Below are 72,089 nucleotides of genomic sequence, written 5' to 3'. Positions count from 1 at the left end.
CAGTTGCCATAGTGGCCAAAGAGCATTGGGTGTGTTCAGGACAAAGCACTGAACCCCAAGAACCTAAGCTCCAGGATTGACATCTGTACTTCAGTCCAAAAATCCCTTCATGGCACAAAAGCCAGGCAGGGCTTTGTTGGGCTGAATTGGAGATGGGAAAGGAATCTGTCTTTTGCACATCAGAAGATAGGCATGTCTTTTGAGGTACATCTTTAAAAGCTTGTTTCTTTAGTGGTCAGACACTCCCACTCTGATTCAGCTCTATTCAGCTAAGACTTCTCAAGACCCTTGGTTGAGGATTAGATCAGAGAAAAGTCCCAGGTCACCACAAAATCTAGCAAAGGAGTGTTTTCCTGTGAAGCAACAGAAAATGAAGATGCACAAATAAATTTTTTCATTGTTGTCTGAGATATTGAGAAAAGCAGAATCAGAGCTCACTCCAAAATCGAAAATGTTTATTTTCTTTGTAACATAAAGGTAGGTAGTTCCTTATTTTCTTACTTTTTATTAACAACTTCAAAGGAGGCTCTTACACCCTCCTCAGCAGGTTCTGGATTCCCTGCTTGATCTCCTTGGTTCTCACACCATAAACAATGGGGTTCAGAGCTGGGGGAATGAGGTGGTGCAGGATGTTGAGCAGGATGGGGACATCTAGGGGAATCCTCTCCCTGGCCAGGTTCGTGATGACCAGAACCAGCAGCACTGTGCTGAAGAAGAGGATGAGGATGAAGTGGGACCCACATGTGCTCAGGGCCTTGGCCACAGCACCCTCAGCCTTGATCCTTAGCACAACTTTCAAGATAAAGGAGTAGGAGAGAACAATAAGGATGAGGTCAGAACCCAGCAGTGTCCAGCCTGCCACGAATTGGTAGAGCTGGTTGAAGGTGATGTCGTCACAAGACAGTTTGGACACAGACATGTTAGTGCAGATGCAGTTCTTTATGATGTTTCCTGCACAGTATCTTAGTCTAGCAGAAAGGATGGGAACAGGAAGGGAAAAGAGGACATTTCGAGCTATTACAAAGACAGCAGCCCTGACCACAAACTCGCTAGTGATGATGGAGGAGTACCGTAGTGGATGGCAGATGGCCACATAGCGGTCATAAGCCATGACCATGAAAGTGCAGGACTCCATGGTCAGGAAACTGTTCATGATGAACATCTGGAGGAAGCAGGCAGAGAAGCTGATGGGTCTGAGGTCAAACCAGAAGATGGCCAGGACCTTGGGGATGACGGTGAGGCAGAGCACCATGTCCAGCAGGGAGAGGAGGCTGAGCAGGTAGTACATGGGCTCATGCAGAGAGGCCTCCAGGCGGATGGTGATCAGGAGGGTGGCGTTGGCCCCCATGGCCAGGAGGAAGAGCAGGCAGAGGGGCAGGGACAGCCAGTGCTGCCAACTCTGGTAGTTAGGGAAGCAGATGAGGAGGAATTCAGAGATCTGTGCTGTCGAGAAGTTGCTGGATGATGTCATAGAACACATCCTGATCAAACTAGAAATACAAAGTACCTTACAATGAAGGTCTGAAGTATGTGATCACAGAAGGTACGTATTTGGATGTGGTAGACTTCCGGTTTCCACTGGAGCCCAAACCCATCTCAATGAAATTTTAAAATAATCACCATCATCATCATCATCACCAACATTAAGTCATTAACATTGTTAACATCATCATTGTCATTAACAATTATCTGAGCATGTATGAGGGGCCAGGCACTATGTTGAATGCTGTTACATTCACTATTTCATTTCATTTTTTTAAAAAATAGTGTAGTATGCTAATTTTAAGTCCTTTGGGTATAAACCAAGGAGTGAAATAACTGGGTCAAAAGGTGGGTCCAAATGCAGTCTGTAAAAACAAAAAAATAATAATGATTTTTAAAAAGAGTAAAAAAAGTACTAAAGAGTAATTAGTATTGTCACACTAATTTTATAGATAACAAAAGGGAGATAAGGGAGAACAGAGTAGTTAGATTACGGATAGAGAGCCAGTAAGTGGAAAAGCCAGGACTGTGAGCCACAGAGTACAAATCTAGGGTCCCTGTTTTCAGCCACTAATCTACTCCACCTCCACAAGGATAATTACTTAAAGAAACACTTCCTCCCTTTCTTTTTTCCTCCCTCTCTCCCTTCCTTTCTTCTATGTTTAGAAGACAAGGCTACATGAAGAGCTCTACGTAGCTGACTCCATGCAGGCCCAAGGAAAACCCAGCCTCTACTCCTCAGACCTGGACAAGGTCTGACCTGAGGATTCTTTATTTTCATTCTTCAGGAAGTACCAGCATATAGAGGTAGAGGTAGAGCAGCCCTGAACATCTCCCAAGGGCAATGATTTCTTCCCTTCCCAAAGAGAGTTTCATTTTAAAGCCATAGTGTTTGCCATCCACTTACTGAATTATTTGCTACTGTTTTTCTTTGCAAAGGCTCAAAAGGACTTTCTTTGGTTTGGAGAGGACTATGATTGTCTTGCCCTGGTGACAGAGATTGAAGGTTACATCAGGAAGAAGATGAAAACCTGTGGTACATCTTCAAATGAAAGGCAGGATCTTTGAAGAGAACTCCAAAATAGGAACACACTTTGAATCTTAGAAGGCAGGAGAAATATAGTGTAAGCCTGGGAAGAAAGTTAAAAGAGATCCAGAGGTTTCGGGAATGATAAGGGTTTGGCCCTAAGAGTACCCTTCCACATCTGGAGGTCTAAGTAGCCTGGCTATCTTCAGCTAGCCCATGTGGGTTTCTTGACTTGTACTGCTCTTGTCAGGCAATGAGCCAGTCGTTCACAGGACTACTATGCAGAGATGAGCTGTTCTTAAGGTACCTTGAATGCTATACTGTTAATCCTTTCTTTTCCTTCTCTGAGGAAGCCCAACCTCAGACAGTTCACTATGAAAACAAAGGGTGAGACTCCTGGTCTCTGTGGAGTCTTCTTCCTCCTCTACTGTCTGGGTGACTACTGAGAAGGACCCTCTGAATTGTCCTGTCTCCAAAACTGTATTAAGCCCCTGCCTGCTCCTTAGATAGTGATCCCCTTCCTTATACCAAAGGCCATTTCTTTATTTTAGGATGGACATTAAGACATGAATTGATGGTGGCACTCACCTGTAATACCAGGTTTGGTAGGCTGAGGCAGAAGGATCAAAAATTCAAAGCCAGTCTCAGCAACTTAGTGAGGTCCTAAGAAACTTAGCAAGACCCTGTCTCAATATAAAAAAATAAAAAGACCTGGGGATGTAACCCTAGGTTCAGTTCATGGTACAAACAAAAAAAAAAAAAAAAAGGAATTAAATGACATTCCAAAATCAAAGTCAGAAAAATTACATGTGGGTGATGACTGAAAAGAAGCACTCGAGGAATTATTATTTAGCCATGCCCAAGCATGCATGTACTTGCCACTTGTTATCCATCAAGGAAATGTGAAACAAACTGAAGAAAGATGAATAAGACAGGGCCTTCAATCCTATGTCACAGTGTTAGCAATTAGGTTCCATTTTTTCAGCTCATGTGACAGAAAAAATAAACTTTACTAAGAAATTAGAGATGAGAATGGGAAAAAAAAAGAGGATTTTAAAGCAGATTTATATTTAAAGTCTTATGCCTGAGATATTGGCAAAATATCTGAATAAAGTTTTTCAACAATCTTGTATGGAAAATTGTAGTTAAACATTTCATTGTCCCCAGTCTGCAAAAGAAGCACAATTCTATTGCTTTGTCTTGTTTATAGTCATTAAATCATTACTTTTACATAAAAAAATTTTTCCAACAATCATTCAAACTATAATATGTCTAGGAAATTCAGACCGCAAGTGAAAACGTGTTTTTTGTTTTTTGAAGGAAAAAAATGGGTAAAATATTGGCATATTTTCAAAAATGAGAAAAATCTAAGCATGTTTTTAAGTCTAAAGTTTAGACTAAGCATTTTTCAAGTGGTGTTGGTAGTTGTTGATTCGGAAGCAAAAGGGAATATTCGATGGAATAAAGTTCCAGAGAGGATAGCAGAGAATTGATTCAATACCATCAGTGAGAGTTCTTGAATAAAACAATGACAGGGACAGAGTTTCTAGCTTCCCTCCACTCTTCTCTTTGCAAAAGAAATCGTTCAGTCTGGAAGCCAAGAGTAAGCACTTATCCACATGGCAAAACTTGTGGCCTTGTGTTGGGTACTTTGGTGATGGGGGAAAAAAAAAAAAAAAAACAGAATGAAAAACATGAAATTGGCTCTCCCACATGGGGGGAAAAAAATCTGTGTTGGACCCCCAGCTATAATACTATTTTTAAGTTGTAAGATGAAAGCAATTGTCCAGTTATCTGGAATAGAAATGCCTTTTTCTCTGAGGTCGGAGGGAATTGCCTGTGTTCATGGACATTTTTGGAGATAAGAGGGAAAGTTCTTTCTGTTTGGCATAAAATACAGTTACCTTCAGATATCTTAGCCCCTGCCCCAAAAGATATTTTATCTTAGGAATCTTCAGCTTTCCATACTCTGGATGGGAGCACATATTTGTAAAACATAGATATCTGACTGCAAGTATTCCCAACATAGGTATCCAAAAGGTGATTCTGCCAGAAGATCAGATTACCATCAGGCCAGCCCCTAGCCCCAGGCCAAACCCTCTCCTTTCTTTCACTATCTATCTTGAGCTAGTGAAACTATTTTCTTTGGAATTAATTTCACATCTTAGTGAAGAATGCCTAGTAAAAATGGAGTATCTCAAAGATTCTAAAGAGATCAAAACTCTCCCAGAAGACACCTCTTTGAGGACCAGAACTAGATACCTTCAAGAAAAGTGTCCGAATAGTTGAGGTTCACCAAAGGTAGAATAGAAAGAGTAAGTTTTAGACAAATAAATCTAAGCAATCCGTTTATCTGGTGAGTAAAATTGTCAGTGCTTTCTTTTTGCCAGGCTCCAATTTTCCAAGAATATGGGATCCGCATTCAGAACATTTATCTGCTAGGATTCCAGTTGTTTCCGATACCATCTGTTCTCCCTCTGACTAAACCAAGAGCAAGTAGTCAAGTACTAAGAAGGGTAACGGCTGCCACAGACAAGGAAGCAGGAGAGAGTCAAGAAATCCTAGCAGGATGAGAGGGGCCACAGCATATAATCAGTGTGGCTGGAATTACTGATTGTGCACACCTGTCCCACTGGACAAGGCTCCTCCAGGAGAGTTGAGGTGTGTTTGAGAAAGTGTCTGACTGCCTGAGAAGATAATAAATTTGATCCAAGGATTTTCATTTTGAAAATCCTAAACTTCCCAAACAGAAATTAATTACAGTTCTGACCCATACTCCTGGTGTGATCACCAAAACTATTTAAACTCCATGGTGTTGGTTTTCCCATTTAGGGAATAGAACAAATGAAACTTAACTGTAGGTGTTGTTGCTAGAAGGAAAAAAATGCTATAATTTCCTAAAGTCCTATTAGGTCAGGAAACAGAAATCTAACAGCAACAAAGAAAGTTACAAAAGAGAGAAGACTGAAAAGTCTCCTTTTAGGCAATGGTCAGAACAGAAAGACCTGTATAGGGTTATGATAGTGATGAGGCAGTAGGATCTGGTAGATGCTAAGTCCTTTGGGGGAAGAAGGCAGGGAGTAGAGAATCAGGGGACAGTGTTGAAGGTAAGCAGTGGCAGCCTTGTGAAGATCCTTAGCAGTCCTGAGTGTAGGCATCATCATGCACACTGTAGGGAGTCAGAGAATATTTGGAAAAGGGAAGTGATATGCTATTGATATAGTTTAGTCCATTTCTGCTGCTATAACAAAATACCTCTGACTGAGTTGTTTATAAATAATAGAAATCTATTTCTCAAAACAGTTCTAAAAACTGGGAAGTCTAGGATCAAACCAGTAGATTCAGGGTCTAGTGAGGACCCATTTCCTAATTCACAAAGCATTTTCTCACTATGTCCTCACATGGTAGAAGGTGCTAGCATATTCGTGTGATCTCTATCATAAAGGCACTAAATGCATGCTTGACCCTCAAAACCTAGTCACCCTCCAAAAGGCTCCACCTTCTCATACCACCAACCCAGAAGTTTGAATTTCAACATAAGAATTTTGTAGGAACACAAGCACTCAGTTGTAATGGAATAAGTCAAAGGGGAATCACAAAGACAGGGAGACTTTCTGCAAACTCCTGAAGTCTGAAAGAAAAGCAGTTAAGATCTGGACATAGGTGGTAGCCAGGAAAAGGGAAGAAAAAGGATATATTTGAAAGGCAGGGAGGAGGGTGAGAATAGTGTCAGTCTGAAGAGACAGGGCAAAGTGAGATTCAAGAATGTCTCCAATCTTTCAACTAATACAGGGGAAAATGTGTCCTTCTCAAAACTCGTATAGTACAGAAAGATTCTTCCAGATAATAAGGTACTTTCAGCTTTGTTTTAAAATTCCCTACTAGTAACTAGGACTTACCCCCTCCTTCTTCCTCTCTTTCCCTTACCATCTCCTGACCTGAGGAATGGGGAATTGTTGACTTTTGGGGCATCAGGTCATTGCTCTGATGCTTCCATCTTCAGTACTTCAACCCCATCAATTTCTACTCACAGATGGACATTCACAGAAGGTGGATGTAGTGATTCTTTGTTCTAGGCATCAGTGAACAGAAGGCATGACCTCTGACCCTGACTGTCAGTCTGGAAATACCAGATAGACTTTTTTTTTGGTACCAGGGATGGAACTCAGGGGCACTCGACCACTGAGCCACATCTCTAGCCCTATTTTGTATTTGATTTAGAGACAGGGTCTCACTGAGTTGCTTAGCAACTTGCTTTTGCTGAGGCTGGCTTTGAACTCAAGACCCTCCTGCCTCAGTCTCCCAAGTTCCTGGAATTACAGGCATCCACTACTGGGCCCGGCTGATCTGACAGATCTTGAACCAACCAAAATGACACTGTGAGAGCCAAGCTCTGACCGTCTAGAAAGAGGAGTGGTCACTTTGCCTCACAGTTGAGTTTAGGCCAGGATAGAAAGGAAAATTCCAGCCCAGGCTGGTACAGAGCCCTGTTCTCCTATCTCTGATATGGGTGAAGGTCTACGCCTATGAGGTTTTAGGTCTACAAACCACAGAAGACTCAGACTCAGCTCTGAGGGAAATCGCAATCTTAGGTCAGTGAGGTCAGTGCCCTGCTTGCACCAGGACCCAGAGGCAACATCTACTACATGAGCCCCTACTGAAAGAGTCCCCTCTGCTTTCCACACCAGTCTCCTGAACTTGCCTCACTTCTCGGGATCTCCCTTCTCATTTTCCTGGCCCCAGCTTGAGACTCACCAGCTGCAGAGGGCTGCACTGCTGCTGTTTCTGACTGCTGGATGCAAGGCAGTGCTCATTGCTCTGCGTGTCCCTTCCCTCCCCACTGCTCACAGGAGTTAGTACCTTTGTTAGGTACCAGGAACCTGGGCCCCATGGCACCCTTCCCAGGAGAATATATTATTTAAGGTCTAATTTGCCATTGAAAATAAAGGGAAGATGGAAGACATAACCGGCACTTGGAGAATCTAAATAAAGAAGATGACACTATGCAAGGTGAAATAAGTCAGGGAAAAATACTGCCCAGACCCACTTTATGTGTGGAATCTAAGAACTTAGAATTCAGAGAGGCAGAGAATAGAGTAATGGCAACCAGCAGGTAGTCAGTGGGGTAAATGGGGAAATGTTGGTCAAAGGGTACAAAGATTAAATTAGGAAGGATGAACAAGTCCTAGAGACCAAAGTGCAATACAGGGACTATAGTTAATAATAAAGTGTTACACCCTTGAAATGCGCTAAAACAGTAGATCTTAAGTGTTCTTGCCACTAAAAAAAGAAGAAAGGTAATTACATGAAGAGATGGATATATTAATTAGTTCAACTGTAGTATGAATTTTACTATGTAACCACTGTATAAAAAATCCCATTATACAGCTTAAATATATACACTGAAAACTTTTTTAAAAGATAGATGAAAGGATAGAAGAAAAGAAGGAAGAAGAAATAGGGGTACAAAGACCAGAAAGGAAAAATACAAAGATGTTCAGTGATTGTAGTTGGTGTTTTTATAGATGTTATTGAATAAAAATCAAACAGCACAATAATGAAGCTTATCCTTGCTTCGGAGATGATAAAACTAAAATGTGGAGAATTTAAATCAGATTCCCAATTCAAACAGCAGACAATGACACAGCTAGGCTACAGAGCCTGACTTTTAAACTAAAAATCCAAGTTTCACTATGACAATAAATCATAGTGAGTGTAGAAGGATTTTTCTCAAGAGCGTTTAGACGCACCATTCATCACTGTGTGGCGAAGAGGAAGAAAGAGATCTCATCATAATGTGTTAGCTTGATGATCTCTGCAATCCATTGGGCTAAGAAAGTGATGTTGATGGTACTAAGCAAGGCAGGATTTACCATACAACAGGAAAAAGAAATGATAATAAGAGTAATTTTATGGTCTCAGAAATATATTCTCATTGACATTAATTGGCTGTGTAAACATAGAGGGTTCTTCCCATTTCTCTTAAGTCAATGATACAACTGAAAAAGTCAAGGAGACAATTTTACAACTGTACAATACATGGATGTGTGGATCCACCTACAGACAAATCAGTATTTACTTTTTAAGGGGTAAGCATAGGTACATAGATCCATGGAAACTCTCAGCCTCTTTCTCAAGCAAGACATAGCTCTTTCTATTATAAGCATCCAAGTACAGTCATCCTCTGGTACCCAGAATAGATTGGTTCCAGGACCCCATAGATACCAAAAATCTATCAGTGTTCAAATCCCTTGTATAAAACAGAGCAATATTCAAGTATAACCTATGTACATCCCCCAGCATACTTTAAATTATCTCTAGATTACTTGTAATATATAATGCCATTTAAATGTTATGTAAATAGTTGTATACTATATTGTTTGGGTAACAATAATAAGAAAAAAATCTGTACATGTTTATTTCAAACCCAGTCACCATAGGCCTACCAACAATGATACCACAGCCTGTGATTGGTTGAATCCTTGAATGCAGGACCCACAGATATGGAGAGTCAACTGGAAATGCATTAAAAGTCAGTGGCTTTGGGCTGGGGCTATAGTAGCTCAGTGGTAGAGTACTTGACTAGCATGTGCAAGGCACTGACTTCGATTCTCAGCACCATATGAAGTAAATAAATAAACAGTATTAAAAAAAAAAGTCAGTGGCTTTGCTGAGATATACCCAGGACTTTTTTCCCTGAAATATTGACCTGTCTACTTCCTCTCCACCGCGATGTCCTAGCAACAGTATCCCCTGAGAAACACAAGAACTCTGCGTAACTCAAAGGCTGAGCGGAAAACGCACTGTGTGAATTAAATACCAGGCTCCTGACACCGTTATAAGCAGAATGTGAAGGCAGATTTCAGGAACATTTTGGATATGTCTAACCTAGTAACTGAGTAAGGGAAAGGACTTTGATCCCTGCACCCTCCTGTTAACCTTGTTGTTGAAGCTTAGAAAGTGGGCTTTCTTCCTTCCAGCCATAGGTACCAGGCTGACTGAGAAAGACGGCATGGAGCTAAACAGGCTTCTTTGCCTCTCTCTCTCTAGGAGTCTAAGACTAAGAAATCTGGCAGTCTAATAACTTAATAAGCCACCTGAAGGAGACAAATGAGAAGCAGACCTGGCCAGGCTCTCGGCTGACAGGTCTGAGAGACCAGGATAGCCACAGAAGTCACCAGACTTTCTCCTAGCACTTCTTTCCCATCCAGCCCCACAATTTGGATCTCAGCTATGCAACAAATATACATGAATGACAGGGATATACCTAAGTTTATCAAAAAGTGTTCTTTTCCTTCTAGACATACAAATTACACTCTCCAGGCTCACTTGTACTAAGTGGAGGTAAAAGACTAAATCTGGCCAGCGAAATGCTATGCAGTTCTTCCTCCTTGATGCTCTCTATTCCTCTGACCTCTAACCAGATGCAGATACTCCCCTGAAAGAGGCTGAAGCTTTAAAAAATAGTACAACCAGAACATGGAAGGAGGCCAGTTGCAGAATGACTGCATGAAAGAGAAGGTCCCCCTCCACACACCGCGGAACCACTGAGAAGCCGGAATTGTGCTTCGACAGCTGAGAAGCTGTCCTGACTGAGCCTGGCGACTGTGAGAAAGCTGCCATCCAATACTAGAAAGATCCCATAACGAGGAAAGATGGCATGCCTCCTACATGATAACTCTAGGGGAAATAGCTATAACAATTCAAAATCAGAATATGTTTGCCAGTGTTCATTGCATTTGACAAAATATTGTGAGAAACAGATTCCTTTAGCAGAAACTTGGCTGGTTTCAAGGAGAAACTGATAATAATAGAGATGCCACATAAATATGGAATCTTAAAGAATTGTCCTGCTATTTTGGGAAGTCAAATGTTAACAGAAAGTTTAAAGATGATTTTGAGTAACTCATAAATCATCCCTGAGAAGACAACAAATTAGGTGTATAGCTTTCCTGCTCAAGTGTGATAGTCTTAAAATAAACATTATTAAGTAGGAAAATAATGGAATAAGGAAAGGGCAAAGACAACAAAGGTAAAAAATTTGATAGTATGCCTACAAAAATCCTTCAAGGGTAGTTACTAATAAATGGAACTGACCTGATACAAATGGATGAGAAACCTGTCAGGTATTTGAGGATTTTTTTTACTGCCAAAGAAATAAGAACTTGACTTTCAAAGGAAAGTTTTGATTTAAACTTTTAAAAGTTACTGGTCCTAATATTTTATAACCATGAGTAGATGAAATGTAGGGTCACTACAAAAAGATGTCACACTCTCCAATGTCTGACACAGAGAAAAAGGAACAAACTTCTAAAGGCAGAATGACAGGAGAAACAATGGTGAGGATATAAATACCATCATCAGGAGATTTCTCCCAGAGAACAAAACCAGCCTCTACTCAGGGAACATCTACTGTGTCAGGACAGCATCTACGCCCAAAGTATTTCAGTGTTACCAATTAGAAGGATTCTACTTAAAGAAATTCCATGCTTCATTTTCAGATGAGAATCTTTATGGCTGGTACCCAATTTCTGCTCCACAATTAAACATGTGAAGGGAGGAGGAATGACACAGTCCAAGAGGAATTACTCTTGGACCTGATGGAGACAGCCAGGTACACCCGGAGATCTTGGACTTTGTGTTGAATACAGAGATCAGGTTAGCATTTGGGTGCTCTTCCTGGGGAAATGGGCAAGTATATTTTATATGAGGGAGTAAGAGAAATGAATATCTATGACCAGCCTCCCTTCAGGCAGCTAGATCTATATAAGGAATCTGGCCAGTGGAACCATGGAGGAAATGATGTAAGCCTCCCAATTTGTGTCCCTAAAACCTCCTACACATACTGTCTCTTCACTTGCCTAACAGCCAGATTCAGAGGCACCAGTGGAGGACCTAGAACATGGAGAATCCTCAGATTAGAAGAAAGGTGAGTTCCTAAATATTGACATGGAGCAGAGTCTCCATGCATTGAAATGGAATGTGGGTCAGAAGTAAACTTTTATTGTTAAGCCACTGAGATATCATTGCTATAATAAGCAACTTTACTTGTATTGACTAATTCAAAGCTGCTCTCCCTTTGCTGTGTACAACATGAAAAACTTCAGAACACTGAAGTCCAAAAATATAGCTCAGTCCCTAGACAATGTAGTAGGAAAACTGGAATTAGGTAGCAAGTTTGCCTAATTTCTTACTCCCGACTCTGGTCACTACTAGCTAAATAACCACTTAAAACAGTTTTTCTCAGTTGCCTCATCTGAAAAAGCAAGAATAGCAATAATTCATGGGCTATTTTGACAATGGTCTCTCAGAAAGTAGTTTACCTGTAGGTAAATATCAGAGTGCTAATCATACATTAAAAAACTCAAGAATTTTTGGTTGAATAGGTGAAGAAATGAATAAATATTATTATTGCATAGAGCCCTTAGCCCAATACTTATAGTGTAATAGATTATGAAATAACAAGGGTATGCACTAAACTGATAAATACTTGAATCTTGTCTTTGATTTGATACTCACTTCTAAATGCCCCAGGAGAAAAGAAAATCAGAGCATACTTTTCTGGCTGTTACATTTCTAAATCATTCAAATTCCCTTGTACCTTATGAACAGGAAGTACAGTGTCTTCACAAAGGGACCTACTACCCTACTTACTAATGTTAGAAATCCCCAGGAAATTTCTAAAACAGTTGTCAACCTGCTTTCAAACACCACAGAAACAAATTTATTCCAGTACTGTTATTGCCATTGGTAGCCACAAAGAGGCACTGTTGACCTGAAGATAAAGAAAAGTTTACTAGTGGCAATAATGCCACAGCTGTTTCGATTCCGTGACTGCACAACCTTGGAACTGAGTCCCATACTTGGTGTCTGAAGTCACAAGTCTCATTGGTAACACTCATAGGCTTAATGTATCCTGAAACAATATTAGGATGATGTACAAAGCTCTCTGTTTGTGGGAAATGTAGTATTGTTCCCTCAAAAATACTTCTGTCTTTCTTTTGAACATTGGCCACCAATATAGACTCCCCTTTTTTTTCATAATTTTAAAATGATTTCTTAATTTTAAGAAAAAAACATAACACAAGGAAGGTGTTAAACCTGGTGTCATATTCCAGATTTGGGGAGGGATGAAGAGGGAGATACTCAGAACCCTTCACCAGAATCCCCCCAACTTGCTCACAGTGGGTTAATGACGTGCTTTATGGACATGATTAGTCAATGACACCAGTTTGACGAATCTTTCTTCATAGACTCTTTTTCCTCCAGATAGTTTCATTCCAGGAGACTTGTTACTTCCTTACCACCAAGTCTTGAAGTTTGTGAAGACAAATTTAATGTGAAACATTAAAAGAAATATCCACATATATGGGATTATTTTTTCAAGTAAACTTCAAATTTCATAGTGGGGGACAGGTATTTATTTGTATGTAAAGAGAACTGGGATTTTTTCAAGTATCTACAATAAAGGGAAAGGAAAGACGTTGGGTTATTTCTAAGGGACTCACTAAATAATGGGCCAGTCAATCTAAGGTGGACAAGGAGTGAAGTCAAGGCACAAAGTGGGTGGATGGCAGTGTGATGGGGACTCTGGCAATGGCCTGGGGACCTTGATGTACAACAGTTGTGTCTGTAGGATCACAATTCCAAGGATACTTGGAAAGTTGACCCAAAGTTAGATCCTGAGAAAGGTGTTTTTGTGGATCAAACACAAGCATAAGTTAACAATAGGGCCTTTAATAAGTAAGGTTAAGTTTTAGGCACAGGCTGAACTAAGCACACAACCATATCCAGTTTTCCCAGCAATGGGAAACCCACACGTCATCATTTCTTCTGATGACATTCTGATGAAAAATAAATGCATGTGAATAAAGTAATTAATAGTTATGGGAAGAGCTGCATACAGTACAATTGCGTACTGTAGGGTAGGCAAATATGAGAGGAGTTTGGAGAAGGTCAGATTTCAGGCTAACTCAGATATATTTTCATGTTTAGCCTGTGGTATCTTTCACAGATTTTAGATAAATATTTTAGCTAGATAATAAGCAATTTAATTTCCTTTTTGTCTCATTTGACCTACCTGTAATTATCATTGCCTGGAAGGTACGTGAACTAGAAAATGTGCAGAAATGTATTCTCTTGATGCCCTTTATAAATTTGTTTGGGCTTGGTGTCATTGCAGCAGCCTGCTGCTTCGATAGACCTCTCGGCCCTTTCCACTGCCCCGGAGGATGGGGCCCATCCGTAACAGATACCGTGAGGAGAGCAGATAACAGCTCTGTGGGCAAGCAGGGCATGAGCTGTTCCCACAGAGAACTTAGTAACACAGCCCTATTCACTTCTACTGGGTGTGCATCAGGGACACATGGGACCAAGCAGAGATAGCACTGGAACAGACTGATAGCTGAAACTGAAATTTTAAAAAGGGACATACGATCCAACCAATAAAAAATGAAAGTGCTACTTTGTAGTTCTCAGTCCTCCCATCCTTACTTTTTCTGCTGCTCCAAGCATGTCTGACTGGTGACCTTCAAACGTGCCCATACATTTGTGGACATATTACATTTATTTACTTAACCAATGCTGTTGCATTTCTCTCACCCATTTAATACTGGTTCTTTGACATCTCACACTAAACAATACAGCCCAGTCTATCAGTAGTAGTAGTTTTTAATCCCCACCCCCCCGATTACACAATAAAGCATCAGCATTCTAAAATTCAAATTAAATACTATTGTATATTATTTAAAATCCAACAAAAATCTAACCATCAGAAATAATTAGTGTAAACGACCTGTTGGATATTTCATCTGTGCTTTTCTTTGTACATATTAAAATTTAAATATTTATATATAATTTTTGGTATAAGATATTATCTAATAACAACTTTGCTTACATGCAGGGATCTTTTAGACATTCTTTGTTGTATTCCAAACCTTACCCTAGGCTCAATCCCTTATTTACAATAGTAAAACATTCCTCTAGAAATCTTGCTAGAATAGTTCTTGAAATTACATTGAATTTGTTAGTCGATTTGGGAGAAAAGGTATCTTTACAATGTTGATTTGTCCTTTCAGGAATATGGTTTATCAATGACATATAATCATTTTACTTTAAACATAATTTAATAATAATATTCATTCCAAGTTTTCTGAGGATTCTCTACACTGCTTTCCAGAGTGGCTGCACCAATTTGCAACTCCACCAGCAATGTATGAGTGTGCCTTTTTCCCCACATCCATGCCAATATCTATTATTGTTCGTGTTCTTGATAATAGCCCTTCTGATTGGAGTAAGGTGAAATCTCAGAGTTGTTTTAACTTGCATTTCTCTAATTACTAGAGATGTTGAACACTTTTTCATGTACTTATTAATCACCTGTATGTCTTCTTCTGTAAAGTGTCTGCCAGTTCCTTGGTCCATGTATTGATTGAGTTCTTTGTGTTTTTGTTGTAAAGTTTGTAAGTTCTTTATAAATTTTGGAGATAAATGCCCTATCTGAGGAATGGGCATTTGACCCAGTTATCCCACTCCTCAGTTTATATCATGCATCAAATATGATTCAGTCATAAAAAAAGGAATCTTGTCATTAGCCACAGCATGTACAAACCTTTATACCCAAAGGACTTAAAATTAGCATACTATAGTAACACAGTCACATCAATGTTTACAGCAGCTCAATTCACAATAGCTAGATTGTGGAACCAACCTAGATGCCCTTCAACAGATGAATGGATAAAGAAACTGTGGTATATATATGCAATGGAATATTATTCAACCATAAAGAAGAATAATATTATGGCATTTGCAGATAAATGGTTGGAGTTGGAGAATATCATGCTAAGTGAAATAAGTCAATCCCAAAAAACCAAAGGCTGAATGTTTTCCCTGATAAGTGGATGATGATATATAATGGGGTGTGGGGGTGGGGAGTGAGAGAACAGTGGAGGAACTTTGGATTGTGTAGAGGGAAATGAGAGGGAAGGAGGTATGTAAAATGGTGGAGTGAGACAGACATCATTGCCCTGTGTACATGTGTGATTGCACGAGTGTTGTGAATCTGCATCATGTGCAACCATAGAAATGCAATGTTGTGCCCCATTTGTGTACAATGAATCAAAAATGCAGTCTGTAAAAAATAAAAAATAAAATAAAATAATATCCTTAAAAATCTTGTGTATTTATTATGATGCCAATTTCTACATATTAATAGTTTTTCCCACAGTAAATAAGACATTAATTTCCAATATTTTAGATGGTCTTTACTGATATGTAGAAATTATGATCACTCTTAAATTTACCTGATGTCTGGCCATCTCACTGAACCGATGATATATTCTAAAAATTAATGATTATGCATTTAGGAATAATGATAGTTTAACCACTTTCCCCAGCTTTATTGATGTGCAATTGAAAATGAAATTGTATGAATTTAGGATGTACAAAGTGATAGTCAATATTCATATATTGTGAAATGTTGATCACAGTCCATTCAGCAAACACATCTACTACCTCATCTAATTACTTTTCACGTGGGTGTGTGTGTGTGTGCGTTGGGTGAAGATATTTAAACTCTACTGTCTAAGCAAGTAAAAGACACAGTATTGGGAATCCAGTCACCATGCTGCACACTAGATCCCCAAAGTTTATCCATCTTGGAAATGAAAGTTTGAACCCTTTCACCAGCATCTCCCCATCTGCCCCATTTGTACCTGACAGCCACCATTCAACTCTATTCCTGTACATTTATTTTAGATTCCATAAAATAACTTAATGTTGCATAAAAGTAATATCATAGAATATTCATCTGTGTGTATTAGGCTTAACATAATGTCCTCTAGGTTTGTACATGCTGTGGCTAATGACAAGATTCCTTTTTTTATGACTGAATCATATTTGATGCATGATATCTAAGTGCCATGGAAACAATGTGTCTGTAGATAGATAAAGAAATGGTGATGATTTATTGTAAATAATGCTGCCATTAACATGGTAAGTGCAGATGTCTATGAGACCTTTCTTTTCCTTCAGTTACATGCCCAGAAGTGGGACTGCTGGATTATATCATTCTATTTTTAATTTTTCCAGGAACCTCCAAGCTGTTTTCCAGAATGGTTGCACTAGTCCACTCTCCCAGCATCAGGGCCCAAGGGTGCCCCTTTCTTCTCACCCTCACTAACACTTGTTTCCACTTGGTTTTCTTATAATAACCATCCAACCAGGTGTGAGATGATACCTCACTGTGGTTTTCATTTGCATTTTCCTGATGACTAGTGGTATCGAGGGACTATTTTCATGTCCCTGTTGGCCACTTGTAAATCTTTTTTGAAAAAATATCCATTCAGGTCCTTTCCACATTTTTTAAATCAGGCTGTTTGAATCTGTGATACCTTCTGGTAATGTGGATATTTTAACAATATTATTTCAGTCCACAAACACAGCATATCTTTCCATTTCTTTGTATCTTCTTCAACTATTTTCATAAGTGTCTTACACTTTTTAGCATACAGATCTTTTGTGTCCTTGATTAAATTTACTCCTAAATATTTTTGATGTTCTGATGCTATTGTAAATACAATTTGCCTTCTGCTTTCTTTTTTGGGTAGTTCATATGCCGATGTTATACCCTACAACCTAACTAAATTTGATTATTAGTTCTAATAGTTCTTTGGTGAAGTCTATAGGATTATCTATACATAAGACTGTCATCTGCAAAAAGATACAATTTTACTTCTTGCTTTCCAATTTGGATGTCTTTTCTTTCTTTTTCTCACCTGATTTCTCTAACTAGGACTTACAGTATATGCTGAGTTGAAGTAATGGGAGTAGGCACCATTGACTGCAAATCTTGGGAAAAGTTTACAATTTTCACCAACATTATGTTACTGTGGGTTTATCACATGTGGTTCTTTATCATATTGAGATACATTCCCTCTCTACCCAATCCAATGAGATTTGTTTGTTTGTTTGTATGTTTATTGTGCCAGAGATCAAACCCTGGGTCTCAAGCATGCTAGGAAAGCACTTTACCACCAAGCTACATACAGGTGTGTTGAGAGATTTTATCATGAATTAGTGTTGGATTTTATCCAATCCTTTTCTTCATCTATTGAAATGATCATATGATTTTGTCTTTCATCCTGTTAATGTGATATATCACGTGTTACAAGTTATTCAATTCTTGTATCCCAGTGATGAGTCCCACATGATCATGGTGTATGGCCATGGTTGAGTGTGGGATATTCAAGTCCCCTACTAGGATTATATTGCTGTTTATTTCTCCTTTAAGTTCTGCTTTATATGCTTAGGTGTTCCTGTGTTTGGTGCACAAATATTTACAGTTTCTTGATGAATTGATCCCTTTATCATATATAGTGACTTTCTTTGTCTTGTTTTACAGTTTTGGACTGAAGTTTCTTTTGTCTAAAAGTATAGCCACCCCTACTCTCTTTTAGTTATCATTTTCATTTCCCTATTACTTCAGTTTCAACCTTTAAGAGTCCTTAAAACTAAAATAAGCCTCTTGCAGGCAGCAAACACTGGATCTCTTTTTTGTTTTGTGTTGTGTTTCTTGTTCCTTAACCCATTCAGGTACACTACATCTTTTGATTGGAAATTTAATCCATTTACATTAAAAGTTATTTCTGATAGGTAAGATCTTGCTATTGCCATTTTATTTATTGTTTTATGACTGGAAATTTCTTTCTTTCTCTCTTGCTATCTTCCTTGTGATGACTTTTTGGGTGGCATTCTTTGATTCCTTTATCCTACTCTTTCATCTACTGCAGATTTTCCTTTGTGATTATGATGAGCTATAAGCTATGATATGCGATCAGTCTTGTCAGGGACTTAGACTGGGATCTGAGGTTAGGGAGGTTGTTCTTTGGGATCCCTGGCTTAGTAGGGTCGGAGGATGTCTCCTGCAGTCAGGTGGGGTTGCCAGCTTGCCTCCTTGTCTGGGCAGGGCCTTAGGCTGGGCTCTGTTGCAAGGCCAAACTTTTGGTTAGAAATCCAACCAGTAAGAACTTCCAAGTCTGCTTTCAGGCCAAGGGAGAAATCAGCTCAACTTACAGGTAGAAAAAAGCCACTAGAAGGTCAGACACTGCTACCAGCAGTAATACAGTGCCACCACCAAGCAACCTCTGGGAACCTACCCTCTATTTTGTTTCTACCTGCACCAAGGTGATCTAGCCCTGCCCGTTCCCCATTTCCTCGTGAAGTAAGACAAGTGAGATCCCAGGATGCACACCTGAATGCTAGAGAAGTTGGATATCTGCCTCAGGCTCTCTTTTCCTCACTGAAAAACCTGTAGGTCCAAGGGAATCACCTTTGCATGATGTCATGCTTTCCTGGGGGAGAGGGTGGAGTATGTGCTCAAAGTGAAACTGCTCCTCTGACCTTTAATGCAGTTCTTCTTGGTTGCCGTGGTCCAAGGGAGTCCATCATCCTCATCCCCATGTTCTGGTACTTTTAGAAAGGCATTCTTGTCTGTGGACAGTTGCGAGTAGTAGAATAAGATCCCTGACTTTAGTTCTCCTCTGTGAGGACTTTGCTGATGTCACTCCTGAATACTTTTATTCTGATGTCCTTAGAACTCTTCTTTCCTCCTTGTTGGTTGGAACAGGTTGAATAGTAGCAGATCTTGGCATACTTACTTTAGTCTTAATCTTAAAATAGATGCTTTGAAGTTTCTCCACTGCAACAATTATGAAGTACTTGATAAATGGAAACATCAGATCACGGTATTTTTTTCTCGATTTTCAAAAATATTTTAAAGTTATAAACAGATGTTAAATTTTATCAATTTTCCTCCCTCATTCAAGGTAATTATGTAATTGATTCTTTGTGCATTAATATCATAAATAAAGTTGATAAATTACTAGATGTTAGAATTATTGCTGCCTTCCTAAGATAGAACTTTGTTGATCAAAATGTATCATTTGATTCATTGTTCTGTTAGATTTCATCAGTGGATGTTTTATTTGGATTTTCATAAATGAAAGGGTCTTTTTAATTGTCATCTTCTTTTAAAGAAGATTTTGTTTTATAAAATAAGTGGTGTAAATTTCTCTCTCTTTTTTTTTTTTTTGATAGTTTACTGAAACTATAAACCCATACATAGTATACTAGTAATTTTGTTGGGAAGAGGTATTTTATTAATACTTAAACTTTCTTTTTGAGATGTAGCCTCACTATGTTGCCCAGAATGAACTTGAAATGAGGAGATATAGTAATTCTCCTGCCTCAACATCCTGAAAATACTTAAACTTTTTAAGGGCTACTGATATATTTATATATTCTTATATATAATTACTCACATTTTAAATATTTTTACATGTTTTTGGTTCATTGGTATAAATATTGTTCATAACATTATAATTTTCTTATGTGTCAGACTATGTTAGTTGTCTATCTAATACCCATTCCTATCTTGCCATCATCTCTCTCCATTTCTTCCTTTAATCGAGGATATATAATTCACTTCAGATTTTTATCCCCTCATGCTATATAACACATTTCCTCTCAACCCAAGAGATATAATCATGAAAACACAAACCTATAGCAACTGCTACGCACAACCAGGAATCCCCTCTAGACCTAGTCACTCGTCCCCAGCTGTGTTCTTCTTAGTGCTTTGCCCTTGGAAAGAGAGTTGCTTCACTCAAGGTTATGCCTTTTCTCTGGGGCGATCTCCATCCAGTCACTGGTTGATGGGAATGGGAAAAGGCCTGGCACACACACCTCAACGTAGACAACTCTGAAATGTCATCCCAGAGCTCCCTACAGTATTGTATGAGTACTTTCTTTTCCCCTCAACTGTTTTTCAATAGCTTTCTCACATGCATATGCTGATCAGTACTCTGCTGAATACTTAAGGGTCTTCTCTGTAGATCTTTAGGATTCCTTTTACTCAGTTCTCTCTTCTAACATTCTGTCCTGTGAACTATAGTGGCCTTGCCGTCCCTCACTCCCATCTCCTTCTCCTCAACACAGGAAGACAACCAAGCTGGACCCTAGATGGCCCTGAAATCTCCCTATAATCTCCCTCCAATAATTAGTACTCACCTTTTTTGTTTCCTATCTCTGAGGGATCACTGTCCATGATCTGATGTCCATGGCTTGAGAACCATTATTTTACATATTTTGTTTTAGTTTTTCAATTGTTTTAAGTGAGAGGGTAAATTTAATGATGATCCATCTTAGCAAACTAATGTACCTCTAGAAAATATAAAGCCATACTATATAAGCAATGAAAGTAGCATCCATCTTGTGTCTCCTTCCTAGGATCATGGTTGGATTTGTGGAATAAGCCCCATCCCACTCCATCCTGCCCCATCTATCAGAAGAAATCTATGAAATGGCCATAGCTTTAGTGCCTCAGGAGGACTATGAAATACAATGACAGAGAACATACCTCTGAGAGAAACAGAGGAAAGAACGATTTGGAGACTTCAAAGTGTATCCAAGGAATTTAAGGAAAATATATAGGGTAGGGCAATGAGGTCCAGAAACTGGAAACCAAATGATATGTGACTAATCAGCCTTCAACATTAACATGGCATTTAGATTTTTTTAAAGTAAAGAGTCTATCAAACTTGTTTCCTTGTGTGTGAAGACAATTAGATGTGTGTGCCCAGAATCAATATGAGGGTCTCAGAAGACCATGTAATTGAGTTTTTTCTCACAGGATGAAGCAAGGACAACTGCATGACCAGTCCTCCAGGTCAGCTATGTTTGGCTCTGGAGAACCTGATCTCTGTCTTCATCCATAAGAAGAGAAGCTTATGCTAATGTACCTTGAATAAGCAGAGTCAAACTGACAAAACCCACAGAAGTATCATGAAAGCTTGAAAATGCAGTCGGCCATCTTTTTCTCACTTATGCTACACATCCAACTGATAATCAAGTTCTGCTCATTCTTTAAAGAAATTACCTTAAAAATACTTTCTGATCACTTTTTTACTTAAAGATATCAAGAAACTCCCCAGCACTGCACAATTCACCAAGTTCTTCTTATACTCTAAGGTTGTATAATAAATGCTTATTCATCTAATATTTTTAATTAACCATTAAAGAGATATTTCATAGAACAACAATGATCATGTTTGATTAAAACAAGGGATTGGTGATCTCTACATTTCAAATGTCTTTAATATAGCAATCATGGAATGTGCTCCTCTGAGTCCGTCTTTAACCTCTTAACAGAGTGGCTCTGGCTTCTTCCTCATGAAATTTTTCAAATAAGAACTATGCCTTCTCTCTCAGTAAGGTTATTGGATGAGCTTGAGACCTCAGTTCCCTATTATCCACATGAAAATGACACTACTACCAACCATAGTAAGAAATTGCTTTCTCACCATTTTTACTGGATTATGAATCTAGAGGTTTAACCATATAGTCCCCTCCCTGAAGGCTCTAGAACTCCAGAGCATATGGAGCATGATTTTGAATACACAGAATGTTCCCTGTACCTCAGTTGGTTTGACCACCATTCACACTGCTGGTCTTATTCTCCAGTGATTTCTGCTTCAGTCCTCATAAGTGTTTGAAGATGTGGGAGGCTTCTACTTGACCCTGGCTGGTATAATTATGATCATCAGTCTTTTGTGACAAAAGCCTGAAGAACCATGATCACAAAAATATGGTGACTACGTCTCTGGGTTCTGTGCTCCTGTTTTATTCTGAGAGAAGAAACCAATGGGCAGCAGTAGATTCACAAAAATAACATAGGATCTGAGGAAGGAGTGGAAAGCTATGGAAAGTTTCTGGAGTCAGACAGACTTGTACTGGAATCAATGAGACCTTTGTCAGTATTTGGAATAAAAATCCTACCATGCAAAATTCTTGTGAGGATGAAATGATTTGAATATGTAAATGTCTAGACACAGAATGAAGTAGCTACAAATATTAGTAACACAATCTAGGCCATTGAACTTTGATCAAGTACTAAGAGGGACATACTAATTCCTGCTATTAAAGGGACAAAAAGTAGGTAGAAATATTCAATATCTACACATTAGTTTATTGACTGAATTGGGGATCCTGAAATAGAAATAGAATTTTAAAATGGTGTTTCTGTAGAGAGTCCTTTCAATGTGTTTAAAATCCTCTCTGCAGCAATTTCTGAAACGCTTGCTTTAACTCTTTGGTTCGAAACCCATATACAATAGGATTCAAAGCAGGGGGAATAAGGTGGTGAAGAACATTAAGCAGGATCAGGATGTCCATGGGGACTCTCTTTCTGGACACATTCGTCAGCACTACGACCAGCAGGATGGTGCTGAAGAAGAGGATGAGGATGAAGTGGGAACCACATGTGCTCAAGGCCTTCATTGCAGCCCCCTCAGCCTTAAACCTAAGTACTGCTCTTAGAATGAAGGTGTAGGAAAGGAAGATGAGAAAGAAATCTGAGCCAAATAAGGTCCAACCAGCCACAAATTGGTAGATTCTGTTAAGGGTGACATTATCACAGGAAAGTCTGGACACAGACATGTTGGCACAGATGCAGTTCTCAATGACATTTTTCCCACAGTAATGGAGCCGAGCAGAGAGAATGGGAACAGGTGAAAGCAGCAAAACACTCCGAGACACAATGAAGACACTAGCCTTGGCCACAAATTGGTTAGTGATGATGGATGAGTACCGCAGTGGATGGCAGATGGCCACATAGCGGTCATAGGCCATCACCATGAAAGTGCAGGACTCCATGGGGAGAAAACTGTTCATGATGAACATCTGGAGGAAGCAGGCAGAGAAGCTGATGGGTCTGAGGTCAAACCAGAAGATGGCCAGGACCTTGGGGATGACAGTGAGGCAGAGCACGATGTCCAGCAGGGAGAGGAGGCTGAGCAGGTAGTACATGGGCTCATGCAGAGAGGCCTCCAGGCGGATGGTGATCAGGAGGGTGGCGTTGGCCCCCATGGCCAGGAGGAAGAGCAGGCTGAGGGGCAGGGACAGCCAGTGCTGCCAACTCTGGTAGTTAGGGAAGCAGATGAGGAGGAATTCAGAGATTGGAGCAGTGGAGTAGTTGCTGGATAAGTTCATGAGATAAATCCTAAAGATTTCACCTGGATTTATGTATGATAAGACTTAGGAATTAGATGAAAATAAAAAATAAAGCTACCAAAATATTCACTAACACTTTTCTATCCAGAAAATTGATGAGATATAAAAGCCTAATCCCAGACAAATGCAAAGATCAGTGGTTATTCAGATGAATGGGGGAAGTGTTGCCAAGTTATTTCTGGAGTTAATTTGGAATAACAAATAAAAAAAAACTACACAAAAAATTGGGCAGAAGGCGGTGGGGGGAGGAAAGATAGTAGACTGAGACAGACATTATTACCTTAGGTACGTATATGATTACATGAATGGTGTGAATCTACATTGTGTACAGCCATAGAAATGAAAAGTTGTACCCTATCTGTGTACAATGAATCAAAATGCAGTCTGTAAAAATAAAAAAAAAAAAAAACTACACAAGTGGTTTAGAAGGAAAATGGTGAAAAGAATTAGCTCATTAAAACACTTTGTGAAATGGAACAAATTATATTACATGCATCTATGAATACATTGAAATGAACCCCACTATTATGTATAACTATAATGCACTAATATAAACATAAAAAACAAATAGTAAAGTAGCAAAAGCTTTTCTTTTGTTTTAAATTTATTTAATTTTTTATTTACAGACTGCATTTTGATTCATTGTACACAAATGGGGTACAACTTTTTGTTTCTATGGTTGTGCATGATGTAGATTCACACCATTCGTGTAATCATACATGTACATAGGGTAATGATGTCTGTCTCCTTCCACCATCTTTCATACCCTGACCCCCTCCTCCCACTCATTTCCCTCTCTGTAATCTAAAGTTCCTCCATTCTTCTCTTACCCCCCCTCATTATGTATCATCATCCACTTATCAGGGAAAACATTTGGTCTTTGGTTTTTTGGGATTGGCTTATTTCACTTAGTATGATACTCTCCAATTCCATCCATTTATCTGCAGATGCCATAAAAACTTTTCTAACCAATGTTAACAAAAAAAAATTGACTAATTATAGATCCTACAAGCCAGAAATGCTTGCTTATTTACAGAATAATATACAATTACCAAATAAATCATTAAATCATGGTTAATTATATGGTACTTTCAGAAAGAATGCTGATATTATTTGCTAGATAGTAGTAAAAAATTAAGTTTTTCTCACTTTTTATTATACACAAAAGTAAATTTGGGATGGAAAATATTATGCTATACTTCCAATCTTATTCTAAACTAAAGGAAAACACAAGTAAACATTGACAAAATGTAAAGAGGTTTCCTCAAGCTCCCAGTCATTCTGGCTTATACCTCTGGCACACTCCATCCTGGACATACTTAATCCCAAGTCAGCAAAAGGACAATTCACTCTTCCTATAGAAAGTTATGTTCAAAGGCAGACTTTTCATTAAGATTTATATCTACCAACATGAACTGAGCTCTTAATATACAAGTTTATTACAGTAACCTTCTCTGGTTAATTCATTCTTCCACCCATTTCAAGTAATTTTTCAAGATTTCTAAATTCTTTTCAAATGCTAAATCCCCTCCTTTCTCACTTAACTTCTCCAACTGCCTCACAAAAGCAGCAGGGACATCAGATTCAAGTTCCTCAATTTCCCATGACATAAATCCAGCAACCTCTAACACCTCACTCTCCTACTTGTATGTGGTAAAATAGACTCTCTATCCCTACTCCAAATGACAATCCACCCACCTCTGATTTTGATTCTATCCACCTTGATTTTCTTAGGAATTTTTACCTATTAATTTCTTCTCAATTCTCTATGATTCAAACTCTTCTGGATCCTTAACATTGATATTAAAAATGTTCAGGCCTCCCATATCTTAACAAATATTTTCATCTATCACACATTCCCATTGGGTGTGAGATCATGATTTCACTTTTGGACAAATCTAATAAATCTCCTTCCTTTTCCTCTTTCATACCCAAATTTAAAGGACCAAAACAAGTAAAGGACATCCTAAAATGTTACAGGTTATTGTTCCCTTCAATAGTCCAGTTGAGAATTTATATGTGTGTGACTAGTTACATAGAAGAAGAGAGGGTAGGAATTGAAAAATTGTATTGTCTGTTCTGACTTAAATGACTTAGTAAATTTCCACAAAACAATTGGTTTTGGAAAGATTTAACATATCTGTGGAGGCAGAGATTATAGATCAATTTTGGTATATTGAGTTTATGGAATCTATATAAGCTAACAAATACTTATGAAATGTTGTAGAACACAACTCAAATTTACTTGAAAGCTCAAAGTTAAATACAGGAATTGGAAATTATCATCATATAGTGCATATTTCAGATCATAGGACTTAATATATTTTCTTAAGGAGATTATAGATTATATATAGATTAAAATATAAATAAGTCTAGCAATGGACCCCTAAGAAACCCTTCAGCCAGAAAGTATAGAGATTGCAAAGGAACCTGGAAAGGAATTTCCAGAGCCATAACTGAGAATCAAATGGAGTGACCAGATGTGTCAACTGCAGAATTTCAATAATGTAGGAAAATAAATGGTCCACTGCATTTGGCAATTAGGTAATCACTGGTGATCTTCACAAGAACAGTTCTGTGGGAAGAGAAACTGAATGGAAAAGATCGAAGGAGGAGCCAGTGGGCTTGACTAAACACAGAAGGATTAAAGTTGGGTTTGTGCTGTTGTTTAATAGTAGAAATTTGAACATTCTTAAACTAAGGGTTAAAGGACTAAAGAAAGAAAAATGTTTGATGACAAAGGGAAAAGAAAGATAAAGAAGGAAAAGGAACAGGTCCTCAAGGGAATAATTTTATTCCTATTTAAATATTTTATAAAACACAGCACCATCTGACTTTACTCTTTTCCTAACCTACTATAAAATCTCTGAAGTCTATAAAATACATTGTTCATCTTTTTAATCCCATGCCGTGTTCACATTACTAATGCTCAGTAGATTCTTAATAAACGGTTGTGAAATAAATGTTTATATTTTGAGAATTTGGGATTTTAAAGGTTAAAATAAAAAAAAAAAAAACAGAAAAACATTAACCAAGGAAACTGATGTAAGAATTGAAGCAAGTCAAGCCACAGGAAGAAGTGCAAGATGTCAACAGAAACCCAGAAAGCTCTAGGCCAGAGGCAGGGATAGAAGCAGGCAGAGCGAAATTTGTGATAGCACAAAGGCTCTTGTTGGACCTTGGGAATCTTAACCTAAGCACCAGATGTAAAGACTTCCTGGCCCCCAAAGCCTGGACCCTGTTGAGTGGGAAACTTCTGATTCAGTCTCTGACCTTTGTCTTCATACTCACAAACAACGTGGTAGTTCCTCCTTTACAAAAGAGAATTGCCTCAGATATCTTACATCCCCTGTTGCAAACCACATCCCATTACCCTGCATTACTTATTTTTCACCTTTTGCCTGTTCTCTTTTCTTGTCTTATTCTGTATCTGAAAGATCCTTGCCTCAGGTTTTCTCTTCTTCCTCTTATGTGTAGTCCCCATCTATGAGCCTGCTTCACAATTCCCAGTCTCTGATCCTTCCTTCTCCCTGTCTTCATTCCTTCCTCACCCTGTGGGAACAATTATAAACTCATCCTTCTTCTATCTAGACATCACTAAGAAGGATGTACTTAATATAAAGGATAAGAGAGGAATAAGTATAGAAAAAAAACAGATAACCAGATTTATTGCAGATGAAAGCATAGACATAGATATGAGTCAAACTTTTGAATCATTCAGTTAATAATAGCTACTAGATGTCAGGCAGGGTGGTACACATCTGTAATCTCAGCAACTAAGGAGGTTGAGGCAGGAGGATCACAAGTTCAAGGCAGACCCTCAGCAATTTAGCAAGACTCTGTCTCAAAAAATAAAAAGAGTGGGAGATGTAGGGGTTCGATTCCTATTACAAAAAACAATTAGAACTTAAGCTACATAAGCAAAAGTAACAGTGATCAGAGAGAAAGTGGTGGCTTCTATCCTGCCACGCTTAGAATACTGTGTCCAGTTCAGAGCACCTTGATTTAAGGAACAGTTTTGAACCTGTAATACAAAATAGAGGTGTCCAGGATAAAGAGTTAAAAACTAATTATTATAAGAAACATTTTGGAGAGTGTAGATATTTTAACTAAACAATGCCTTCCAAATATACAACTGACTTTGAAAAAAAAAAGAGAAAAAATAAAAGACACTAGGGCCATTGAGAGAAAATCATAGAGAAATCTGTTTCTGTTGGAAATAAATCCTTTCTACTAATCAAAGAAGAATTCTTTCTTAATTTTTGAGATTGAACCATGCTGGAAGAAAGCAATAACCAAATTTCCTTACCAGTCTTCTCCCAGAGCTTTAAAGGACCTGGGTACCCAGGGTCACAATGAAGTCGAAATATTTTCTTTGTCCTTTCCCTCCCTGAAATCCCTAGACTGCATCTGGGCACTCTCCCATGAAGGTCTCAGCCATAGAACACACAAGATCCCCTGCATTCGGTGCCGTGGGACTCTTGATACTATAGTAAGGTCCCTTCCAGGAAGAAGCTGGATTTCTGAACGTGCAAGCCATCCAGTACCACAGCACATGGGCTTTCTCTATTTTTTCATGGGTGCCACTATAACAATGTGGAGAAAGTCTGTTCTGTCTTTTGATGACACAGACGCTACTGACCGGGCACAATATTGATCCCCCTCCCTCATCCCCAGCACTCACAGGTAAAGCAACAGAGCAGGTCCTGCTTGAGGGGCCAAATGTCTGCATCTAGTAACCAGAGCTGGAACTGCTTCCTTGGTTCCATGAAAAAAAATCCAGAGGGTTTTATGATGCAGTTAATTCCTCACACTGTCCACCCACTTCTCCAAGCCAACTCGGAGCTATAGTTCTTTGGGAAACAGGGTCCTGGCCTCTGAGGAGCTGGGTCTCATGGGGACCGTCATCCTACCTTATGTTATGGTGCCACTGGGTGCCAGTCATTGAGATGTGGCTTTGAAACTGAGTTGAAATTCAAGTCAGTGTGTATTGCTTGATTATCCTTTCTCTTATAACACTCCCTAATTCTATGTTCAACATGCTGAAGTATTATCTTGATAGATTTCCTTATATTAAAACTTTCTAGAATTTATTTACAAAACTATACAAGTCTCTTCTTGTTGTAGTTTCCTGAATTCATCTTTGCTATTTGATATCTGTATCAAATTAGGCAAATAATTTAATCTATGTAAATCTTAGTCATTCCATAAATATTGACATTATTATCAACTATGTGTTCAGCACTAGATCAGACAAGATAATTATGGCTCCTGACTTCAAGATTCTTTTGTAGTAATTAAATGGCATTGTAGATTAGTAACTTTGTTTCAGTCAGCTTTTTCATCCCTGTGACCAAAAGACATTAAAGAGTGCAACACAGAGGAGGAAAAGTTTATTTTGGATCACAATTTCAGAGTTTCAATCCATAGTCAGGGAACTGCATAGATCTGGACCAAAGGTGAGGTAGAACATCATGGAGGAAGAATATGGCAGAGGAAAGCAGTTCAGAACTTGGGAATCAGGAAGCAGAGAGAGGTCCACTTACCAGGGACAAAACATAAACCCCAACAGCATGCCCCCAGTGACCTACCCCCTCTAAGCACACCTTTCCTGACTACAGTTACCACCCTGCTAATCCATCAGTGGATTCAACCATCTATTAGATTATATCTCTTTTTTTTCTTTTTCTTTTTTATTTTTACTGTAAACAAATGGGATACATGTTGTTTCTCTATTTGTACATGGAGTCAAGGCATACTATTTCTGTAATCACAAATTTACATAGGGTAATGTTGTTTGATTCATTCTGTTATTATTTTTCCCTTCCCCCTCACCGCTTCCACCCCTCTTTTCCCTCTATACAGTCCTTTCTTCCTCCATTCTTACCAACCTCCTTATCCCTAACCCTAAACCTAACCCTAACCCTAATGCTAACCCCTCCCACTCCCCATTATATGTCCTCATCTGCTTATCAGCGAAATCATTCGTCCTTTAGTTTTTTGAGATTGGCTTATCTCACTGAGCATGATATTCTCCAATTTCATCCATTTGCCTGCAAATGCCACAATGTTATCATTCTTCATTGCGGAGTAATATTCCATTGTATATATATGCCACAGTTTCTTTATCCATTCATCAACTGAAGGGCATCTAGTTTGGTTCCACAATGTGGCTATGGTGAATTGAGCAGCAATGAACATTGATGTGGCTGTATCTCTGTAGTATGCTGATTTTAAGTCCTTTGGGTATAGCAGGGTCAAATGGTGGTTCCATTCCAAGGTTTCTGAGGAATCTCCATACTGCTTTCCAGAGTGGCTGCACTAATTTGCAACACCACCAGCAATGTATGAGTGTACCTTTTTCTCCACATCCTCGTCAACACCTATTGTTGCTTGTGTTCTTGATAATCGCCATTCTAATTGGGGTGAGGTGGAATCTTAGGGTAGTTTTGATTTCCATTTCTCTTATTACTAGAGATGTTGACATTTTTTCATATATCTGTTGATTGCTTGTACATCTTCTGTGAAGTGTCCATTTCCTTAGCCCATTTGTTGATTGGATTATTTGTATTCTTCGTGTAGAGTTTTTTGAGTTCTTTATAGATTCTGGAAATTAGCGCTCTATCTGAAGTAAGAGTGGCAAAGATATTCTCCCACTCTGTAGGCTCTCTCTTCACATTGCTGATAGTTTCCTTTGCTGAGAGAAAGCTTTTTAGTTTGAATCTATCCCAGTTGTTGATTCTTGCTTTTATTTCTTGTGCTATGGGAGTCCTGTTAAGGAAGTCTGATCCTAAGCCAACAAGTTGAAGATTTGGACCTACTTTTTCTTCTATAAGATGCAGGGTCTCTGGTCTGATTTCAATGTCCTTGATCCATTTTGAGTTGAGTTTTGTGCAGGGTGAGAGATACAGGTTTAATTTCATTCTGTTGCATATGGTTTTCCAGTTTTCCCAGCACCATTTGTTGAAGAGGCTATCTTTTCTCCATTGCATATTTTTGGCACCATTGTGTAGTATGAGAAAATTGTATTTATTTGGGTTTGTGTCCGTGTCCTCTATTCTGTACCATTGATCTACCTGTCTATTTTGGTACCAATATCATGCCATTTTTGTTACTATTGCTTTGTAGTAGAGTTGAAGAAGTGGTATTGCGATACCCCCTACTTCACTCTTTCTACTGAGGATTGCTTTAGCTATTCTGGGTTTTTTATTCTTCCAGATGAATTTCATAATTGCTTGCTCTATTTTGTAAGGTACATCATTGGGATTTTAATTGGAATTGCATTGAATCTGTATAGCACTTTTGGTAGTATGGCTATTTTGACAATACTAATTCTGCCTATCCAAGAACATGGGATATCTTTCCATCTTCTATGGTTTCCTTTAATTTCTTTGTTTAGTGTTCTGTAGTTCTCATTGTAGAGGTCTTTCACCTCTTTTGTGAGATTGATTCCCAAGTATTTTATTTTTTTCGATGCTATTGTGAATGGGGTAGTTTTCCTAACTTCTCTTTCTGAAGATTCATCACTTATGTATAAAAATGCATTGGATTTATGAGCATTAATCTTGTAACCTGTTACTTTACTAAATTCACTTATGAGTTCTAAAAGTTTTCTGGTGGAAATTCCAGGTTCCTCTAAATATATAATCATGTCATCAGCGAACAGAGATAGTTTGAGTTCTTCTTTTCCTATTCGTATCCCTTTAATTTCTTTGGTCTGTCTGATTGCTCTGGCTAGAGTCTCAAGGACGATGTTGAATAGAAGTGGTGAAAGAGGGCATCCCTGCCTTGTTCCAGTTTTTAGGGGGAGTGCTTTCAGTTTTTCACTATTTAGAATGATATTGGCCATGGGCTTAGCGTACATGGCCTTTACAATGTTGAGGAATGTTCCCACTACCCCAATTATTTCTAGTGTTTTGTGCATGAAGTTATGCTGTATTTTATCGGATGCTTTTTCTGCATCTATTCAAATAATCATGTGATTCTTAACTTTAAGTCTGTTGATATGGTGAATGACATTTATTAATTTCCGGATGTTGAACCAACCTCACATCCCTGGGATAAAACCCACTTGATTAAAAAAAAAAAAAAAAAACCCACTTGATTGTGGTGCACTATCTTTTTAATATGTTTTTGTATGCGATTTGCTAAAATTTTGTTCAGAATTTTTGTGTCGATGTTCATTAAGGATATTGGTCTGAAATTTTCTCTCCTCGATGTGTCTCTGTCTGGTTTAGGTATCAGGGTGATATTGGCTTCATAGAATGAGTTTGGGAGGGTTCCCTCCTCTTCTATTTCATGGAATACTTTGAGGAGTATTGGAATGAGCTCTTCTTTAAAGGTTTTGTAGAACTCGGCTGAGAACCCATCTGGTCCCGGACTTTTCTTTGTTGGTAGGCTTTTGATGACCTCTTCTATTTCATTGCTTGAAATTGATTTATTTAAGTTGTGTATGTCCTCCTCGTTCAGTTTAGGTAATTCATATGTCTCTAGAAACTTGTTGATATCTTCGAGGTTTTCTGTTTTGTTGGAGTATAGATTTTCGAAATAGCTTCTAATTATGTTTTGTATTTCACTCGTGTCTGCAGTGATAATTCCTTGTTCATTCCGAATTGTAGTAATTTGAGTTTTCTCCCTCTTTCTCTTTGTTAGTGTGGCGATGTGTTTATCAATTTTGTTTATTTTTTCAAAGAACCAACTCTTTATTTTGTTAATTTTTCTGATTGTTTCTTTTGATTCAATTTCGTTGATTTCGGCTCTGATTTTAACTATTTCCTGTCTTCTACTACTTTTGGTGTTGGTCTGCTCTTCTTTTTCTAGGGCTTTGAGCTGTAGTGTTAATTTGTTTATTTGTTGATTTCTACTTCTTTTGTTGAATGTGCCCCATGAAATTAATCTTCCTCTAAGTACTGCTTTCATAGTGTCCCAGTGATTTTGATATGATGTGTATTTGTTCTCGTTTACTTCTAAGAATTTTGTTTCCCTCCTGATGTCTTCTGTTATCCACTCATCATATAATAGTGTATTATTTAATCTCCAGGTATTGGAGAAGTTTCTGTTTTTTGTTCTGTCATTTATTTCTAATTTCAATCCATTATGATCTGATAGAATACAAGGTAGTATCTCTATCTTCTTGTATTTGCTAACAGTAGCTTTGTGGCATAAAATATGGTCTATTTTAGAGAAGGATCCATGTGCTGCTGAGAAGAAAGTGTATTCGTTCTTTGTTGGATGGTATATTCTATATATGTCAATTAAGTCTAAATTGTTGATTGGTTATTGAGATCTATGGTTTCTTTATTCAATTTTTGTTTGGAAGATCTATCCAGCGTTGAGAGAGGTGTGTTAAAATCACCTAGTATTATTGTGTTGTGGTCTATTTGATTTCTGGAATTGAGAAGGATTTGTTTGACGTACAAGGATGAGCCAATGTTCGCGGCATAGATATTTATGTTTGTTATGTCTTGCTGATTTATGCTTCCCTTAAGCTGTATGTAATGTCCTTCTTTATCCCTTCTGACTAGTTTTGGCTTGAAGTCCACATTATCTGAAATGAGGATGGATACTCCAGCTTTTTTGCTGTGTCCATGTGCATGGTATGTTTTTTCCCATCCTTTCACCTTTAGTCTGTGGGTATCTCTTTCTATGAGATGAGTCTCTTGCAGGCAGCATATTGTTGGATTTTTCTTTTTAATCCAATCTGCCAGTCTATGTCTTTTGATGGATGAGTTCAGGCCATTAACATTCAGGGTTATTATTGTGATATGATTTGTATTCCCAGTCATTTGACTCATTTTTGTTTTTTGACATGATTTGGTTTCTCCTTTATTTGGCTATTCCTTTAGACTAGTTCCTCCTGTTGCTGATTTGCATCGTTGTTTTTCATCTCTTCCTCATGGAATATTTTGCTGAGAATGTTCTGTAATGCCGGTTTTCTTTTTGTAAATTCCTTTACCTTTTGTTTATCATGGAAGGATCTTATTTCGTCGTCAAATCTGAAAGTATGTTTTGCTGGGTATAAGATTCTTGGTTGGCATCCGTTTTCTTTCAGGGCTTGGTAAATGTTGTTCTAGGCCCTTCTAGCTTTTAGGGTCTGGATTGAAAAATCTCTGATATTCTTATTGGTTTCCCTCTGAATGTAAATTGATTCTTTTCTCTCATGGCCTTTAAAAGTCTGTGTTTATTTTGTATGTTAGATATTTTCATAATAATGTGCCTTGGTGTGGGTCTGTTGTAATTTTGTATATTTAGAGTCCTATAAGCCTCTTGTACTTGGTTTTCCATTTCATTCTTCAGATTTGGGGAATTTTCTGATATTATTTCATTGAATAGATTGTTCATTCCTTTGGTTTGTTTCTCTAAGCCTTCCTCAATCCCAATAATTCTCAAATTTGGCCTTTTCACGATATCCCATAGTTCTTGTAGATTCTGTTCATGATTTCTTACCATCTTCTCTGTTTGGTCAACTTTGTTTTCAAGATTAAATATTTTGTCTTCAATGTCTGAGGTTCTGTCTTCCAGGTGTTCTATCCTATTGGTTATGCTTTCTATGGAGTTTTTAACTTGGCTTATTGTTTCCATCATTTCAAGGATTTCTGTTTGTTTGTTTTTTTTTCAGTATCTCTAACTCTTTATTGAATTGATCTTTTGCTTCCCGTATTTGCTCTTTTAACTGTTGATTGGTGCAATCACTTAATGCCTGCATTTGCTCTTTCATCTCCTCCTTCAATGCCTGCATTTGCTCTTTCATCTCCTCATTTGCTTCCCTGATCGTTTTAATTATGTACATTCTGAATTCCCTTTCTGACATTTCTTCTGCTGTGCTGCCATTGGGTTTTATTGATATAGTATCTAGGTTTGTTTGGGACATTTTCTTCCCTTGATTTCTCATATTGGTCAGATGTCAGTGGGACTCTGAGATATTGCAGATTTCCTCTATTGGCTTATAGTGTCCCTGTAGATTTCCAGTATATCACCTCCTAGCCTTCAGTAGCCAGAAGTCTTGGAGGAACTTGATAATGCAGTGCTTCTGAAGAAAGCTGCCCCTAGCCCGCTACTGGTTCCAGGGCTTGGAGCTGGCTCTGTGCGGAAAGGCTCTCACTGGGCGGTCTGCTCCGAGAAGCTAGCCTTGAAAGGTGCCTCCCGCCGGAGGGAGCCGGGCTGCTTGGGGAAGTCCCTGGCTGCCCTGTCCTGGTCCCTGAAGCTGCCTGCCAGCCGGAGCTCACCACTCTCAGGACTTGGAGCTGGTTCTGTGGAGAAAGGCTCTCACTGGGTGGCCTGCTCCAAGAAACTGGCCGTGTGGGAGGAGCCCACAGCCGGAGTGTGTAGGGCTACCTGGGGAAGACTCTAGCTGCCCTGCCCTGCTCTGATAAGCCACCCCTATCCGTGCCTGCCTCCCAGGCCGAGCTTCACCCGGTGGGGGAGACTCACCCCATGGCTCTATTTTAGTCCGAGTCTCTCAATGCCTCCCCTTCTTGAGTCCTGGGTTCTGGAGCGACAGGAGATGCAGTCACCCTCTAGTCTGCCATCTTGTATCGCCCTAGATTATATCTTTCATAATTTAATAATTTATCCTCTGGATATTCTTGAAGTGCCTCACACATAAGCTTTTGGAGGACACCTTATATCTAAACCATAACACTTCCTGTTGTTCATAAAATAAAAGCAGCTTCCTTACTTTGGTCTCTTCAAGACTATATATGAGCTAGGCCATAAGAGTCATGAGGATTAAATTTACATCAATTTTATTCTTCACAAACTTGCTATATAGTGTTGGGCTTACAATGCACTTTTACCTAGTTAATTCAAGATTGTATGTACTGAATCACCTTCTAACCTCTCCTGCACAATTAGAACCACCTTTTTTTCTGAAAATGATTATTTTTATCATATTCATTGAATATCTCGTGGGGTTCTGTGATTATGAAGTGAAAGTGAAACCAGTCAGTTTTGTTGTATGATTTTTTTTTTTCCTTTACCTCCTAGGTTCAACCACAAAGAAGGCAAACAACTGGGTTCCACCTAGCATGTTGTGTATTCATTATTTCACAACAAGTCCGTTTCCTCCTTTACCCTGCTCTGTGCTGGGAGAGGCTGATCTTTATGGCTGCTTCTCTGGGCTCACTTGTTTGACTCTTTGCTTCTAGTTCAAATAACGGGAGTCACTTGCAGAAGACAAAAATATGAAAGGAGAGTGAGTCTGGGTGCTTACCCTGCCTATCTCTTTGCTGTAACACAGGTCTGATGGTGGATGTGTTTCTCTGTAGCCACAGACCTTGTAGAAAAGCAGCACTTGTACAGCTCCAAGGTTTCCAGGCTTCAGTAGATTCCCTGCCTCTCCTTGCCCCTTCAGGCCTGAGTATACAAAAAGCCTCTATTCCTCTATTTTAACACTTGTATGAATAACCTCTTTATTAAACTCCTCTCTACAAAGTCCTTTATGCTTTAAAATTTCTGCTTCCTCAACAGCACAGTAATTTGTACCAGAAGGAGACCCAAGAACTGATTCTCCAAATGTGATGCTGAAGAAAGAGGTAGAGGAGAAGGGAAGAGGGGAGGGAGGAGATACTGCAAACTGAAATGGAGGACATTGTGTTCCATGCACATGTGATTAGGTCAAAATGAACCCCAATATTATATATAACTATAATACAGTAATTAAAACAACTTTTAAAACGAGATGATAGGATTGAGTTATAGACTTGATGAGCAAATGGAAAACCTCCTTGCCAAGGAAAAGTGAAGCATGCATGAAGTGCAGTGTGGAGTGGCATCTCAGAAATGCCCATTACCACCAGTCTATGTAGGATGGTGGGCAGGTAGAGGGCCAGGTGCTGTGTGGTGAGAAAAAACATAGAATGAGTTCTCTGGGTTAAAATCCCAGTACCACCACCTACTATCTCAGCTACTTTGGACGAATCTCTACACTTCTCTGGGTCTCGGTTTCCTTAGTTACTAGTAAGGGCTAATATATAAACAGCATTTAGGGTTGAAATCATAGGTGTTAGCTATTGTCAACTGAACTAGTTTATATGTAATTCAAATTAATTCCCTTGTGTCCTCATATTTCCTCTTTGGGAAAGACTCCTCACACACTCCTCATCCTTTTTTCCAACTATTTACATTATTTAACGTAAAGCTGTGCCTCTAAAGTCCATTTATTCAGTTTACATGTCCTTGTTATACTGTCACTGGCAAAAAGAAAGAGTTCAGAGTTAGTTTTCCTGATCACATTTTTTGGAGATAAAATAAAATGGCTGGGGCTTGAGCTTGCTAGGAGTTCATACCAAAGAACAAAAGGTCAAACATGGGAAAGGAGACATTCTTAGTGAATGGGAAAGGGAGGATCCCAGAATAAGATCTTAAGGATAACCTGCTCTCTTAGACTAGGCCATAGAAGAAGGGAGGGATGGGGAGCAGGGGGAGGGACAGGAAAGGGACAGGGAGAAGTACTGAGGAAAGGCCAGAGGAGGGAAAGGAAGCAGCAGAAGAAGAAAAGGAAAAGGAAAGGAAATTCACAAGGGAAGAGGAGGAGAATGGAGGCGAGAAAAGGGTAGGGGGTAGGAGGAAGGGAAGACTATCCCTTGATAATCCTTAACCCAAGTCTGCATTTATAGTATTTTATGGGTAGAACCCACATAACTTAGGTGTCCTCAAACATAATATATATACAGAGTATTACTCAGCCATAAACAAGAATGACTTTATGACATTTGACAGCGAATGGATGGATGTGGAGACTATCATGCTAAGTGAAGCAAGCCAATCCCCCAAAACTGTCGAATGTTTTCTCTGATAGGTGGAAGCTAACCCACAAGAAAGGATGGGGAAACGAGGGGAAGAATAGAAGCGCAATAGATTAGACAATGGAGAATGGAGGGAAAGAGAGGGAATAAGAAAGGAAAGACAGTGGAATGAATCTGACATAACTTTCCCAGGTTCCTATCTGAAAACAATACAGTGAAGCCCACCACCATACATCCATAAGAATGGGACTCTACCTAGAATAAGATATATTCCATGTTTGCATAATTATCCAAATGGATTCTACTGTCATGTAAAACTAAAAGAACCATAAATAAAAATAGAGTAAAGCAAAAAAAAACCTCTTAAACTCTTAAGCAAATTGTTGGCTTTATTGGCTTAAAATTATTTCTAACACTGTTTTACTACTTAGTCTGATCTGCATGGTTAACTTCTTCCATCATCATATTGATCCTTTATGTTTTTCTTTTTTGATAGGTCTAACTAGGAGTGTATCAATTTTATTAATCTTTCAAAAAAACTTTAAGATTTATTGATTTTCTCCATTTTCTATTTTATTAATTTCTCAATGCTGGTTACCTTGGGCTGAATTTATTCTTCTTTCTTCCATATTCTTTCTTAAATTGTCAACTTAAATAATTGATTTTAAATCCCTATTCCTTCCTAATATAAGCATTAAATGGTGTGAATTCTGCTCTATTTTCTCTTTAGCTGACCTTATGCCTTTTGCTTTTGTCATCATCAAGCAATTTGAAATATTTTCTATCTTGCCCTGTGATTTCTTATGTGATCCATGGTTATTCAGATGTGCTTTTTTAGTTTCCAACTATTTAGGGGTTTTCATTGCCATCATTTTGTTACTAGTTTTCAATTTAATTCTGTGTTGATAAGAGAATATATTCTGTACCATTTTATTGTTTCAAATTTTATTGATAAATTTTGTGACCCAATACACAAAAATAATGCCCTTGCCTCCCCCAGTGGCTTTCCAACTCACATGTAACATTATCAGCAGCCACTAAGTTCCCTTGCCCAAATGTACCTGTCTCGCTTATGTTTGTTTTAAGTAAATGACATCAGAGTTAAGATGAAGGGTATTTTCTCACATTGTGGCCCTCTCAGATGCTTTGAAGAGACCTTGTTGCTAACCATGAGCCCAGTGATGTGTGATCACTGTTCAACATAGAGGGTTTGAAGACACTCTAAAACTAAGCAAATCTTGGGACTTTTCATTCCCATTCCAGACAGGGTTGCAAGAAAGACGTCATAAACAGAGCTGTCATCTATTTATCTTATTCCCAAATCCCTCTGACAAAAGGACTAGAGAACTATGGGAACCAGGAGAACAAATATATATACAAGTGTGTGTGTGTATGTGTGTGTGTGTGTGTGTGTGTGTGTAGGGGGGAATATTCATGAATCCAGCTATCCAGATACATCCCAATGACTGGAGCCAAATGCCTGTAGGGTGTTCTTAGCATGAGACTAGTAGGACTAGGAGGACTGTTCACTGTAGAATGGCCTCTGTTGATATAGTCCATACTAGCCATGAGTTCTCAGCTGTGTCTGTGGCAGAAACCTCTGAAGAAAGTAATTAGAATGGGTTCAGATCAATCCTTTAATGTAGAACACCCTGAGCACTCGTTGGCGGATCTGCCGAGTTTTTACCCCATAGACAAGAGGATTGAGGGCAGGTGGCACAAGGAGGTACAGTGTGGCCAGAAGAACATGGACATGATGGGGTACATGGTGGCCAAAGCGGTGAGTGAGGAAGGAGAACATTCCAGGGACGTAGAAGACCAAGATGACACAAACATGAGATCCACATGTGCTAAAGGCCTTGAGTCGAGCCTCGCCCCCTGGTACCTTCAGCACTGCCTGCAGGATGAAGGCATAGGAAACCCCAATGGCCAGGACATCTAGCCCAACCACAAGAAGTGCCACTGCCAGCCCATAAGCTCGGTTCACGATGGTTTCTGAGCAGGCAAGTTTTACCACAGCCATATGTTCACAGTAGGCATGGCCTATGACCGTGCTCTGGCAGAAGATAAGGTTCTGCAACAGGATGGGGAAGGGGATGAGGAGGATTAATCCACGCAACAGCACTGCCACCCCGATGCGCCCTATGACCCCTGGATGCAGGATGGTGGAATGATGCAGAGGATGGCAAATGGCCACATAACGATCCAGAGCCATGGCCACAAGTACACCAGACTCCATGGAGGAGAATGCATGAATGAAGAACATCTGGGTCAGGCAGACTATGTACCCAATCTCATGAGCGTGGACTAGGAGCACAGCAAGGGCTTTGGGTGCAGTGGAGGAAGCCAGGATGAGGTCAATGGCAGCTAGCATGGCCAAGAAGAGGTACATAGGTTGATGCAAGGATGATTCACCCCAGATGATGAAGACGATGGTAATGTTGCCCACCACAGCAAGGACATAAAGGACACCCAAGGGCAAAGCTATCCAGTGCTGACTTTCCTCTAGACCTGGAATACCTACCAGGAAAAAAGAAGGCTGGGGCAGCCTCCAGCTGGAATTGCTAACGGCCATCATCAATGGCTCAGAGAAGGAAAAAAGGAAAGAAACCAAGACCATGATTTTTCCACTCCTGATATGTTACCACATAGTCCAGATCTGGCTGCCATCTCCACCAGAAGAATAAAGTTACTTGAACTGCAAGACAAGGGAATGAAGTTAGATACAAGGGGAAAAAAATCTCCTTTTCTAGAGATGATCTCTTTACAGGTGAGACTTCCACATGTGCGAATTAGGATAAATCTAGTTTTATTCAGAGATTAGAATAAACACATGCTGCCTTTGGGAGAGATGCTTAAACGTTACCATTCAATTATTTGTATTTCAGAACCGTCCATTTAAAAGAACTCTCTTTATTCATTCTCTGGGTGTAATAAGACAATCTGTTACTTTTGAAACTAGTCTCCTTCAGTTTCCATGATGTAGCACTCTAAAGTTGTTCCTCCTACAACCCCAGTCCCACCATCTTTTCCATCTTATTAGAGATTGATTCCAGGGTTCCATCCTCTCTTCCTTTCATAATATTGTACATATCTCCGATTTGAGTTCACCAATTCACATACTTTTAACTATTTAAATACTTTCGTTTCTTCCAAACTTACAAGTCAAATATCTTTCTGAAACAAAAGATAGTTTTATATTTTCTTCACTGCAGACTATGCACTCAACATATTCAAGCCTGAAGAAACTTGCCTGTCCTTCCCAAATCTTCTCAATGTTTTGTCAATATTTTGGGGAATTATACCTCTATCTACCTCTCCAACCTGATCTAGAACATTGGAAACTATCTTTTTTCATTCTCATCTTTCATCCCTTTTGCCCCTTCACCAATTCCTTTGACTTATTTTCAGTATCTCTTATAGCCACTCTTTTTTCCCAACCCCCAAAGTCACAGTCTCAGTTCACACTCCCAACTTCTCTCACCTGGACTGTGTTATTAGGTCCTTCTGCCTTAGCTTTTGGTCTGTCCCCAGTCCACTTTCAACCCTGAAGTCAGGGGGTTTTTCCTAAAATGCAGATGTGATCGTGTTACTCCTATGGTTAAAATCCTTCATGAATTTCATGTATGAAACAAAATCACACTTTTAGGACAGGCATATGAAGGTTTTTTAAAATAATTTATTTATTTTGATTCATTATGAAGATTGTCTTGTGTATTACTTTTGTCTTACAGTTAACATGTTCCCACATGTGTGTTTTGTTTTAGCTAATGGTCCTGGGATTAATGTTTTGTTTAGCTAATGTTTGTTTAGCTAATGTTGTTTTAGCTAATGTTCCTGGGATTAGAATTAGACCATTCTATTTTGTATATTCCTTTTGTGTATTTTTTCTTCTTCCTCATTTATCTGAATTGATACTGCTTATCCACGGAACTGAGTCCACTCTCTGCCACCCCTCAGGAAGATTCACTGACTGTGTTAGGCAGTGCTCATTAGGTTAGGAATTCTTTATTCTATGATCATCCTTCTTTTAATCCATAAAGTTCTGATTTTTCACTACTGTTAAAACCCTTTTAATATATTAATGGTTTATTTCAACAGAAAGGATCATATTTCATTAAACTTGGTAATCAATCACAAGTTGTCATGGTGGACACTTCACAATATAGAAGGAAAAATACAAACTTTGGGGACTGATTCAGGTGTAAACTGTTCATTTCATATTCAAGGAATAAAATTTTGGCAGGCTACTTAAACTCTGAAAGGTTTCATTACTTTATCTGATAGTAAGATAAATAAGATCAATTCACAGGTTTATAATAAATAGCAATGAAATGCTACATGTGAAGTCTGGATACATAAGTCATTCTATAAATTATAGTTACTATTATTAAAATTAATAATAAGGGATGACCTACTATGAGATCACAGATTTCTTTTTTCTTTGTCTCCTGTTTCCAATTTATATATATATATATATCTGTCTCTTCTCATGAAGATATAATAACTCAGTCTCTGTCACCCTCATGTAAACATCAAGTACCAAATAAACAGGTGTTTTATTTAACCATTTGATTAACCCCTAAAGGACCAAAACAAAATATCTGAAACTACACACGCTGTTGTCTATACATTTGCTTTAAAAGACAGATGACACTCTGAAATAATGTTTTTCTGTGTTGGGGTTATACACACGTATATGTAAAGATAATCAGGAATGATTCAGTTCTTGTGGACTATGCATTCATAGATCATTCAGTGTGCCTTTTCCCAAATCAATAATGGCTATAATATTGCCCCAAAACTCTGAAAACAATAACAATAAAATTTGATCTGCCTGGTGGGCATGTATCTCCCAGTCTTTGTTCTTCTTTCAGAATCAGCTTAAAAGTGCAGTGACATTTCTGTTGAGATCCCAAGGTGAATCATATAGTTATACAAAAATTCACCTTTCAGTACTTAACATTTCACACAGTGAGAAAGCTGATACCTTTCTTAGTTACCCTCTTCTGCCATGAGATTAAGCCCATCTCCCGTCTTAGCTGAGAAGGGAAAGAGTAGCTACACATTTGTGCAGGGTGCCATGGCTTCAGTACAAGCAGCATCCATGGAGCACTGAAGCTGAACCCACCTCTGTGTACAAGAGAAGCAGAGATGCTTGTGCTGTGTGCAACCTGCCTCTTCTTTGTCCTGTGTGACTCCTGAGCCTACAGTAAAAGCCTAAAATTGCTGTTAAGTGTTAATTGTTAAAGTAAACAAGAGATTCCCTCTGTGTTCCTTAGAGGAAAAGAAGAAGGAACTTTATTCCCAGGAACCTAAAGGGGAAGATGCATTTAACTCTCTGACCAGGAAGCAAAGAGATTGATTAGCAAAGAACTAACATTGCTCAACTCCTACTGGGTTATGTAAACTCAATCCAAGCAGCCTCTCTCCTATGAAATTGTACTCCAGTTCTGTAAGACAGTAGGACATGGCTCCTTTACTTCCCTGTCACAGTCTCTTCACTGCTTTGTTAATGCATTGATTACTTCACACTGTAAAACCAGTCAGTGTCAGTCCTTGAAGAGTAGGGATGATGCCTTCCTTATTGGAGCAGTCCAAGGACAAACTTCACAAGGGCCTAGAAGCTAGTTGGTACTCAGTAACATTGGCTAAATAAACATCCATGTGATTAAAGAATAAATGAATAAATATACGAGAATCTTAAGAGAAATAAGAATTGTGGGAACTTGACAAGGCAGAGGCTCAACTTAAGGGACAAGAATGATGTAACAGACAGTGGAGAATCTCTTGACGGAAGAACTAGCTGAGCCTCAGTTTCCTTCACCCTAAGAGATACTCTGGATGCTCTGTGACAGAACAGGCCCTGCTGAATCTCCCTGCCTTAAGAAGCTAGAATGGAATCCCCAGATGTGTATTGGAAATGAGGAAATTCCTGTGATCAGGAGCAGTCACTTCTGCCACTAAGCAGAAAGGGGGTCTCTTCTTCAATGTGACCTTTCTCCTTAATCTTCTTAACAGTGACCGGGACTCCATGAGAGTGAGAAAAAGGGAGAGACAAGAACATGGACAGATACTAGAGGAGGGCACAGAACCAATGTGTCCATGATAATGACCTAATAGTAGAGGAAGAAAATAAAAGTCAAGCATTCAGAAGTAGACCTCCAGATAACAAATCTGGACACATAGATAATTAAAACAATATGCCTGACAGTGCACTGTTCCCTAATCTCTGGGATGTCCTTACAAATGCACATTTTAGTCTTAAGTTAGCCTTGAGAGATACTCAGCAACACAGAGAGAATTTAGAAAAAGAAAAAATGCCCAGACTCAGAAAGATTCCACTGCACCCTCCCTGCTCAGTTTCAGGGATTCCCAGACTACAGTTCAGTCTCCATGATGTCTTTCTGCACTAGCTAGGGACTAACAATGATGAAGCGGGTAATTTACTTAGAAGGCTGCACAGCAGTCTCTGAACACTGGAGAGAAAACCAAACACATTACTCAAGGTCTATGCAGCTAAAGTTTTCCAACGATATGAAACATGAGTACTAGACCTGGCAAGACTAGTATAGGATTATGTCCTCACGTACTGTATGTGCTGGTGAGAATGCTGACCGAAGATCATGCTCAATGTCCTGGGACTGCCTCAGGATGACCACGAAGGTTTAATGACATCTATCGGCATCTGTAAACCCACAGGTTAGCTTGCAGCAATGTGTCCTCCTCTAATCTCTCTTTGTGTTCTTGACTCTCTCTCTCAGTGCCCAGGTCAGACCTGGAGAAAATAACTATTCTGTCTCAGGAGGAATTAAAACTAAGAGATATTAAACCAGAGGTATTAGGAGACTCTGAACCACACTAACCAAGCCAAGAAATAAGGCCCATCACAAGGGCTGTGAGTAAAACAAAAGTTAGCTCCCAACAGGCTTCCCTCAAACAATAAGCCCCAAATCTGATCTCATTTTCCACACCTAAAATCCTATGCACTGTCTCGTTGATGGTTCTCTCATTTTTACCTTGAAAGTTCATTCTTGATGTTTATCCAAAGTAGGGATGGTGACTGTGGACAAGGCACTGGGAGGGTAGGATGTTATTATCAATAAGCAGTTCCCAGAGGACTCACAGACACACCTGGGCAAAGTCAAAGCTAGCCTGAAGATTGGCAGACAGCACCTGGTACCAAGGATACTGCCCTCAGGGATGGGTGGTTGGGCAGAAAGGAAGAACAGGTAGTGGCACCTACACCTAAACAGAGTCTCACCTATGCCCATTGTTAATTATGACCCATACATCATCCTGTACATCCTGAGGGCTATGCTAGGAAACCTCCTGTTCAGTGACCTGGGAAATTCCAAACTGCTCTGGAGTTCAGACTTCTCCTTGTCCCAGAACAACCTGAAATCCCAGTAAATTATTTTAATATGTACTGTATTTCAATTCTCTTGTTCCTCCAGGTCTTAGGAGTCTTGACTGCTGGAAACTCTTAACTGAGTCACAGGAGGGGTATCCCACTGGGTTAGATGAGGCATTTGAGAAAATGAGGTCACAGTTGAGTTTCTTTCTCTGCCCATCCTGCTTCTCTCAATATTTGACAGGCGTCATTCCCCTGTATACTTCACAATGAACTTCCTGTGTGTAAAAATCAGTTTCAGGGTCTGTTTCCTGGGAACACAAACTAAGAAAGATGATGCCTGCCTCAGAAGCAATTTGCTTCTTCTCTGTAGCATTGTGACACACTCAAGGACACCCAACCTCCTTTCCATAGCAAGTGTGGGATAAATAGGGCTTATCAGTCCAGCCCAGGAAACCCCCAACAAGATGCACTGAATCCTCCTCTACCATATTTCCCCAACACCAAGAAACTCTTTCCTCAGTCCCACCTCTGACTAAAGTAGCTACCACATCATCCTTCACTTCAAGGGCAGGTGGCTATCTCTCCTTGGGAACACTGCACAATCCTCTCATTCATCCAGTCAACAAGTATTTCATTCACAGCTGGTACAAACCTTATTCATTCATTCAATAAATACAGATTTTCTATGACTTACAATTTTTCAGTTTTACAGTGGTGCAAAAAATGCTAAGAATTCAGTAGAAACCACACATTTTGTATTTTGATTTTTCCCAGTTAGGAATACATAATAGAACATTCTCTCTTGGTGTTGGTAGCAGCAGTGAATCACGCAATCACAAAAGGAAAGAGCTGATATTTACAGTGCACTATGTCACTAGGCTAGGATGTTCAATAGGTTAGCTATATTAAATATGTATTTGATGGCCACGCATGGTGGTGCAGGCCTGTAATCCTAATGACTTATGAGGCTAGGACAGGAAGATTACAAGTTTGAGACCAGCCTAGACAACTTAGCAAGAAACTGTCTCAAAATAAAAAATAAAAAGGGGTTGGGATGTACAGTTCAATGGTAGAGTGCCTCTGGGTTCAGTCTCTACTACTGAAAAAAAAATCCTTGACTTATGTTTTCAACTTGCAATGTGATCCCATTGTAAATCAAGGATCATCTGTATTAAATATCTACCAACTCCAGGTACTCCACTAGATGTTGAAAAAAGTAAGCAATATGGTAAAACAATCCTGTGAGTCACTAGATGATATATATATTAACTACATGATCACATAAGTAATTAATAGTAGTTATAAGTATAGGAAATTAAACCTACAGAGTGTTAAGAGTGTACAATACGTAGACTTTTCTAGACTGGGGAGCTCAGAAAAGATCCCCCTAATTCAAGTCAGCAACTAGAAGAACTGGTTAAAGTGAAAGGAGGTGTGGGGTAGATTGAGGGTACAAACTCCATACGGCAAGAAGAGAGAGAATTTGATATTTTCAAAGACTTGAAAGAATTTTTTAAATTCGGGATTATAGTACTCAGGAACTCAGACTACCGTGTAAGCAGGAACCTGTGCACACAGGGTCTTTTAGGCCATGTTAAAGAGCTGTGCAAAGTCATGATGGATTTTAAGCAAAAGACTAAGACATGAGCAGACTTTCATTAACAAAACATCATCCAAGGAGAATGGGTAGGAAGCAAATGCAGCATTCTCTAGAGAGGTTCAAGTATATGTCATGGGAATGGATGGATGGATTAGGGACCTTTGGGGATAAAGAAATCAGGGACATGAAAAGCCAGAGTGGTCAATGGGTCATCCACATGAATACTGATATCTCCCACAGGGATCAAAATATAGATTTTGACCATGTCATCATTTAAGGAAGAAGAGTAATGACAAGAGATAAAAATTAACTGGGAGTGGTAGAAAATAATATACGTGAATGGCATGAACATCGAAGAAGCACCAGTCTGCGCTTATTTGTTTGCTTGTCTGTTTTTGCAGGAAAGAAGTGAAAATTGTACTTGGGAACAAGCACACTAAACTCTTCCACCAAATCAGATATAGAAAAGAAATATGAGAAAACAAGTGGTTCCTACTTAATAGAAGGTATGACATTTTCATTAGACATAAAGTGAAAATAATGATGACATCAGCTCTCCATTTTGTGAACATTAGAGAATATGTGTGCAAAGTTTTTATCTCAAGGACTCAAGGTACCATGGAATAATAACTGAAACACAGGAGCTACCCTTATGAACAAGATTTTTCACTAACGAAACATATTCAAAGTAGAATTGTTCACAGTTATTTTCCTCAGAGCACTTAGAGACCTCTAAGCCCCTTGGTGGTGCCCATCATTCAATCCTGCACCCATCTAAAGAAGGCTTCCCTGCAATCCTGTGGCTAGTCCACCTCTCCTGAAGATTGTTGTTCAACTCTGTCCCATGGAACAACTGCAAGGACAATGTGGGTCTCCACTTTCTGCCTTCAAGAATTATCTTCTTGCTAATAATCTTGAAGATTAATATTTAAAGAGGAAAAGGGGATCATAGTATATGGCATAAAACAGGAACTACTTAAGAGAAATATTTGAGGCAGACCTCCGCTTCCTGGGACAGGAAGTTTAGCCCTAACTCTCTGCCTACCCACCTGTCAATGCAGGCCCCTGCTCTTCTAAACCTTGCTCATACATAAAGGCCTTTTTACCCAATCCAGTCCATGCCCCACTCCTGCCACTCACCCTCCAATGAAGATTAGTTCTCTATGATTTTGAACCACTATGACTTGAAACCAGTCTCTATCAGGGCACTACCACATTTTATCATAATTGCTGCATTTTCAATTTCATCTCACCATCACATTGAAAGCCTGCTACATATCCAGACATGAAAGAAAATAATTAAGAAAAAAAAAGAAAGGGGAGCAAAAGAAGAAAAGAAGGAAGACAAATGCCATTATTTTCTGTTTGTTCTATGCTTATGCACAACTAGTGAGTCTGTCTTACAACAGTATTCATGTCCTCCAGTACCTCTGCAGTGTACAAGATACCATCACTTGAAATTATCTTTGACAAGGCTAAGTTAAGGAGATGTCAGTCTTAGTGATGATAGTAAAGAAAGCAGTATTTGTGATATAATTGTGATGACAATGGTTTATTTCATTTCTTCAATAAAATATATTGAATGCCTACAGATATGGACACTTGTTATTCATTTATTCAAAAACACATACAATGTTAATGTGACTGATGAAGAAATACACTAGGGTCTGTCAAAATAAATATGTTTATTAATCAAACATTTATTAAGAACATATCACATGCAAGAACTATGCTAAGAATACAATAGAAATCACTGTCTACTAGGGATGCAGGACAGAAATCATTATATATACATATATATCCATATACTTTATATACATATGCACATACACATATATATGTATATATGATATATATAATGATATATATTACATACATAGTATAACATGATATATATAATGATACATATTGTTATATATCATTACATTTTTATATATAATTATAAATTATACTGGATAATGAAAGAAACATACACAGTACTCTGAGGTGAGAAAATGAGTGACTGAATGTAGTTAGAAAAATCTCCTCCAAGAAGGTGAGACTGGAACTGAGATTCAAGATGAGTAGAAGTGGTGAGGATGGAACAGGGAGTTGCATTTCCCCAAGAAGGAGCTGGGATATTCCTGGCTAGAGGGAACATACACATTTGAAGAAGCTGAAGAAGGGCACTTGTGTGATTAGGAATGTATAACACTCAGACAACACTATAAATTTCAAAGACATGTAAAACTTAAGAACACATGAAAGCACAGTAAAGTGGGTTCCAATGGTAGGGACTTGGAAAGGAATGGGAAAATAGTTAGAAATGAAAACAAAAAATAAGAAACAGAACAAGAATTTTAAAAATTATTATTGTGTTCAATAAACTTGGAGCATACTTAACTAAGTCTGTTCTTGGGACTAAAACTGAAGAAATAAAATAATGATTATTTCTTCCAAGAGGTAAAAATACATAATATTATAGGAGTCATCAAGGTCATCCAACTCAAAAAAAAAAAAAAACTGAAAAAATACATAAAATAAAGAAACCAGCTAAGCCCATGGCCAACATCATTCTTAATGGAGAAAAACTAAAACCATTCCCTTTAAAAATGGGAACAAGACAGGGATGACCTCTTTCACCACTTCTATTCAATATTGTCCTCGAAACTCTAGCCAGAGCAATTAGGCAGACTAAAGAAATTAAAGGATACGAATAGGAAAAGAGGAACTTAAGCTGTCACTATTTGCTGATGACAGGATTCTATATTTAGAGGATCCAAAAAACTCCTCTAGAAAACTTCTACACCTCATCAATGAATTCAGCAAATAGCAGGCTATAAAATCAACACGCATAAATCTAAAGCATTTTTAAACGCAAGTGATGAAACAGCTGAAAGGGAAATGAGGAAAATAACTCCATTTGCAATAGCCTCAAAAAAAAAAAATAAAATACTTGGGCATCAATCTAACCGAAGAGGTAAAGAATCTCTACAATGAAAACTACAAAACATTGAAGAAAGAAATTGAGGAAGACCTTAGAAGATGGAAAGATCTCCCATGTTCTTGGATAGGCAGAATTAATATTGTCAAAATGGCCATACTACCTAAAGTGCTATACAGATTCAATGCAATTCCAATTAATACCCAATGATGTACCTTACAGAAATAGAGCAAGCAATCATGAAATTCATCTGGAAGAATAAGAAACCCAGAAGAGCTAAAGCAATCCTTAGCAGGAAGAATGAACCAGGGGGTATAGCAATACCAGAACTTCAACTATACTACAAAGCAATAGTAACAAAAACTGCATGGTATTGGCACCAACATAGACAGGTAGATCAATGGTACAGAAGAGAGGACACAGACACAAACCCAAATAAATACAATTTTCTCATACTAGACAAAGGGGCCAAAAATATGCAATGGAGAAAAGATAGCCTCTTCAACAAATGGTGCTGGGAAAACTGGAAATCCATATGCAACAGAATGAAACTAAACCCCTATCTCTCACCCTGCACAAAAATCAACTCAAAATGGATCTAGGACCTTGAAATCAGACCAGAGACCCTGCATCTTATAGAAGAAAAAGTAGGTCCAAATCTTCAACTTGTTGTCTTAGGATCAGACTTCCTTAACAGGACTCCCATAGCACAAGAAATAAAAGCAAGAATCAATAACTTGGATAGATTCAAACTAAATAGCTTTCACTCAGCAAAGGAAACTATCAGTAATGTGAAGAGAGAGCCTACAGAGTGGGAGAATATCTTTGCCACTCACACTTCAGATAGAGCACTAATTTCCAGAATATATAAAGTACTCAAAAAACTCTACATGAAGAATACAAATATCCCAATCAACAAATGGGCTAAGGATATGAACAGACGCTTCACAGAAGAAGATCTACAAGCAATCAACAAACAGATGAAAAAATGTTCAACATCTCTAGTAATAAGAGAAATACAAATCAAAACTACACTAAGATTCCATCTCACCCCAATTAGAATGGCGATTATCAAGAATACAAGCTACAATAGGTGTTGGAGAGGATGTGGGGGAAAAGGTACACTCATATATTGCTGGTGGGGATGCAAATTAGTGCAGCCACTCTGGAAAGCAGTGTGGAGATTCCTTAGAAAACTTAGAATGGAACCACCATTTGACCCAGCTATCCCACTCCCCGGCCTATACCCAAAGGACTTAAAATCAGCATACTACACAGATACAGCCACATCAATGTTCATAGCTGTTCAATTCATAATAGCCAAACTATGGAACCAACCTAGATGTCCTTCAATGGATGAATGGATAAAGAAACTGTGAGATAGATATATATATATATATATATATATATATATATATATATATATATAATGCAATATTACTCCACCATAAAGAATAATAAAATTATGACATTTGCAGGCAAATGGATGAAATTGGAGAATATCATGCTAAGTTAGATAAGCCAATCTCAAAAAACCAAAGCAGGAATGATCTCGCTGATAAGCAGATGATGACACATAATGGGGGGTCAGAGGGGGACAAGAATGGAGGAAGGAGGGACTGTATAGAGCAAAAAGAGGGGTGGGAGGGGTGGGGGGAGGAAAAAAATAACAGAATGAATCAAACATCATTACCCTATGTAAATGTATGATTACACAAATGGTATGCTGTTACTTCATGTACAAACAGAAACAACATGTATCCCATTTGTTTACAATAAAAATAAATTAAAATTAAAAAAAATAAATCTAGAAGTAACAATAAAATTTTAAAAAATAATAATAAAAAAATATTAACCAACCTTTATCTGCAATTCTGGAGTTATAGTATATGAGTATGTTAAAGTGTTTCTCTCATAAACTTGAACTCTAAAATATCCATAAATTATCATTTCATTTTCTCTAAAGCTGAAGTTTCTCGGGTAGAAAGAACCTATCCTATGTACATTATGATTACACAAATGGTATGAATCTACATCGTGCACAACCATAGAAACAAAATGATGCACCTATTTGTGTACAATGAATAAAAATGCAGTTCATAAAAATAAAACTAAAACTAAAAAAAGGACCTATCCACTCCCATACACAGGCTGTGTGCATGCCACGTGACAGGAGGTGCCCCATTTGTTTCAATATCCAAAATTGGTATCCAGGTCTTCTCTCCCTGAGCCCCTCAGTCACTTGAATCCAGAGTCATTAAATTCCTGTTTTTTAATTACCCAATGCATTTATATTATCAACACAAACTATAAGCTTTTAGAAGAAAACAGTATCAGAAAATTACTTGCTTATTGATCAATTGAGATATAACAGCCTTTCTTAGTCTTTTGTTCCAATATTTGAACATCACAGGTGCCAGAAGATGTTTTGCAATTTACAATCTCCCAGGATAACTCAATTTTCTTCTTCTTCTTCTTCTTCTTTTTTTTTTTTTTCCATTTTCTTTCTCTTCACTGTCCCCATCAGACAAGTGTACCTGAGCTGTGGGGCTTCGGCTGCCTGGGAGAGGGCCACGCTGCCCCTGAGGTTCAGCTGATGAGAATCATGCTCAAATGAGATCAATCTGTTTGGGGCTTAGAATTGTGAACAGTCGCTCCCGGATCTGCTTGGTCTTGACCCCATAGACAACGGGATCCAATGCAGGAGGAAACAGCAAGTAAAGATTAGCAAGGATGACCTTGGTAGCAGAGGCTGTGGGTGGCCCAAAGCGCTGCATGACCACAGAGAGAAAGCCAGGTCCATAGAAGAAGAAGATGACACAGACGTGGGCTGTGCATGTGCTGCCAGCTTTTGCTCGCGCCTCAGGTGAAGGAATACGCATCACAGTTCTCACAATCTGTCCATAGGAGTAGGCAATAAAAGCCATATCCCCCACACCAAGGAAGACTGCCACAGTAAAAGCATAGAGGTTGTCCACAGTGGTGGCCCCACAGGCCAGCTTTACCAGTGCCATATGTTCACAGTAGGTGTACGCGATCGTGTGTGAGCTACAGTAGGGCAGTCGACGAGCCAAGCTAGGAAAGAAGATGGTCAACACCACACCTCGCAGCAGCACCAGACCTCCAATCTTGGTGACAACAACTGGGGTCAGGATGTTTGCATAATGCAGAGGATTACAGATAGCCACGAAGCGGTCCAAAGCCATGGCCACGAGCACCCCTGACTCCATGGCAGAGAATGCGTGGATAACAAACATCTGGGAAAGGCAGGAGTAGAAGCTGATGGCTGTAGCACCAAACCAGAATATGGCCAACATCTTGGGCAGAGTGGAAAGGGAGAGGACCAGGTCAACAAAAGAGAGCATGGCAAGAAAGAAAAACATGGGCTGGTGAAGACTGTGCTCTGTACAGATGAGAAAAAGCAGGATGCCATTTCCAGTCAGTGCCAAGAGAAACATGAAACAGAAAGGAAGTGAGATCCAAATGTGGGCAGCAGTCAGTCCTGGGATGCCAACCAAGAAAAATGTATGTGGGAAGAGATGAGAACTGTTGGAAAAAATCACGGCCATCACCCCACATGGAAGAACAAAGGGCCTCCTGCAAAGAAAGGCAGGAAGGTGAGATGCAATAATGTGGAAATTGGGAACTCAAGATACATGGTCTCATTACACCACCACCATCACATCACTTTCCCCAACAATTCTCAGAGAAAAAGTAAATAATAATAATAATTTTCAGATCAGTCAATATTTCTGCAAAATCTTCAAACACAGAAGAGGCAAGTTGGTAGAAAATACATTGAACAGGAAGTTCAGAAACCAGGTTCCAGGTTACATATCCCACAATATGTGGAATGCAGGGCAATACATTCACCCATATTTAAGGAGATGCCCAGGAATTGTTGAATAAAAACCATTCCCATGAAACTCATATTCCCAAGTTCTGCATGCTTCTGTTTGATTTAATCAGCACTGACCTCAGATGATCCTCTGGCTTTATTCCACTAAATTTCATCTGAAACCACCAAAAATCTGACATTAGAAAATCCCTTAGAGACATCCTACTCTTCCAAACTTCACTTGAATGCCAAGAGTACAGAAAAACATAAGCTCCCTGATGACTCCAACATTGATTGGCTCTTCCTTGGATTATTCCTATCCATATCACTTGTTTCTCTTCCCAATATCACCATAACTGTCTGATTTCACAATCTCCCATATCTTCCCCTCCTTCCACTGGGGTGGACACATTTATCAGTGTGGTGACCTGCAGGAAACAGAGGCTCTTGGTAACAACAGTGCCATGAAGGTCAAAGCATTCTGCATCACAGTCACCTTCATGAGAGCAGGAAAGAAAACTGGCAGATGTGCCTTCCTGCTCCTCTCCTCAGGTTATCACACTAAGAGCTTACATTGTTCACATCCCGAGGATGAGCCATGTTTAATACCTCATTTAAAGTGTTAGAAAACTGAGGTCAGGATACCCAGTATCCTGGCTCTGTGTGAGTGAACCAGTGCACTGCTCGCATCCACTGGCCTCCAAGCTAGACAACATCACCCTGTCAGGGTGTAATCAAGGGCTCCTGAAGGCCAGGGAAGAACCTTCAAGCCCCTTCAGCCATCAAGGACAATACAAAGGTGTTAAATAACAAGGCAGATAGGATATACTTAGAGATTATGTCTTTCTGACATCTTAATAACCTCAAGTACCACAATCCTTGAATGCAAGAGACAGACACAAGGACACACAGATACCTGGATCTTAGGTCCAAGAAGGAATATAAGATAAGTGATTCACCAATTCACACTCTAGGCATAAAAAAGGAATAGCCAGATTGATTTTATAGCCTCAATGATAGCAAAAGAGGTCTCTGAGCATGACGGAAAGAAGTCAGACTGGAACAAATCCAAGAAAGAAACAGCACAGCTTTAAAATGGTCAAGAAAGTTTCTTTTTTCTCTCCAATAGAAACCACATGATTATTCCCCATGTCTTCAATCACAGCTGCCAAGGGGACCAGGCGATGTTGGCAGAAGGTGTGAAGGCTGGGAAGGTATGGGTGGACTTAGAGTGTTAATGTCATGGAATAGACTTCTGACCAGAAGTCAAGATCCTGGTTCAGGGCAACTTTTCTGTCAAATGTCAGCTGTGTGACCTTAAAAGAGCATTAGGACACTTTAATTTTATCATATGCAAAATGATTATACTAAATCTACCTCACAAGGGCACTGAGGGAATTAAATGAAATGTAATATGTAAAAATTGTCAAATACTGAAAATAGTATTATTTTTATTATTTTTATTTTCACTGAACTATAATAAACACTGTATTGGGAACAGTCTGGTTAAGAATAACAGAAACTTTCAAAGCTGAGAGATAATGCAAAGATAACCAGATACTTTCATGGGTGGATGCCGTGTAGTGAACAGGAGCTGTATTCAGTTAAAAACACCATATTCCCCCTAACAATGCTCCCTGCTTTCTCTCCAATAACACGTTGTTCCCAGCAACCCTAAAGTGTAAGGAGTGTCAAGAGATGTGGCTCTGATCACCAGAACATCTGCTTCAAGTTATCCTCAAACCTGTCCATCCTTAAGCCTTCATTCCCAGAATGCTGTCAGAAATTATACCTGATGTCTCAACTATCTCTTGGGACTCAGAAATTTTCCTTTATTATATCCAGTGCCTTAAGAAACATCTGACCCAGTAACTTCAAAACCTCTACTTCTATCACGGATACAGGTAAAGAGAAGCAGTGGGTCTAGGAACCAGAGAAGTCAGGGACTTGTGATTGGGGTGAATTCATAAACCCTGTAGGCTTCACAGAGCAACACTCTTCCAAATAGCCTATTTCTAATCTAGGACTAAATGAATGTTTGCTGCAGTGCAGTGAGGAATTCTCACATACTTAATCCCTCCCTTGCCTGTTCCATAAAAGGTCTTTGTTCCTTTTCCACCTTTGTTCCACCAAAGGTCTAGATAGGTTTCTGACCAGGTGCACAATATTGCCTGTATTTTTTATTTTTCCTCCTAAAATTGACAGCGTACAATTCTACCCCAGGAAGGCTGATTGTCCAGAAAAGTTAGGGAAAGTTAATATGTACATGTAGCCTATATGTATCTCTCTTCCTTGTTCCTACCCTTAGCCATTACTCACCAAAGAGCTGCAACGACTGACCTACCAGAGGGGTGAGAGTTAAGCTACCAGGCAAGTCCCAGGAACAGGGTATTTAATGGGCACTTCTTCAAATACTGTCTGCAGGGATTGAAGGGAAATATCTACCACCTAGAAACCAATTAGTCCTTCTGCTTCCTCTTCAAACAAAATTCTAACAAATTCTTTTGTTTTTATTGAGACCTCAGGGAACAAACCCAGAAGGGAATATTTTGAATAGCATACTCCAGAGTAACTTGCCAAGAGGGCACAAAGGCCCTGCAGCCAAGAGCAAGAAGAGACTTCCTGCCATAGGGAATGGGACCACCCAACCTGATGATGGTCCAGAAAGATCTGAGCTAGGGAGGGTGGAGAAAAAGGGAGGGAAATGAGAAGGGCACCCCTAAGACCAGCACAGAACATTGCCTAGACTACTTCCAGTGAGATAGGAAACCACAAAAGGAAGATAAAATTAATACGTGGCAGTCTTTATGAGAAGAGAGAATTTGGACCAAAAAAAAAAAAAAAAACGACTGTAGAAAATGGAAAGTGTTTCCTGTGCCTAGCCTTGAAATGGTAGGTCTGAGGCTAGCCCAAGTCCTGTAGGTATTGCTATCCATATGTTATCTGACACCTCTGACCCTTTTTAATCAGTCTCTCTACTTTTGACTCTCCTCTCAGTCACAAAAGTCACTTCTGATAATAGTGCCAGATTAATCTATGGGAGGGTTTTCAAGAATATTACTTTACATTACTTTACATTATGATTTCTTTCAGTTTACATAAGAGAAGACATGGAAGAATGCATGATTTTTCACAGGTTCTTCAAGTCCATAAAGAAATTTCTGGTACTGAAAAAAATTATTTTTATGAAGCTAAAGGAAAAATAAGAGCAAATTTTTAGAAATTTATAATTCAGAACTGAACCAGACTTCTTGTTTTCAGAATGACAATCATTTCTCAAAAGAGACAGAGGTAAACACAGGCCTTATCAGAAGAGAATAGAACACAGTTGACTGGGAATGATCCTACCCAGAATCTGGTCATCCTCAGTAGAGCTGTTTTAAGGTAATGATTACTTCCAGAGAAAATGAGAATATATAGCAGGTGTCATTTCAGGTAGAGGCAAGATAATAAACACCAACATGAAACACCCAGTTTTCTGATCAAGAAGTTATGCTTCGTAATAGTGAATTTTTGCCAGATGTTGCTATAACAACTCTGAGATAGCAGAAGACAGGTATGACAATGTAGCAAAACACCAGTCCAGAACCCAGTGGAGAAGAAAGAAATAGGCAAGACAAGCAACAAAAGCAATACAAATCTTAACACCAAAAAAATGAATAATCCAATCAATAAATGGGCGAAGGAACTGAACACTTCTCAGAAGAAGATATAAAATTGATCAACAAATATATGGAAAAATGCTCAACATCTCTAGTAATTAGAGAAATGAAAATCAAAACTACTCTAAGATTTCATCTCACTCCAATCAGAATGGCAATTATCAAGAATACAAGCAACAATAAATGTTGGCAAGGATGTGGGGAAGAAAGGTATGCTCATACGTTGCTGGTGGGAATGCAGATTGGTGCAACTACCATAGAAAGCAGTATGGAGATTCCCCAGAAAACTTGGAATGGAACCACCATTTGACCCAGCTGTCCCACTCCTCAGTTTATTCTCAAAGGACTTAAAATCAGCATACTACAGTGACACAGCCACATCGATATTTATAACAGATCAACTCACACTAGCTAAACTATGGAAACAAGCTAGGTGTCTTTCAACAGATGAATGGATAAAGAAAATGTGATATATATATATATATCATATATATACACACATATATACATATATATACACATATATATGATATATATGATGAAATATCACTCAGATTTAAAGAAGAATGAAATTATGGCATTTGAAGGTAAATGCAGGTAAGTGGATGGAGTTGGAGAATGTCATGCTAAGCGAAATAAGACAAACCCAAAAAACCAAAGGTCAAATGTTTTCTCTGATACGTGGATGCTAATTCACAAAAGGGGGATGGCACTAGGGAAGAACACAGTTACTTTAGATTAACTAGAAGGGAGTGAAGGGAGGGGAAGAGGATAGCGGGGTAGGAAGGATAGTCAAGTGAAACAGACATTATTACCTCATGTCTATACATGACTGCATGATTAATGTGATCCTACAACATGTACAATCAGAAAAATAAGAAATTATACTCCATCTACATATGATTTATCAAAATGTATAAATGCATTCTACTCTCATTTATACCTAATTAGAACAAACAAAAAAGAATTTTTAAAAAAGCAATACAAAGACCAATCCAAAAGGACCTAACATGGACAGGTAACTGTAACAGAAATTAAGGCCCAGAAAAATAAAGAAAAGTCTTAGAACAGAGATATTAAATGTGGATCATTTTTATACATTGTTTCTGTGATTCATCAGTTGTGAATATGATAGATAAATATATATTTCATTGCTTTGCATTCTAAATAACTTCCTGCTACTTGAAAATCTTAGATCTATCTATTCTATTATTCTATTTTTTTTTCAGCTAGCCTTTGTTTATTCTTTTTTTTTTTTTTGGTAGTGTTTTACTTTGAATAATGTGTGTAACTGAGATGGGGCATAAGGAGGTATTATGGGGAGTTAAGAGCTTTCTACCTTTTTTTAATATGAGCACTGGGTACTTGCATGTTCACACTTTAAAAATTCATTCAGGGAATATTATGATTTATGCCTATTTCTATGTCTATGTTATACTTTCTGACAATGTTCTTTAAAAATAAACAAGACAAATTTATTTTTTAAAAATGTGGACCAGTCATGTGGACCACAAGACTGAAATTCTTAACACCTTCCTCTAAAGTCAAAAATTGTGTAAAACATAAAGAGATTGCAATAAGTCTGATCCAAATACAGTCAAGAGTCCTTGCCTTGCATGGATAATTTTTTATACAAAAAAATAATTTTTTTCTGAGTTCCTTTTAAGGTCAGAGAAAGAAATACAGAGATTAAAATGGATCGTGTAAAAGATACACAACAAACTAGGGCAAAGCACCACCATCAGCAAAGCAGAAATACAAGCAAGGTTCTGTGACCACACCTTGTAGAGAGAAATACCTTATGGAGAATTAAGCAGAATAATAAGATACAAAGTCAATACAAAATTAACTGGATTTCTACATAATTATGTCTGTGGGGATCAGAGAAGCCTTCGCAAATGAGGCACCATTTGAGAGAAAAGTTGAACAGCATTTTTAGAAAATAGTATGGAGGTTCATTAAAAAACAAAAATAGAATCACCACATGATTCAGCAAAGGAATTGAAATTGGTATGTCGAAGATGCATACTCCTATATTCATTTCACATCATTCACAATAGCCAAGATATGGAAGCAACCTAAGTGTCCATCAAGAGATGAATGGAGAAAGAAAGGGTGGTCATTATGCACAAAGGGATACTATATAGTCTTTAAAAAGAAGGAAATTCTGTCATTTGAGACACCATGGATAAAACTGGGTGACATTATTCAAAGTAAAATAAGTTAGGCACAGAAAAACAAATAATATATGGTCTTACATGTGGAATCTAAAAAAGCCAATCTCATAGAAATGGTAGAACGATGTTATCTGAGCCTGAAAGAAAGAAGGACAGACGGAGAAAGGGAAGACATTCATCAAAGGATTCAGAGTCTTAGACTAGAGGAATACATTTCGGTGATTTATTGCACTACATGGTTACCACAGTTAACAATAACATTCATAGATTTCAAAATTACTAAAAATGGATGTTTAGCATTCTCACCACATACAAAAAAAATGATAAAATAGTGACATAATGGATATGTTAACTTGATTTAATTTTTTTCATATCGTATGCAGGAATCAAAACATCATATTGCACCTATAAATGTACACAATTATTTCTTGTCAATTAAAAATAAATTTTAAAATGGGACTGAGTATTTCCATCCACAGTTTGAATTTGATACCCCCCTCAGATCAATGAAGGTCACTTGAGATGGGGGTAAAAAAAAAAAAAAATGAAAGTCTTGGGGCACACAGGAAGAGAACTAGGGAAAGCCTCATTGATGACCTAGAGAACAGTAGTAAAGGTCCCATCTTGGGTCTCCAATCTGGACATCAACAGAAGTCCAGAGAAGAGAATAAATGTACTCTCAGCACCAAAGCCATAGAAGAGAAGTATTGGCAGGAGAATAGAAGTGGCTACAGAGGGCAGGCAGTTCCATTCAGAAAGAATCTCTCCTGGACCTCTAAGCAAACAGTAACCCAGCAGCCAGAAGGGGTGGGAAGGAAGCACTTCTGTTTTCCTAGGTCTCTATCCCGGTTGCCCCATTACCCCTTCCCTTCTTTCTCCTCCCTCAGCCGCTTTATGTTTGCTTCCTTATTTTGTTCCTTCCAACTCTGGCCCTCTTTTCCTTTAGGATCCTTGTTTGTGCAGAGACAAAGACCTGAGATCTGGAGAACAATTTGAGAAAAGTTGAAACTGGGCTCTCCTCTGGACACACTGGGAAACATAGAAATATCTGCCAGAGAGTGCAAATGAACCCCTGCCTCAGGGAATCTGAACCCGAGGGGGCTATCTATAGATACTCAAGCAGTGGTGACAGCAGGAAGTCCTTCCGTTTGAATTATAGATCCAGACTTCTAAAAAGAGATATAGCTATTGAATTCATCAATGCTGGATTTTTTTTAAGTTAAGAACTAGAAATAAATATCATATCCCTTAAATTAACAAAGCCCATTTATCAGAAAAACACTATCAGCCAGGATTTCCAAGAAACTGGATTAGTGACTGCCCCTGGAAGAAAGGAAAGGAATTTGAAAAATTCAAGTACAGTAGTCTTATTTTTCATTATGTTTTTCATTTTATTTGAATTTTTAATCATGTGCATTTATTATATCTTAAATTAAAATTTAAAAATTATAATAAACTACTATTAAAATAAAATTTTAAGATCATTGTATCCTTTGTATTACTTTTGAAATTCTACTCAAAGGAAATAATCTTAAAATCAGAACACTGTTTAGCAAACTATGGAAATATAAAAATACAGAAATATAAAACAGTCATAAAATTAATATCACACATTTTAACAATGTTGGAAAGTCTTTAGTTCATTTGTTCATCCATGCAGTTTTTAAATGAGTACTTATATTATGCCTAAGAGCGTATGGCTAAAAGACAAAGGCAATATATAAGAAGTTTTGGCTCTCAATAGACCTGGATTGTAATCCGCATTTACCACTTACTAGGGGAAAAAAAAGTGGCCTGTAAAATCATAAAAAATGTCAGCTCATAATCAAAATATGCACCTTAAAGTCACAATGAAACTTCCTATTGCCTAGAAAATAAGTAAGAATAGAAAAATAAAATAAAATGTCCCTGACTATAGATTTCACCCTAAGATTGACAGTCTTTAATATACACAGCTGGTATGTCTGTAAATTGGCACAAACATATCAAAATCAATTTGGCAAAATTTATCAAAATGTTCATAAACATTCAAATTTTCTTAACCATTGTATTTTTACAAATATATCCAAGGGAAATAGTTTTATTATTATTATTTTTTAATTTTTACAGACTGCATTTTGATTCATTGTACACAACTGGAGTACATTTTTTAGTTTCTATGGTTGTGCACCAATGTAGATTCATATCATTCATGTAACTGTTTTAAAGAAAGCCAAAAATTATTCATTAAAAAGTTCATTCTAACACTAGAATATGAAACCTTTAAAAATAACATTTATAAAAATTTACTTTCTCTTACATATTTATGTGCTTTCCATATAATTTGGAAAAGAAAACAACAGATGTTTATTACTTTAAATAAAAATGTTTATTACTTTAAGAGAATTTACTTTCTCTTACATGTTTATGTGCTTTTCATATAATTTTCATAATTTGTAAAAACAATATGTTTATTAAAGTAAAAGTTTCATTTTGTACCAGAAGTCCTCAATAATATTAATGAATTGACGTTTAAAATTGCTGAGAACTTCTTATAGGCCAGAAACAACAATGATGATGATGATGATGATGATGATGATGATGATGATTATGATGGAGTGTATATTCTAATTTATTCCTTATAATAACCTTGTGAGACAGGTACAATATCATTTCCAATGTATACATAAGGAACTAGGGCACTGGTAATTATAGAACTTGTCCCCATCCACATAGCTTTTTAAGTAACTGGAGGAGCTAGTATCCAAGTACTTGGAAATCTAAATAATCATTGCACTATTCTCCCTCTTAGTCTTATTCTATGCCAGAAATTCTATGAGAATTTAAAAAACTTGTGAAATCTCCCTGCATTACAATTCTTTGAGTAGTAATAATAATAAAGTTTTACTGAGATAAGTTGCAAAACATGCTGTGTCAATCAAAAGGAAGCATGTTTTGAAATATCATATGCCCATGGAAAAACCGATCTATGTGGCAAGGCTTTCTTGCTAAAAAAGGAAGAAAATGAATGATAGAAACTGCCCTAGAAAAACAGTTGCAAATAACCAATTAATGAATTAATTAAATCTAAATGAACTTTTGCTGTTTGCTTGCCTAACAAAAATGCACTTCTTGAGCACAAGAAATCTGACATGTTTTGTACCTTCTTTGAGCCTTATAGAGAGCTCTCCATATAGTAGATGCTTAATAAATGTTTTATTCAAGATACAGTCAGTCAGAGGGCATATATATCCATATATATGCTGAGCCTTGCATATATAAAAAAAATTCTCAACCATGGTCTGAATAATGACTTAAGGAAATTTGCCTATGAATCCATGTTGAAAAACAACTTATTAGAAGCATTAGGAGTAAAGCAATACAGGAAACCATGAGCCCACCCACCCTTGTAGGGTAGTGGATACTGGGTAGCATGGCAGACCTGCAGGTCAATCCATGTTATAAGAGAGACCATCCTAAGAGTTAGGCTTGGAAACTTACCCAATAGGAGACTATAGACAACCTCCAAAAGGAGAAACTACTTCACCCTTCCTCAACAGTGGCCACTGATTCAGATTGAAGCAATTATCCAATTGGAAGAGGTAAGAGAGAGACAAAGGCAGAAGAGGGCTTTAATAATTTAACCCAATCTCCCACTGTGTCCACCCTGAAGGATCAGTGTAATAACACCTAACCTTGAAGAATCTTTCCATTTGCAAAACACTTTCCAAGGATGGATTAGTTATTTTCCAATGATGGATCAGTTAATTTCACGTAATCTTCATAACAACCCTCATAATCAGAAAGTCATGAAAGGATTGTTGTTAATACTTTATTACACAGAAATAAGGGCTCAAGTTGGAGGGTTAGGTGGCATTATGGAGGCTCAGGCAACTTAGATGACACTGGTAAATTGCAATGCCAGACTATCCTCAGACTGCCTTGAAACCTTTATTCATATATATGTTTTTCATTTATTTGTTTGTCCATTCAAAAATAAATAGCAAGAGTCAAGGCGTAGCAGCCCAGATTGTAAGTCACTCAACAACTTCTGTAGAGATGTGTATCTCAATTCTTTTGAAAATATATAAACATCTAACATCCAACTTGGAGTATCAGCAAAAACTCTGACACAACAGAAAGATTTGTGCAGTTAATTATTCTCTCTTCTCCATACTCCATGCATTAAAAAAAAATGTACATTGTTTTGTTTTTATTAACTATTCTTCTTTTTCAGGTGTGTTACATTTGCCCATGTTTTTCTTTATATGATTTTAATACTGTCACACTACTTTATTTTTACTTGTCTTTTTCCACTCACTTATTTATATATTCCTTATATATTCCTATTTTAATTTCAGCCTGTTTTGAGGCACTAGCAAAAACAATATTTGTGAGATGCTGAGACAAAAGTAAATTGCAGTGAGATGAAAAGTATTCAGGAGAAAAGAAGTAAAACTTAGAGGTTTCTCATAAAATTTGTGAAGCTGGAAATAGGCGTAACTCTGAAAATGCTATGGAGTAAAGGTATATTTTTAAATGGGAGACTTCAGAACCTTCCTATAATGAGAACCATGATCAAAAAGCAGGGCTGAATTAATGCATGAGAAACCTGGAGTGAAAAGCTCTTTAAACTGGTAGTCTGCCTCTGGGACCAGGACTGAATGAGTATGTTCCCAGAAGGTGCCTGGCTAACCCCAAAGAGCACTTTATTCCCATTGCAATATTAAAAGCATTAGGCCCTCGAGGATACATGGAATGGAGTGAGGAGGGCCCAGAAAGCATCACACCAGGCCAAACATCTCAAGGGCATGATTTATACTAAAATCCCAAATTCTAGGGGTGACAAGCAAGGATGGCCATCTGTTCTGGACAATAGGCTGAACATAAGTAGCTGTAGCCCAGGAAAGTAGAAGTAGTTATAGAAGACACTGGAAGGCTGGGAGCCTCTTCATAGACCCTCCTTAACTAGTAAGTAAACCAATTAATGGCTTGTGTGTTGAGAGGTGAGGACGTAGAGTTCATATCCTATAATTCTGTACTGATCTCTGAATTTGATTACATAACTTATCTTTGGCTTCCAAGGCTCACTTTTCTCTTCTTTTTTTTTTTTTTTTTTTTCTTTTCTTTTTTTGTACCAGAGATTGAACCCTGAGGTGCTTAAGCACTGAGCCACATCTCCAGCCCTTTTTTTATATCTCATTTAGAGACAGGTCTCACTGAGTTCTTAAAGCCTTGCTAAATTGCTGAAGCTGGCTTTGAACTTGGGATCCTCCTACCTCAGTTTCCCAAATTGGTGGAATTACAGGCATGTGCCACTGCACCCAGCTTCTCTTAGCTCTTCATTTTTGTGGGACTAACATCTGTAACCAGGAAATAGGAGAGAAATGGGGCTGAGCTCTAACATGGTTGGTGAATAAGTGATAAACCAAGGGATCTAGAGGAATAAATTCTATATCCAAGTTTCCAAGAAGAAAACGTTAACTCCAAACAAGACTATTCAATTATGCCTGATAAAAAGAAATGCAACCTAAAAAACAACAAATAATGAGTATGAATCCTAGCTGAATTCCCACTGAAGTCAACCAAAAAAACTGACATATGCCATCATAATTATTTTACATTAATCATAAAGAAAAACTATTGAGACATGAAACAAAGATTAAGAGATATCAGTATTTACAGAGGAAATATTGTTTGCAAGCAACTTTTTTTTCTGCCTTGAAAAATTTTTTAAAACAATTATCAAGTTTTTTAAAGATAAAATATACGTGTATCCAAATAATCAGATATTTTGTAACATGTACAGACAACCAAACAAAACTGAGGAAAATGTTACTAAATCACTTGATAACATTTAGTTGTCAGTAAAAATATATTTATAAAGAATCAAAATGTTTATAAAGTTATTTAATGAATAGGGGAAAGCAGAGGATGAAAACCCCTATGAACATGAAATGTCAACTCTGTAAAACTGCTGAAAAGTAAATCCTTTTAAATGTTAAAGATGCCTGTGGTTGCTAGGATTTTTATTTCTATTTTTCTTCATTTCTATTTTCTAAAAGTGCTATTGTTTTGTTTTTCCTTATCATATGTCATAGTCATTCTTCTCAGAGATGGTGACAGTAGAGCCTTGAATTTACACTTAATGCCATGAGATTTGGAAGAGGTGATATTGATACCTACACATCTGACAAGGTAAGGTGATATTCACAGATAAAGGTAATTAAATGAATTCTCAGATATTAAAGTATTCCCCAAGCATAATGCTCAAGTGCATTTTGCATTACAATTACTTGAAAATATTCTCCAATGATTCAAGAATTAGCACAATCAAAAATGAAGAGAATCAAGTGTTAAAAGGCCCAGGAAAAGCCAAGAAATAATGTAAACAAAAGAAGACTATATGTAATAAATGCCTGCTATATTTCTAAACTCTTCCATACAAAACTCTGGACATGGGTGAAAGTTTGTTGGTAATGTTCTTCTTACATATTTCACTAATAAAATTACTTTAAAATACATCTTTAAATACCCTATTTTTATCTGGGCATGGGAGTGCACACCTGTGAGGCTAGCCTCAGCAACTTAGCAAGGCCCTAAGAAACTTTGTGAGACCCTGTCTCAAAATAAAAAATAAAAAGGACAATGGATGTAGTTCAGTAGTAAAACATGTCTGGATTCAACCACCAGTGTAAATAAATACATAAGTAAACAAATAAATTTTTTTCATTTTTTTAATACTTTATTATGAAAAATTTATATGTATACAGTAAATTACAAAGAATTTTAAGTACATACTCCCACCAACCACCTAAATTGTATCATTAACTTTAAGTTTTATTTTATTTTTAATTGACCCATAATAATTTTACATATGGGGTACAGTGTGATGTTTCAATACATGTATACATTGTGTAATGATCAAATCAGGGTAATTGGCATATCTATCAACTCAACTATCTCTCATTTCTTTATGATGACGGATTCAAAACCTACATTTCTAGCTATTTTGAAATATATAATATATTTTTGTTAACCACCATCTACCTACTGGGCAACAGAACATGAGAATTTAATTCTTCTATCTGACTGTAACTTTGTACCCATTAATCAACTTCTGTCCATCCAACCACTCCACCCGCTCCCTTCCCCAGTCTCTGGTCACACTATTTTATTCTCTAATTCTGTGAGAGCAACTTTTTTGGTTTTATTAGTGCATTATACCATTAACTTATATTTAATTGTGGGGTTCACTTTGACATAATCACACATGCACAGAATATAATTTGTTCCATTTCAGTTCCTAATACTTCCTCCCTTCCTCCTCTTCTCCCTCCACCATGTCCCTCTCCTCTAGTTCCTTGGCCCTCCCCCCATCTATTAATTGTTTTTATAAACAGTACTTTATAGGTGTACATAAAGGAATTCACAGTGCTACATTCATATGTGCACACAGTATTAATCTGATCAACCTAATTGTTGACCGAATTCCTTTCTTTTCCCCTTTTAGACTCCATAAATGAGTGATACCATGCAGTATTTGTTTTTCTGCATCTGGTTTATTTCACTTAACATAATATCCTCCAGGTCCATTTAACATTACTTTCATATTCAGAGGAGGAAACAAGTGATGTTCCTAATGGATACTGACCTGTTGGCTGCAATTTTATGGGAAGGATGGTATTAAATGCAAAATATTTCATTTTTTTGCAGTAGTTTAATCACTTATTATGTTTTCAATCTCCATTTCTTATATGCAAATAGTTGAATGGTGAAGATGTGATTAAATGGTTTATATTAGAAAGCATTTGCCAATCACAAGACACTGTTTAAAAGAAAAGCAGTCAGGGTTTATATTATGACTACTTAGTTTCTTGCTTAAGATCCCCCAAATTGAAACACTACCTCCGTCCTCTAATTGTACTGGCTGATAATTGGGTTCTATCTAATATACATATATCTTTCTTTGAGTCCATGTTCACCATATAAAAATCCATTCAGAATTTCTAGGGGGAAAGCTAGTAGATCTTCACTTTTTTTCCACTAAAATCTTTATTTTAGAATCTATTTTGGTCTTTCTGACCTTATTTGAACATTTTCCAAGTCTCTCAAGTGAGTTGAGAATGCATTATATTATAAGGGACCAAGTTATTGTGGGTAAACTTTATTCCTCTACCCTCTGCAGAGCTAACTAACGCCATATTCATTTTCTCCTGAATCCACAGGCACATACTGAGAACAAGACATTCCATGATATGGATATCGCCCAGTGTACAGCCAATAGCTCAAGGTTTCAAGTGTCTGAATTCATCCTGATGGGACTTCCAGGCATTCATGAGTGGCAGCACTGGCTGTCCTTACCCATGGCTCTGCTCTACCTCCTAGCTCTTGTTGCTAATCTTTTTGTCTTAATCACCATTCACCATGAGCCTACCCTGCACCAGCCCATGTATCAATTCCTTGGTATCCTGGCTGTGGTAGACATTGGCCTGGCTACCACCAGCATGCCAAAGATCCTGGCCATCCTATGGTTTGATTCCAAGGCCATCAGCCTCTCTGAGTGTTTTGCTCAGATATATGCCATCCATTCTTTTATGTGCATGGAGTCAGGCATCTTCCTCTGCATGGCACTGGATAGATATATAGCCATTTGTTATCCCCTTCAATACCCCTCCATAATTACTGAACCTTTTGTAATCAGAGCCATACTGTCCATGGTGCTTAGGAATGGCCTGTTGACCATTCCAGTACCTATACTGGCTGCCCAGAGACACTACCACTCCAAGAATGAAATTGACCACTGCCTGTGCTCTAACTTGGGGGTCACTAGTCTGGCCTGTGATGACATCACCATTAACAGGTTTTACCAGTTGGCCTTGGCCTGGCTTGTGGTTGGGAGTGACATGGTTCTGGTCTTTGCTTCCTATGCTTTGATTGTTCACTCAGTACTGAAGCTGAACTCAGCTGAAGCAACATCTAAGGCCCTGAGTACCTGCAGTTCCCACCTTATCCTAATTCTCTTTTTCTACACAGCTATTATTTTAGTATCTGTTACCCACCTCTCAGGAAAAAAGTTTCCCCTCATACCTGTTCTTCTCAATGTGCTACATATTGTCATCCCTCCATCCCTTAACCCCATGGTATATGCCCTCAGGACCCAGGAGCTAAGAGTGGGCTTCCAGAGGGTGTTTGGCTTGAGTGAGTATATGTCTAGGAAATAAGCCAACTTTACATGACAGAATATTATATGCAGTATTGCAGAAAAAGAAAAGGCTTTGATGCCCAAGAGTCCTTTGTTAAAACTTCAACTCTCCCAATTGCTAGGAACATCAATTCAATTAACTTATTTCATATAGCATGTAGTAATATGTGCAAGGCACTGCTGTAAGCATTTCACAAATATAAATTCCTGTAAAAAAATCTCTGAATCAAGTATAGTTATTATTTATTCATTTCGAATATGTGGAAGCTGAGTTGGGAAAACTAGCCCAAGGTCAAATAAGAAAGAAGTTGAAGACTGAGATTTGAACCCAACAATTAGGCTCTAGAGTCCCTGCTATAAACCCTTTCTCGCTATTCAACTTCACTATTGATTTTTTAAAATGAAAACTAAGATTATAAAATAAGGGAAATTATATATCAATTCCTTTTTAATAAAATTCCATTTAAAATTTGGTGGCAAATTTTCTGCCTAATGATAAACAATAGATTTTAAATCTTCTAGAAAGAGTCACTCTAGGAGACCTCTTTAATTATATGAATGTAAGTAAAGATTTGAAATAAAAAATGAATATCCATGAGTCCATACTGATATAAACTATTTAATAAATAAATAAGAGAGAATAGACAAATTCCCCAGGCAGAAGAATTCCAAATGTTGTTATGTACATATGCCACCCACAAGTAAGTGGAGCATAATCTTCTAATCTTAAGAGCATGGTAACTTTTCTCCAGAGTAGAGTATGCAAAAGAGAAAAGGAGTAATGTTTACAAATGAAAAAACCTGACAAACACTACTTCAGCACGTAATCAAGTTTATATTAACAGTAATGTCAATACAAATCCATGGTATGACATATGATGTGATATGATATGATATGATATATGACATGACACCTCTGTGGCCTTCCAAAAAACATGCAATACAATCCAATTATGAGAACAACATCAGACAAATTCCACTGAAAGACACTCCCAAAAAATGTCCAAAAAGTAATTTTAAAAGGTGTCAAAGTGTCAAAAAATAAGGAGAGTCTGAAAAACTGTCATAATCTAAAGGAGGTTATGGAGACATGGCATCTAAAACCAATGAGATAACTAAATGGAACCTTGAAACAAAATGGGACGCTAGGTAAAAATTGAGAAAATCTGAATAAAACATGGACCTTGGTAATAATGTGAAAACCTTAGTTTATTACAGGTGAAAAATGTACCATACTAAAGTAAGTAGTTAATAATGGGAAGGGACTTTCATCGCATTCCAATTATAATGATAATCATCAATACAAATAATAAATTTTAGCAAGGATGGGGGGAAACTTGTACTGTTGATGGGACTATAAATTAGTACAACCTCTATGAAAATCAGTATGGAGGCTTCTCAAAAGACTAAGAATGGAAACAACTTATGACCCAGCTATACCACACCTCAGTATTTATCCAAAAGAATTAAAGTCAGCATATGATATTATATGACACATGCATACCCATGTTTATAATGCAATTCACAATAGTCAAGTTAGGCAACCAAACTAAGTGTCCATCAACAGATGAATAAAGAAAGAAAATGTGGTATATATACACAATGTGGTTTCAGTCAACCATAAATAAGAATGAAATTATGTCATTAATAGGGAAATGAATGGTACGAGAGAACATCAAGTTAAGCAAAATAAATCAGTCTCAGAGAATCAAACATTGTATGTTTTCTCTCATATATGGAAGCTAGAGAAAAAAAAAAAGTGGGGAAAATTCAGTGGGGCAACCTCATGAACAACAGTTCCACAAATGTGATCAGCTCGTGCTTGCCATATAGTCCTATGGGACTCTCCCCTGCTTGAAACGCACCCCCCCCTTGCTGACCTTTAAGCTGATGGGTTCCCGCCTAGCCTCCACCCTACATAAAAGCTGTGTGACTTCCTCAATAAACAAGATCCTGCTGTGACTGGTCTCTCTGATGTGTCTGATTGTCATCCGCCCAGAGGGCTGGGTGTGGGCAGTCAGTCGGCCCTACCTTTCCTGGTCTGGCCTTGTTGGGGAGTGCTCCCTTCCCTTGTCGCTGGCGGAGAAGAACAAGGGGGCTAAAGACCCGGACAAGGTTTTCTTGAATTTCTTTCTTTACTGTTCTGTAGTTCTCATTGTAGAGGTCTTTCACCTCTTTTGTGAGATTGATTCCCAAGTATTTTATTTTTTTCGATGCTATTGTGAATGGGGTAGTTTTCCTAATTTCTCTTTCTGAAGATTCATCACTTATGTATAAAAATGCATTGGATTTATGAGCATTGATCTTGTAACCTGCTACTTTACTGAATTCACTTATGAGTTCTAAAAGTTTTCTGGTGGAATTTCCAGGTTCCTCTAAATATATAATCATGTCATCAGCGAACAGGGATAGTTTGAGTTCTTCTTTTCCTATTCGTATCCCTTTAATTTCTTTGGTTTGTCTGATTGCTCTGGCTAGAGTCTCAAGGACGATGTTGAATAGAAGTGGTGAAAGAGGGCATCCCTGCCTTGTTCCAGTTTTTAGAGGGAACGCTTTCAGTTTTTCACCATTTAGAATGATATTAGCCATGGGCTTAGCGTAGATGGCCTTTATAATGTTTAGGAATGTTCCCACTACCCCAATTTTTTCTAGTGTTTTGAGCATGAAGTGATGCTGTATTTTATCAAATGCTTTTTCTGCATCTATTGAAATAATCATGTGATTCTTAACTTTAAGTCTGTTGATATGGTGAATGACATTTATTGATTTCCGAATGTTGAACCAACCTTGCATCCCTGGGATAAAACCCACTTGATCGTGGTGCACTATCTTTTTAATATATATTTGTATTAGAAGATGGAAAGATCTCCCATGTTCCTGGATAGGCAGAATTAATATCGTCAAAATGGCTATACTACCTAAAGTGCTATACAGATTCAATGCAATTCCAATTAAAATCCCAATGATGTACCTTGCAGAAATAGAGCAAGCAATTATGAAATTCATCTGGAAGAATAAAAAACCTAGAATAGCTAAAGCAATCCTCAGTAGCAAGAGCGAAGCAGGGGGTATTGCAATACCAGATCTTCAACTCTACTACAAAGCAATAGTAACAAAAACGGCATGGTATTGGTACCAAAATAGACAGGTAGATCAATGGTACAGAATAGAGGACATGGACACAAACCCAAATAAATACAATTTTCTCATACTAGACAAAGGTTCCAACAATATGCAATGGAGAAAAGATAGCCTCTTCAACAAATGGTGCTGGGAAAACTGGAAAACTATATGCAATAGAATGAAATTAAACCCCTATCTCTCACCCTACACAAAACTCAACTCAAAATGGATCAAGGACCTCGGAATCAGACCAGAGACCCTGCATCTTATAGAAGAAAAAGTAGGTCCAAATCTTCAACTTGTTGGCTTAGGATCAGATTTCCTTAACAGGACTCCCATAGCACAAGAAATAAAAGCAAGAATCAACAACTGGGATAGATTCAAACTAAAAAGCTTTCTCTCAGCAAAGGAAACTATCAGAAATGTGAAGAGAGAGCCTACAGAGTGGGAGAATATCTTTGCCAACCATACCTCAGATAGAGCGCTAATTTCCAGAATCTATAAAGAACTCAAAAAACTCTACACGAAGAATACAAATAATCCAATCAACAAATGGGCTAAGGAAATGAACAGACACTTCACAGAAGAAGATGTACAAGTAATCACCAGATATATGAAAAAATGTTCAACATCCCTAGTAATAAGGGAAATGCAAATCAAAACTACCCTAAGATTTCATCTCACCCCAATTAGAATGGCGATTATCAAGAATACAAGCAACAATAGGTGTTGACGAGGATGTGGTGAAAAAGGAACACTCATACATTGCTGGTGGGGTTGCAAATTAGTGCAGCCACTCTGGAAAGCAGTGTGGAGATTCCTCAGAAAGCTTGGAATGGAAACACCATTTGACCCAGCTATCCCACTCCTTGGCCTATACCCAAAGGACTTAAAATCAGCATACT

The 72,089-nt window shown here is 38.1% G+C and overlaps 5 protein-coding genes across 5 annotated transcripts; 1 reads left to right on the top strand and 4 right to left on the bottom strand.

The window, feature by feature from the left end:
- Positions 1 to 529: 529 nt before the first annotated feature.
- On the bottom strand, positions 530 to 1,471 carry LOC124960208 (olfactory receptor 56A4). Its single transcript, XM_047518837.1, has one exon. The coding sequence runs from the start codon at positions 1,469 to 1,471 to the stop codon at positions 530 to 532; it is 942 nt and encodes a 313-aa protein (XP_047374793.1).
- Positions 1,472 to 22,609: 21,138 nt separating this feature from the next.
- Positions 22,610 to 23,554, bottom strand: LOC124960417 (olfactory receptor 56A1). The gene has a single exon (XM_047519176.1). The coding sequence runs from the start codon at positions 23,552 to 23,554 to the stop codon at positions 22,610 to 22,612; it is 945 nt and encodes a 314-aa protein (XP_047375132.1).
- Positions 23,555 to 38,944: 15,390 nt separating this feature from the next.
- Positions 38,945 to 39,940, bottom strand: LOC124960522 (olfactory receptor 52L1). Its single transcript, XM_047519340.1, has one exon. The coding sequence runs from the start codon at positions 39,938 to 39,940 to the stop codon at positions 38,945 to 38,947; it is 996 nt and encodes a 331-aa protein (XP_047375296.1).
- An 11,869-nt stretch (positions 39,941 to 51,809) lies between these two features.
- LOC124959522 (olfactory receptor 52K1-like) lies at positions 51,810 to 52,769 on the bottom strand. Its single transcript, XM_047517942.1, has one exon. The coding sequence runs from the start codon at positions 52,767 to 52,769 to the stop codon at positions 51,810 to 51,812; it is 960 nt and encodes a 319-aa protein (XP_047373898.1).
- A 4,596-nt stretch (positions 52,770 to 57,365) lies between these two features.
- Positions 57,366 to 68,080, top strand: LOC124960519 (olfactory receptor 688). The gene is made up of 2 exons (XM_047519337.1): positions 57,366 to 57,387; positions 67,137 to 68,080. Exons 1-2 carry the CDS (start codon positions 57,366 to 57,368, stop codon positions 68,078 to 68,080), a joined length of 966 nt encoding a protein of 321 aa, XP_047375293.1.
- Positions 68,081 to 72,089: the final 4,009 nt, after the last annotated feature.

Source organism: Sciurus carolinensis, chromosome 11, assembly GCF_902686445.1.
Source record: "Sciurus carolinensis chromosome 11, mSciCar1.2, whole genome shotgun sequence".
Classification (NCBI taxonomy): domain Eukaryota; kingdom Metazoa; phylum Chordata; class Mammalia; order Rodentia; family Sciuridae; genus Sciurus; species Sciurus carolinensis.
Note: the sequence above shows the minus strand (reverse complement) of the source record. Positions and strands in the feature narration are given on the sequence as shown.

Bases quoted from the DNA above. Each gene is read 5' to 3' on its own strand.
- LOC124960208 (XM_047518837.1), bottom strand. From the start codon at position 1,471: ATGACATCATCCAGCAACTTCTCGACAGCACAGATCTCTGAATTCCTC.
- LOC124960417 (XM_047519176.1), bottom strand. From the start codon at position 23,554: ATGAACTTATCCAGCAACTACTCCACTGCTCCAATCTCTGAATTCCTC.
- LOC124960522 (XM_047519340.1), bottom strand. From the start codon at position 39,940: ATGGTCTTGGTTTCTTTCCTTTTTTCCTTCTCTGAGCCATTGATGATG.
- LOC124959522 (XM_047517942.1), bottom strand. From the start codon at position 52,769: ATGGCCGTGATTTTTTCCAACAGTTCTCATCTCTTCCCACATACATTT.
- LOC124960519 (XM_047519337.1), top strand. From the start codon at position 57,366: ATGTTTTCTCTGATACGTGGAT. The intron at 57,388-67,136 runs GCTAATTCACAA...CCCAGTGTACAG, and splicing joins GTTTTCTCTGATACGTGGAT to CCAATAGCTCAAGGTTTCAA.